Source organism: Meles meles, chromosome 3, assembly GCF_922984935.1.
Source record: "Meles meles chromosome 3, mMelMel3.1 paternal haplotype, whole genome shotgun sequence".
NCBI lineage: Eukaryota > Metazoa > Chordata > Mammalia > Carnivora > Mustelidae > Meles > Meles meles.
Window position 1 is genome coordinate 19365365 of NC_060068.1, and position 72089 is coordinate 19437453.

The following is a 72089-nucleotide window of genomic DNA, read 5'->3' on the forward strand; positions in this document are numbered from 1 at the left end:
GTCATGATCCCAGGTTCCTTAGATCAAGCCCCGCATTGGGCTCTCTGCTCAGCAGGGAGCCTGCTTCCCTTCCTCTCTCTCTGCCTGCCTCTCTGCCTACTTGTGATCTCTGTCTATCAAATAAATAAAATAAAAAAATCTTTAAAAAATAGGTAAGGCCTGAAGTCTCTTTAAAAAAAAAAAGAACACTCATGAAAGAAAATGAAGACACAAAAAGATGGAAGACCATTCTATGCTCTTGGATCGGTAGAATAAACATTGTTAAAATGTCTATACTGCCTAGAGCAATCTATACTTTTAATGCCATTCTGATCAAAATTCCACGAGTATTTTTCAAAGAGCTGGGGCAAATAATCCTAAAATTTGTATGGAATCAGAAGAGACCCCGAATTGCTAAGGAAATGTTGAAAAACAAAAACAAAACTGGTGGCATCATGTTACCTGATTTCAAGTTTTACTACAAAGCTGTGATCACCAAGACAGTGTGGTACTGGCATAAAAACAGACACATAGACCAGTGTAACAGAGTAGAGAGCCCAGATATGGACCCTCAACTCTATGGTCAAATAATCTTCGACAAAACAGGAGAAAATATACAGTGGAAAAAAGACAGTCCTTTAATAAATGGTGCTGGGAAAACTGGACAGCTATAGGTAGAAGAATGAAACTCAACTATTCTCTTACACCGTACACAAAGATAAACTCGAAATGGATAAAAGACCTCAACGTGAGACAGGAATAGAGGAGAACATAGACAGTGACCTCTTCAATATCAGCCACAGCAACTTCTTTCAAGATATGTCTCCAAAGAGGGGGAGAGTCAAGATGGCGGAGAAGTAGCAGCCTGAGACTACATCAGGTAGCAGGAGATCAGCTCGATAGCTTATCTAAACATTGCAAACACCTACAAATCCAACAGGAGAGCAAAGAGAAGAAGAACAGCAACTCTAGAAACAGAAAATCAACCACTTTCTGAAAGGTAGGACTGGCGGAGAAGTGAATCTAAAACAACGGGAAGATAGACCGCGGGGGGAGGGGCCGGCTCCCGGCAAGCGGCGGAGCAATGGAACACAAAATCAGGACTTTTAAAAGTCTGTTCCACTGAGGGACATTGCTCCAGAGGCTAAACCAGGGTGAAGCCCACGCAGGGTCAGCGTGGCCCCAGGCCCCGCAGGGTCACAAAAGGATCGGGGGTGTCAGAGTGTCGGAGAGCTTGCAGGTATTAGAACGGAGAAGCCGGCTGCAGAGACAGAGCCGAGGACTGAACTCTCAGCTCGGGGTTACCTTGAACTGGTCGCGGGCTGGGTGAGCTCGGAGCGCGGCTAGAGGCTGGGGATACGGGAGTGATTGGGTGCTGTCCTCTGGGGGCGCACTGAGGAGTGGGGCCCCAGGCTCTCGGCTCCTCCGGGCCAGAGACTGGGAGGCCGCCATTTTCATTCCCGTCCTCCGGAACTCTATGGAAAGCGTTCAGAGAACAGAAGCTCCCAAAAGCGAACCCGAGCGGATTACTTAGTCCGGCCGCCGGTAAGGGCGGTGAAATCCCGCCTCGGGCAAAGACACTTGAGAGTCACTACAACAGGCCCCTTCCCCAGAAGATCAACAAAATATCCAGCCAGGACGAAGTTCATCTATCAAGGAGAAAGCAGGTTCAATTCCTAAGACAGCAGAGCAATTCCAGAGGAGGAGAAAGCAAAGCACGGAACTCATGGCTTTCTCCCCATGATTCTTTAGTCTTGCGGCTACTTCAATTTTTTTTTTCTTTTTTCAATTTTTTTTCCTTTTTTCTTTTTTCTTCTTCTGCTAAATTTTTTAAAACTTTTACCCTTTTCTTTTTTAACGTTTTTTGACTAGTTCCTCCAAATATATATATTTTTTCTTTCTTTTTTATATTTTTTTATTTGTTTTATTTTTTAAATTTTTTTCTTTTTTTTCTTTTTTTTTCAGAACCTGTTTTTATCCCCTTTCTCCCCCCCACAATTTCGGGTCTCTTCTCATTTGGTTACAGCGCATTTTTCTGGGGTCTTTGCCACCCTTTTAGTAGTTTATTTGCTCCTTCATATCCTCTTATCTGGACAAAATGACAAGGCGGAAAAATCACCACAAACAAAAGAACAAGAGACAATACCGAAGGCTAGGGACCTAATCAACACAGACATTGGTAATATGTCAGATCAAGAGTTCAGAATGACGATTCTGAACATTCTAGCTGGGCTCGAAAAAGGCATGGAAGATATTAGAGAAACCCTCTCTGGAGATATTAAAGCCCTTTCTGGAGAAATTAAAGAACTAAAATCTAACCAAGTTGAAATCAAAAAAGCTATTAATGAGGTGCAATCAAAAATGGAGGCTCTCACTGCTAGGATAAATGAGGCAGAAGAAAGAATTAGTGATATAGAAGACCAAATGACAGAGAATAAGGAAGCCAAGCAAAAGAGGGACAAACAGCTACTGGACCATGAGGGGAGAATTCGAGAGATAAGTGACACCATAAGATGAAACAACATTAGAATAATTGGGATTCCAGAAGAAGAAGAAACAGAGAGGGGAGCAGAAGGTCTATTGGAGAGAATCATTGGAGAGAATTTCCCTAATATGGCAAAGGGAACAAGCATTAAAATCCAGGAGATGCAGAGAACCCCCCTCAAAGTCAACAAGAATAGGTCCACACCCCATCACCTAATAGTAAAATTTACAAGTCTTAGTGACAAAGAGAAAATCCTGAAAGCAGCCCGAGAAAAAAAGTCTGTAACATACAATGGTAAAAATATTAGATTGGTGGCCGACTTATCCACAGAGACCTGGCAGGCCAGAAAGAGCTGGCATGATATATTCAGAGCACTCAACGAGAAAAACATGCAGCCAAGAATACTCTATCCAGCTAGACTATCATTGAAAATAGAAGGAGAGATAAAAAGCTTCCAGGACAAACAAAAACTGAAAGAATTTGCAAACACCAAACCAGCTCTACAGGAAATATTGAAAGGGGTGCTCTAAGCAAAGAGAGAGCCTAAAAGTAGTAGATCAGAAAGGTACAGAGACAATGTACAGTAACAGTCACCTTACAAGCTAATAATGGCACTAAATTCATATCTCTCAATAGTTACCCTGAATGTTAATGGGCTAAATGCCCCAATCAAAAGACACAGGGTATCAGAATGGATAAAAAAACAAAACCCATCAGTATGTTGCCTACAAGAAACTCATTTTAGACGCGAAGACACCTCCAGATTTAAAGTGAGGGGGGTGGAAAACAATTTACCATGCTAATGGGCATCAGAAGAAAGCTGGGGTGCCAATCTTTATATCAGATCAATTAGATTTTAAGCCAAAGACTATAATAAGAGATGAGGAAGGACACTATATCCTACTCAAAGGGTCTGTCCAACAAGAAGATCTAACAATTTTAAATATCTATGCCCCTAACGTGGGAGCAGCCAACTATTTCAACCAATTAATAACAAAATCAAAGAAACACATCAATAATAATACAATAATAGTAGGGGACTTTAACACTCCCCTCACTGAAATGGACAGATCATCCAAGCAAAAGATCAACAAGGAAATAAAGGCCTTAAATGACACACTGGACCAGATGGACATCACAGATATATTCAGAACATTTCATCCCAAAGCAACAGAATACACATTCTTCTCTAGTGCACATGGAACCTTCTCCAGAATAGATCACATCCTGGGTCACAAATCAAGTCTCAACTGGTATCAAAAGATTAGGATCCTTCCCTGCATATTTTCAGACCACAATGCTCTGAAGCTAGAACTCAATCACAAGAGGAAAGCTGGAAAGAACCCAAATACATGGAGACTAAACAGCATCCTTCTAAAGAATGAATGGGTTAACCAGGAAATTAAAGAAGAATTGAAAAAATTCATGGAAACAAATGATAATGAAAACACAACAGGTCAAAATCTGTGGGACACAGCAAAGGCAGTCCTGAGAGGAAAATATATAGTGGTACAAGCCTTTCTCAAGAAACAAGAAAGGTCTCAAGTACACAACCTAACCCTACACGTAAAGGATCTGGAGAAAGAACAAGAAAGAAACCCTAAACCCAGCAGGAGAAGAGAAATCATAAAGATCAGAGCAGAAATCAATGAAATAGAAACCAAAAAAAAAAAAAAAAAATAGAAAAAATCAATGAAACTAGGAGCTGGTTCATTGAAAGAATCAATAAGATTGATAAACCCCTGGCCAGACTCATCAAAAAGAAAAGAGAAAGGACCCAAATAAATAAAATCATGAATGAAAGAGGAGAGATCACAACTAACACCAAAGAAATACAGACAATTATAAGAACATACTATGAGCAACTCTACGCCAACAAATTGGACAATCTGGAAGAAATGGATGCATTCCTAGAGACATAGAAACTACCACAACTGAACCAGGAAGAAATAGAAAACCTGAACAGGCCCATAACCAGTAAGGAGATTGAAACAGTCATCAAAAATCTCCAAACAAACAAAAGCCCAGGGCCAGAAGGCTTCCCAGGGGAATTCTACCAAACATTTAAAGAAGAACTCATTCCTATTCTCCTGAAACTGTTCCAAAAAATAGAAATGGAAGGAAAACTTCCAAACTCATTTCATGAGGCCAGCATAACCTTGATCCCAAAACCAGACAAGGATCCCACCAAAAAAGAGAACTACAGACCAATATCCTTGATGAACACAGACGCAAAAATTCTCGCCAAAATACTAGCCACTAGGATTCAACAGTACATTAAAAGGATTATTCACCACGATCAAGTGGGATTTATTCCAGGGCTGCAGGGTTGGTTCAACATCCGCAAATCAATCAATGTGATAGAACACATTAATAAAAGAAAGAACAAGAACCATATGATACTCTCAATAGATGCTGAAAAAGCATTTGACAAAGTACAGCATCCCTTCCTGATCAAAACTCTTCAAAGTGTAGGGATAGAGGGCACATACCTCAATATTATCAAAGCCATCTATGAAAAACCCACCGCAAATATCATTCTCAATGGAGAAAAACTGAAAGCTTTTCCGTTAAGGTCAGGAACACGGCAGGGATGTCCATTATCACCACTGCTATTCAACATAGTACTAGAAGTCCTAGCCTCAGCAATCAGACAACAAAAAGAAATTAAAGGCATCCAAATTGGCAAAGAAGAAGTCAAACTATCACTCTTCGCAGATGATATGATACTATATGTGGAAAACCCAAAAGACTCCACTCCAAAACTGCTAGAACTTGTACAGGAATTCAGTAAAGTGTCAGGATATAAAATCAATGCACAGAAATCAGTTGCATTTCTGTACACCAACAACAAGACTGAAGAAAGAGAAATTAAGGAGTAAATCCCATTTACAATTGTACCCAAAACTATAAGATACCTAGGAATAAACCTAACCAAAGAGACTAAGAATCTATACACAGAAAATTATAAAGTACTCATGAAAGAAATTGAGGAAGACACAAAGAAATGGAAAAATGTTCCATGCTCCTGGATTGGAAGAATAAATATTGTGAAAATGTCTATGCTACCTAAAGCAATCTACACATTTAATGCAATCCCTATCAAAATACCATCCATTTTTTTCAAAGAAATGGAACAAATAATCCTAAAATTTATATGGAACCAGAAAAGACCTCGAATATCCAAAGGAATATTGAAAAACAAAGCCAAAGTGGGTGGCATCACAATTCCGGACTTCAAGCCCTATTACAAAGCTGTCATCATCAAGACAGCATGGTACTGGCACAAAAACAGACACATAGATCAGTGGAACAGAATAGAGAGCCCAGAAATCGACCCTCAACTCTATGGTCAACTAATCTTCGACAAAGCAGGAAAGAATGTTCAATGGAAAAAAGACAACCTCTTCAATAAATGGTGCTGGGAAAATTGGACAGCCACATGCAGAAAAATGAAATTGGACCACTTCCTTACACCACACACGAAAATAGACTCCAAATGGATGAAGGACCTCAATGTGAGAAAGGAATCCATCAAATCCTTGAGGAGAATGCAGGCAGCAACCTCTTCGACCTCAGCCGTAGCAACATCTTCCTAGGAACAACAGCAAATGCAAGGGAAGTGAGGGCAAAAATGAACTATTGGGATTTCATCAAGATCAAAAGCTTTTGCACAGCAAAGGAAACAGTTAACAAAACCAAAAGACAACTGACAGAATGGGAGAAGATATTTGCAAACGACATGTCAGATAAAGGGCTAGTATCCAAAATATATAAGGAACTTAGCAAACTCAACACCCAAAGAACAAACAATCCAATCAAGAAATGGGCAGAGGACATGAACAGACATTTCTGCAAAGAAGACATCCAGATGGCCAACAGACACATGAAAAAGTGCTCCACGTCACTCGGCATCAGGGAAATACAAATCAAAACCACAATGAGATATCACCTCACACCAGTCAGAATGGCTAAAATTAACAAGTCAGGAAATGACAGATGCTGGAGAGGATGTGGAGAAAGGGGAACCCTCCTCCACTGTTGGTGGGAATGCAAGCTGGTGCAACCACTCTGGAAAACAGCATGGAGGTTCCTCAAAATGTTGAAAATAGAACTACCCTATGACCCAGCAATTGCACTACTGGGTATTCACCCTAAAGATACAAACATAGTGATCCTAAGGGGCACGTGTACCCGAATGTTTATAGCAGCAATGTCTACAATAGCCAAACTATGGAAAGAACCTAGATGTCCATCAACAGATGAATGGATACAGAAGATGTGGTATATATACACAATGGAATACTATGCAGCCATCAAAAGAAATGAAATTTTGCCATTTGCGACGCCGTGGATGGAACTAGAGTGTATCATGCTTAGTGAAAGAAGTCAATCGGAGAAAGACAACTATCATATGATCTCCCTGATATGAGGACATGGAGAAGCAACATGGGGGGGGGGGGTAGGGGGATAGGAGAAGAATCAATGAAACAAGATGGGATTGGGAGGGAGACAAACCATAAATGACTCTTAATCTCACAAAACAAACTGGGGGTTGCTGGGGGGAGGTGGGATTGGGAGAGGGGGAGGGGGCTATGGATATTGGGGAGGGGAGGTGAACCATAAGAGACTATGGACTCTGAAAAACAACCTGAGGGTTTTGAAGGGTCAGGGGTGGGAGGTTGGGGCAACCTGAGGGTTTTGAAGGGTCAGGGGTGGGAGGTTGGGGGAACAGGTGGTGGGTAATGGGGAGGGCACGTTTTGCATGGAGCACTGGGTGTTGTGCAAAAAGAATGAATACTGTTACGCTGAAAAAATAAATAAAATGGAAAAAAAAAAAGATATGTCTCCAAAGACAAAGGAAACAAAAGCTAAAATGAACTTTTGTGACTTCATTAATATTTGTTTGTTTTAATATTTGATTATTTGTTTCTGTGTCATTTATTTCTGTTCAGATATTTATTATTTCCTTACTTCTGCTGGCTTTAGATTTTATTTGTTTGTCTTTTTCTTGCTTTTTAGATGTAAGGTTACATTGTTCATTTCAGATTTTTCTTGCTTTTTGCTGAGCCTGTATTTTTATATACTTATATCTTGGATTGCTTTGTTGCATCCCAAAGGTTTTGGACCGTTGCATATTTTCATTTTCATTTGTTTCTATGCATTTTTTAAATTTCCACTTTGATTTCTTATTTGAAACTTTCATTGTTTAGTAGCATGTTGTTCAACCTCCATATATTTGTAGTCTTTCCAATTTTTTTCTTATAGTTCACTTCAAGTCTAATAGCATTGTGGTCAGAGAAAACACATATTTTGACCTCAATCTTTGTGTATATTTTGAGACTGGATTTGTGACCTAGTATGTGAGATTTTCTGGAGAATGCCCCTTGTGAACTTGAAAAAGAATATCTATTCTGCTGCTTTGGGATAAATTTTCTGAATATATCTTTTATGTCCATCTGGTCCAATGTATCTTTCATTAATTCCTTGTTGATTTTCTGCTTAGATGATCTGTGCATTGATGTAATTGGAGTGTTATTGTCACCTATTGTTATTGTATTATCATTCATTAGTTTCTGTATGTTTATTATTAATTGTTTTATATATCTGGGTTATCCCATGTTGGTTGCAAATATTTACAGTTGTTACATCTTCTTGTTAGATAGTCCCCTTTATTATGACATAGTATCCTTCTACATTTCCTGTTACAGTCCTTGGTTTAAAATCTTTTTTGTCTATGTGTTGCTACTAGCTTTCATTTGATGGCCATTTGTATGACAAATGTCTCTCCATTTTACTTTCAATCTTCAGATGACTTTTGCTCTAAAATTAGTCTCTTGTAGATCACATTTAGATAGATCCCTCCCCTCTCTTTCTCAATATATCTATATGTTTGGATTGGAACGTTAATCCCATTTACAATCAGAGTAACTATTGAATTATAATTCAGTAATTAACTGAATTATACCCTTTTGGATAGATTATTCTAGTCTGCACAATATCGTCATTCAGCAGATTGATATATTATGCCACTCTCTTCTGGGCTGCCAAATTTATGTTAAGAAATATCCAACTAGTCTTATTGTAATGTATTTTCTTGTAAATTAAGGACTTCTTTTAAGACTTCTTTATTGGGATATTTTGCAAGTTTAATTACAATATATCTTGATGTCAGTTTGATTTTGTTGATTTTGATGTGAATTCTCTGTGCTTCCTGGATTTGGATGTCTGATTCCTTCTCTAGATTAGAGAATTTTTTGGCTATCATTTCCTCAAATAAATTTCCTACCCCCTGTTCTCTTTACTTCTTCCAGGACTCCTATGATATTAATGTTATTGTGTTTGATAGTCACTCTGTTCTCTAAGTCAATTCTCATGTTGAATTATTCTTCTTTCTCTGTTTTGTTCAGCTTAGTTATGTTACATTATTTTATCTTCGAAATCACTCACTTGTTCCTCTGCCTCTTCCATCCAAGTGAACCTTGTGTTCACTGCATCCTGTCAGTTTCAAATCTCAGTTATTAAATTTTTCTTTTTTGACTGATTTATTTATATATCTTTAAATTATGTTCAGTTACCCACCATATAGTACATCATTAGTTTTTGGTGTAGTGTTCACTGATACATTAGTTGCATATAACACCCAGTGCTCATCACAACATGTACACTCCTTAGCTCTTTAGCTCTACACTAAAGGTCTTCTTGATGTCTCCATTCTTTTCCCAAGTCAAATAGCATCTTTATGATTGTTGTTTTAAATTATCCATGAGGCATATTATGTATATCTTTCTTTAGATCCCTGGCTGTGACCATTTGTTTTTCTTTCTTTTAGGATGAAGTCCTCTGTCTTGGCATTTTGTTATGTCTCTGTCTTAGGAATGCCTGTTATGTTTCTTGCTCCTGAAAGTAATGGCTTTATGAAAAAGAAGCTATATAGTATCATGGGACTGGTGTCCTGGGAAGGGTCTCTGATATGTTCCAAGTACATTCTGCTGTGTTTTGACTGCTATTTCCTTCAGGGAAGTTTTCTATAGAAGTTCTCCTTGGCTGTAGTGGGCAGTGTCCCTTCCTTGAGTAGAGAGTTGTGAGTTTTAACAAGGTGCACTCTTGTTGGCTTGTGAAATGAGACCTGATGCTACTTCCACTAGATCTGATTACTTGAAAGACTCTATTTAAGAGACTAGGTGTGGGAGAGGTTTCTGCTGGTCTTCTGGGGAAGTGGTCTGCCTCCCTGGGACTGAGGCAAACTTCACTGCGAAGGGCAGTACTGGCAGAGTGCAAGGGTATGGGACCTGGTATAAGCACATTAGGCAGTCAGTGCTGACATTGTTGCACCAAGGTGGTTTTGCATTTATACTGTGGTACAGGGGAAGGAGTTATTCTCAGCTATATGTTTTTTTCCTAGAGCAGAGTCTCTGTACTTGCTGTTTTGAAGCAATGACCCCACATAGAGCAAACCATCCCCTCATGTATCTCAGGCAACTGCTCCAGATTATTACCGACACGATGTCTGCTTCTGGGGCTGGTTACCTGCCTCCTTTCCAGGAATAACACATAACTTTTCATGCTCTATCCCAGCCAAATGTACTGTCTTTCAAATCTCTAGGCACTAGGGATGTGTTGTGGGCAGGAGTCTGTGCAGATTCCTCGGGGAGGCTCTCATTGTGATGTGACTCAGGGAGGCTTGACCAGTAAGCATAGTATTGCCAGAGTGCAGAGGCATGGGTCTTCGAGTAAGTAGGCTATGCAGCCAATGTGAAGACCAAGTTGCACTTTGCCCTTTGTAGGTAGCTCTGCATTTATGTTGTGGGATGGGAGACAATGGCACCTGGTGTCTCCTTTGTCCCTTGAGAGGATTCCCCAGGAATGTTACTTCTCAGGGGTGTGCTCCAAGAAAAGTGAATAATCTCTCCACTGTGTGCCCTGGGTGTTCCTCAGATCATGAAACCTGTTCCTGGGTGGTTGCTTGTCTTCTCTTCATGGGTAGGACAGCACCCTCAGGGCTCCAATCCAGCCAAGTTTGCTGACACTTACAATTATAGAGTTCAAATACTGCTGGTTGTAAAAACATGAAAATCAGCTTCTCTCATTTTCCAGCCAATGACTTTGGGGGAACTCTTCGTCTTATGTATTTCCCTGTATGCTCCTCTCTCTCTTTCACCTTTCTCCATTAAAAGGGCTCCCTCTCTTCTGTAGTACCCATGATCCATTTCTCCCACAGACTTTTTCTCTGTATTTCCTACCTTCCTAAACGTGGCCTCTACTCTCCCTATAGTTGTGGACTTTATTCTATCAGTCCTCAGGTTTATTTCTTGGGTATCCTTAATTATTTGATAATTATCTAGTTGTGTGCAAAGGATGAGACAAACCTAGTGCCCTCCTACTGTACCACCATCTTTGCTTCCTTAAGCCCACTGATTTTTTGAACTCCTGGAGTCAGGACCCACTAAATTTTAAAGTTCCTGGGGTTAAGCCTTGTTGAGTTTTAAAACCAGAAATTGTGGGAAGTCATATTCTCTGCATAAGTCTCCATTCCCAGAGGTTTTTGGTGTAGGGTCTTATTCTCTCAATCTCTGTGCTTGTGATGTCTCTTCTGTCTGTGGTTAGTTGGGCTTGGGTTTAGTTCGCAACCATATCTCTTCCTCTTTTAATCTTTTATATCTGGACTTCCCTTTATGATTAACTTCAAATTATCTATTCTTCCAGTCTTTAGAGTGTATTCAGAATTAGTTGCATATGTTCACATGTTATCTCATTGTGCCCATGGGTACTCTGCTAATCTGTCATCTTCCACCCAAACTTTCTCTAGGAATTGTTAAACTTGAAATAGAAACAAGCTTAAAAACACACACACATTAATGTATGGAAGTGTTAGACCCATTCGTTAAGGTAAATCTGTAGAAAAATACATACTACTGCATTACTACAATGGTGGTGTGTAATTCATTTTTAAATTAATACAAAGTCAGTAACAAATGCGTTAACAACAACAACTAAATCTATGTTATTGGATACACAATAAAATATGTAATTGGTGATATCATTAACACAAATTGTGGAAGGGAGGATTGTAGAGTTTTTATTTGTAATTAAAGTAAATTGCTATTAACTTAAAACAGATTGTTACAACTGTTTGCAGTGGCACTTAATTTTCATTGTAACCATGAAGAAAATATCCTTAGAGAATACACAAAAGAATGAGAAAAAAATTTATCATTACACAAATCAAGAAGTAGGGTTTTTGAAAAAGAACCTGAGGGTTTTGAAGGGGAGAAGGGTGAGAGGTTGGGGGAACCAGGTGGTGGGTAATAGGGAGGGTACATATTGCATGGAGCACTGGGTGTTGTGCAAAAACAATAAATACTGTTATGCTGAAAAATAAATAAATAAAAATTAAAAAAAGAAGTAGGGTTTTTTTTATATTCTTTTTTTATTAATTATTTTTATTAACATATAATGTATTATTTTCCCCAGGGCTATGAGTTTTAAAAGAAGACAGTGAGAAAGGAAAAGAGAAACAATCTAAAAGACAGGTGGCTATCACTTAACAAAATAATAATAGCAATTTCACAATTATTAATAATTTTATTTAAATGATTTTCAAACAAATCGATTAAGCTCTCCAATTAAAATAATGGCTAAATGTATGAAAGGGAAAAAATGATACAACTTTATGCTATCTGCAAGGCACACATAGGCTGAAAATAAAGGGATGCCAAAAGATTTTTTTTTTTTGCAAATGATAACCAAATTAGACAAGGATATCTATACGTATTAGACAATAAGTATACTTATTAGACAAGATAGGCTTTTTGAAAAACTGACGCATGATATAAATAAGGTCATTATTTAATGATGATTATTTCATGAGGGCAGATATAAAATTATGAATATGTTTTCATTTAAAATAGGTGCATCTAATGGTATATAGTAAATATTGAAAGACATAATGGTAAAATAAATAACAAAACAAATAGTAGGAAAATTAAGTGTCTCATTTTTTAAAATTATTTTCATTAACATATAATGTATTATTTGCCCCATGAGTACAAGTCTGTGAACCATCAGGTTTGCACACTTACAGCACTCACCATATCACATACCCTCTCCACTCACCATATCACATACCTTCACCAATGTCCATAATCCAAGCACCCTCTCCATACCTCTCTCCCCCCAGCAACCCTCAGTTTATTTTGTGAGATTAAGAGTCTCTTATGGTTTGAATAACCAACAGAAAAATCAATGAGGAAACAGCAGATTTTAACACATTATAGAAAAAATAAACCTAACAGATATACACAAGGCATTCTCCCAACAGCAAAGGAATACATATTTTTTACAAGTGCTCTTGGGACATTTTCAAGCATAGAAAACACATTTTAAGGCAAAAAGCAGCTTTAAAAATATGAAAGGATTGAAATCTACTAAGTATATTTTCCAATCACATGTAATTGAACTAGATAGTAATAAACAAGAAAATGTAAGAATTAAATAACACATTTCTAAACAAGAACGAATCACAAAAGAAATCAAAATTGAAGTTAGTAAATATGTCACATGTAATGTAACTAGATATTAATGAACAAGAAAATGTAAGAATTAAATAACACATTTCTAAACAAGAATGAGTCAAAAAAATCAAAATTGATGTTAGTAAATATCTTGAGACAAAAAAAAAATTAAAACAACGTACCAAAGTTACATGATGCAACAATAGCAGTACAGAAATGGAGATTTACAAGTCAAGTATAAATCCTTACATTAAAAATATATTTAAATAACCTAACCTTATACCTCAGAGGTTTAGAAAAGTAAGACAAAATTAACTCCAAGGTTCTAGCAGCAAGGGAATAATAAAGATTAAAGCAGAAATGAACAAAAATGGAAATGGAAATACAATAGAAAAGATTAATGAAATTTTAAAGTTGGCTTCTTGAAAAGATAAACAAAATTCGTTAGCCCTTAGTCAAACTAGCTATAAAGATAAGACTCAAGTTATAAAAAGCAGAAGTAAAAGAGGAAAGACTACAATTGATACCACAGTGATACAAAGAACTTTAAGAGACTACCATGAACAATTTCATACCAAGCTATCAGATCATCTAAAATAAATGGATGAATTTTTGAAACAAGAGTGAATCATGAAGAAATGGAAAATCTGCACAGACCAAAAATGACTAAAAACATTGACTTGATACCTTAAAATCTCCAAATAAAATAAAGCACAGAACCAGATGGCTTCACTGGGCAATTTTACCAAATACTTAAAGCAGAATTAAGACCATTCCTTCTCAAACATTTTCAAGAAATTTTAAAACAAGGAGTACCGCAAATTTCATTAAAAGCCCAACATTACTCATGTAACATAACCAAATAAAGACACCACAACAAAAGAAAACTACAGACAAATATCCTTGATTAATATAGATACAAAAATCAAGGAGGTTGGCAAGATGGTGAAGTAGGAGACCCTATTTCAACAGGTCCCCTGAATGGAGCTAAATATCTACCAGTATACTCTGAACACCCATGAAATCAGCCTGAGATGTAAGATTATACACTTCTGGATCTCTACATGGGCAGGAGATCCTCAGTGGAAATTTACACTGGAGTGAGAGCACTTCGACTGATACTGGAGAGGATATCAGAAGGGGAAGGGAGGGGCACCTGGGTGGCTCAGTGGGTTAAAGCCTCGGCCTTTGGCTCAGGTCATGATCCCAGGGTCCTGGGATCAAGTTCCACATTGGGCTCTCTGCTCAGCGGGGAATCTGCTCCCCTCCCACCTACTTGTGATCTCTGTCAAATAGATAAACAAAATCTTAAAAAAAGGGGGCAAAGGGAGCCAACAAAAGTGACCCATTGGAAAGTAATACCCCAATACAAAAGTGTCCTGTGCTTGAGGACTAGCATTAACCTGGATTCTAGTTAACAGCACTCAAAAAGAAGATGGGTGTTAAGGGGCAGCTTGAGGAATCAGGCAACTGCAGACACGGATATAAGCCCACAATCCAGGGCAGTCACAGCTGGTGCCCACACATGTCTGAGAGAGCCTGACAGGGTCTCCGGTTGGTGGTCCCTGTACCCACGGCTTTCTGCTGCTTGTACCACCACTGAGACTGTGTGCACACCTGCCCCTGCCCAAGATAGCCTGGCTCAGACTCCTGCTGGAGGACCCTGGACCTGCAGCTTTCTCAGAACTCTACCGCTGCCAGGTCATGGTGTGGACCTCAGAGAACAGTCCCCACAAAAGCATCACCAGGATAGGGATCCCCTGGACCAGTATCACTTGCAGTTTAAAGGCAAGGGGGTGCAGTGACAATTGAGGACTCAGGCGACCACAGAGAGAGTGGCTGGGAGTGTACACCACCGGTGGGAGGCTGTAGTGTTCAGCAGATTTGGTGGCAGGGGGTGGTGCCTGTGTTCTGGACCATTCAGAAGGGAGCAGAGTGAGGCTTCTCTCTGAGGCTAACAACTGGGTGAGAACAATTTATAATGACACTCTGAAAAGCCACAAAAACAAACAAATAAACAAACAAACAAAACGCAAAGAACCAACAAAGAACAAAAACCTCCACAGAACAAAAGCCCAAAAAGCCAGTTTCCACAGAGCTCAGTCCCCTGATAGAGGGCAGGACAGCTCAGCCCAAGCAATATTGACTGAAAAACAATAGGGTAGGCCTGTTCCCCTGATGACAAGGCAAAAGAGTAAGAGGACAATAGCAGGGTCCCCATAAAACTCTAATACCCCATCATCAGGGAAAAACAATATGTTAAGCTCCCAGTATTGCCCCCAAAACTGTAGATTTCATAGATACAAATTTTGTTTAATTTGTTCTCACAATTGTTCTTTCATTTTTTAAAATTTTTTTCACTTTTTTAAAAATTTCTTTTAGCGTAACAGTATTAATTGTTTTTGTAACACACCCAGTACTCCATGCAATGCATGCCCTCCCAATTACCCACCACCTGATTCTCCAACTTCCCACCCCCCGCCCCTTCAAAATCGTCAGGTTGTTTTTCAGAGTCCATAGTCTCTCATGGTTCATCTCCCCTTCCAATTTCCCTCAACTCCTTTCTCCTCTCCATCTCCCCATGTCCTCCATGTTCTTTGTTATGCTCCACAAATAAGTGAAACCATATGAAACTTGACACTCTCTGCTTGACTTATTTTACTCAGCATAAACTTTTCCAGTCCCATCCATGTGTCTTTAGCTTCCAGGTGTTTGAGTTCCTTCTGAACTTTTCCTTGTGATTGAGCTCCAGGTTCAAAGCATTGACAATCCATCTATTACTGAGCGAGGTCTATTAAGATCTCCTACTATCAATGTATTCATATCAATATGACTCTTTATCTTGATTAATAGTTTTCTTATGTAATTGGGTGCTCCCATATTTGGGGCGTAGATAGTTAAAATTGTTAGATCATCTGGGTGGATAGTCCCTTTAAGAATGATGTAGTGTCCTTCTGTATCTCTGTCTACAGTCTTTAGATTAAAATATAATTTATCTGATATGAGAATCGTTACCCTGGCCTTCTTTTGAGGCCCATTGCCATGAAAGATGCTTCTCCATCCCTTCACTTTCAGTCTGTGTGTATCCTTAGGTTCAAAATGGGTCTCTTGTATACATCGTATGGATGGATCCTGTTGTTTCATCCAATCTCCAACTCTGTGTCATTTTATGGGGCATTTAGGCCATTCACATTGAGAGTGATTATTGATAGATACGTTTTGATTGACATCGTGTTACCTTTGAAGTCTTTCTGTTCATCAGTTGTCTCTATATTTCTGTTCAATGATATTCTTTGGATTTTTTCTCATTTATAGAACCCCCCTTAATATTTCCTGCAGTGTTGGCTTGGTGGTTGCATAGTCTTTTAAGCATTGCTGGTCTTGGAAACTCTTTATCTCTCCATCCATTTTGAATGTCAGTCTTGCTGGATAAAGTATTCTTGGCTGCATGTTCTTCTCATTTAGTACTCTGAATATATTTTGCCAGCCCTTCCTGGCTTGCCCAGTCTCTGTGGACAGGTCTGACTCTATTCTAATGGGCTTTCCTCTGTATGTAAGGAGCTTCTTTGTCCTACCTGCTTTTAAGAGGGTCTGTCTAGAAGCATAATTCTTCATTCTAACTCTCAGGTGTCTTGATGACTTTCGAGAATCTAAAATCTTGGGGGGAAACTACTCTGCCTCTAGTACATGAATGTTGTTTCCATTCCAATCTGTTACCTCTGGTGCCTTCCTCCCCCTTTTGTTTATCTTCCATTATCAGTCCGATGTTCCCACTCTGCTTTACCTGCCATTGGTGTCTTTTGCTCCTGTAGAGATCCAGATATATATATTTCTGATCTCCGGCTGATTTCATGGGTGATCAGAGTTCTTTGGTAGGTAATCAGCTCACATTAGGGTACAGGTTGAAAAGGCGCCTCCTCCTACTTCCCTGCCTTCTTGACTCCCCCTGTTCTTTCATTTTTTAACCTTCTTATCATTATAGCTAGATGTATGTTACAACATATTACATAATCACTTATTAACTTAATTTTTTTTCATACATATACCTGTTTCTTTTTCTTTTCCTTTCTTTTTTTTAATATACATATAGATATAAGCTTCAAGGTAATCCTTTCCCCTATTCAATACTACTGCTATATATAAACCAATTTTATTTTCCCTTTATCTCTAGAGATTTGATATCAAGTTACACCAAGGAGGAACTGAAATAACCTTCCTTGTCCACATCGAGGATATATAACCACCTTCCCATCTTATTTTGTGTCAGTGTTTCTATGTATTTGTTTCTGCTTTTGTACTATGTAAATCTTATTCTTGAAGTTCATCTTGGCTGGGTTTTTCTTTTTGACTTTTTTTCCCTTCTCTTTTAGTTTTTTTTTTAAGATTTTATTTATTTATCTGACACAGAGAGAGAGAGATCACAAGCAGGCAGAGAGGCAGGCAGAGAGAGAGGAGGAAGTAGGGTCTCTGCTAAGCAGAGAGCCCAATGCGGGGCTCGATCCCAGAACCCCGGGATCATGACCTGAGCCGAAGGCAGAGGCTTTAACCCACTGAGCCACCCAGGCGCCCCTCCCTTCTCTTTTAGTTTTGTCAGTCTTTTTGTTCATTTTTGTATATGTACTTTATACATCTTACTGTTTTTTTAAGCTTTTATTTATTTATTTTACAGGGATCTCAAGTTTGCAGAGAGACAGGCAGAGAGAGAGGAGGAAGCAAGATCCCTGCTGAGCAGAGAACATAATGTGTGGCTTTATCCCAGGACCCTGGGGTCATGATCTGAGCCGAAGGCAGAGGCTTTAACACACTGAGCGAGTCAGGTGCCCTATAAATCTTACTGTTGGGCTCATTTTGGCTGTTTTCTTCCCCCCCCCCTTTTCTCTCTCTCTTTCTCTCTCTTTTGGTGTTGGCTTCCAATTGCTCTGAAACTTTCCAGGGGGCACCTTGACTCTATCGTGCTTGGTATATGCAGATATACATCCCCTCAATAACCTCTCATCAAAATGACTAGGAGAAAGAACACCCAATGAGGAAAAATTCAGACTGTGTCCTCTCTCACAGAACTACTGGATATGGACATAAACAGTATGTCAGAGAGGGAATTCAGGGTAACAAATATCCAAGCAATGGCTAGGTTGGAGAAAACCATTAGTGACAACATAGAATCTTGAAAGGCAGAAGTGACAGCCAAACTGGTAGATGTTAAAAATGCTATCAATGAGATGAAATCTAATATAATTACTATAATAGCTAGGATAACAAAGGCAGAAGATATAATTAGTGATCTTGGGGACAAAATGATAGAAGAAAAGAATCAGGAGGAGGAATGGAACAAACAGTTTAGAAGCCATGAAAAGAGAATTAGGGAAATAGTTGTTGCCATGAAATATTCCAGTATCAAAATTACTGAGATCCCTAAGGGGATGGAGAAATAAAGAAGACTGGAAGATATAGTTGACCAAATACTGGATGGAAATTTCCTCAGTATGGAGAATGTAATAAGTATTCATGGCAGAGAGGACACCCCCCCCCCCCCAGATCAAGGAGTGTAGAAAGACATCCAGAAACTAGATTGTGAAATTCACAAATCATAATTTCTGGCAAGAGGTCTTTTTTTTTAAGATTTTATTTATTTATTTGACAGACAGAGGCCACAAGTAGGCAGAGAGCAGGTTGAGAGAGAGGAGGAAGCAGGCTCCCTGCTGAGCAGAGGCCTAATATGGGGCTCAATCCCAGGACCCTGAGATCATGACCTGAGCTGAAGGCAGAGGCTTTAACCCACTGAGCCACCCAGGCGCTCCGTCTGGCAAGAGGGCTTAAGGGCAGCCAAGGGGAAGATATTCCTTACTTACAGAGGAAGGACCATCAGAATAACATCAATTCTGTGTACAGAAACCTGCAAGACAGAAAGGGTTGGCAAGACATATTCAGGGCACTAAAAGAGAAGAACATTCATACAAGAATGCTTTATCCAGCAAGGCTGACATTCAAAATGGATCAAGAGATAAAGAGCTTATAAGATCAGCAAGGTTTAAAACAGTATGTGACCTCCAAGCTGGCACTATAAGAAATATTAAGGAGGATTATATAAAAGAAGAACCCAAGAGTGACATAGCAAAGAAATTTATAGAAACAGTCCCTAAAAACATGGACTTCACAGGCAACATGATGTCAATAAAAACTTCTCTTTCAATAATAACTCTCAATATGAATGGCCTAAATATTCCCATAAAACGGCACAGGGTTGCAGACTGGATAAAATGACAGCACCCATTCCAATGCTGTCTACAAAAGGTGCATTTGGAACCTAAAGATACATCCAGATGAAAGTTAAGGGATGGAGAAGCATCTTTCATGCCAATGGCCCTCAAAAGAAGGCTGAGATGGTGATTCTCATATCAGATAAATTAGATTTTTAAGCTAAAGGCTGAGATCAGAGACACATAATACTGCATCATTCTTAAATGGTCTATCCACCAAAAAGATCTAACAATTATAAATATTTATGCCTCTGATATGGGAGCAGCCAAATACATAAGCCAACTGTAAATCAAACTAAAGATTCATATCAATATGAATACATTGAGAGTAGGTGATCATAACATGACACTCTCATCAATAGAGAGATCATCCAAGCAGAAAATCAACAAAGAAACAATAGCTTTGAATGAAAAACTGGACTCAATGGACCTCACATATACAGAACATTCTACCCTAAAACAAGAGAATACTGATTCTTCTTGAGCACACAAGGAAATTTCTGCAGAATAGACCACATAGCAGGTCAAAAATCAGGGCTCAACTGACACCAATAGATTGAGATTATTTCCTGCATATTATCAGACCACAATAATTTTTTTTTAAATTTCTTTTCAGGGTAACAGTATTCATTGTTTTTGCACCACACCCAGTGCTCCACCCAGTCCCTAATGCCCACCACCTGGTTCCCCCAACCTCCCACCCTCCACCCCTTCAAAACCCTCAGGTTGCTTTTCAGAGTCCATAGTCTCCCATGGTTCACCTCCCTTTCCAATTTCCCTCCCTCCCTTCTCCTCTCCATCTCCACATGTCCTCCATGTTATTTGTTATGCTCCACAAATAAGTGAAACCATATGATAATTGACTTTCTCTCTGCTTGACTTGTTTTACTCAGCATAATCTCTTCCAGTCCCATCCATGTTGCTACAAAAGTTGGGTATTCATCCTAGACCACAATACTTTGAAATTGAAACTTAGTCACAACAAAAGAATATTTAGATAAACCAGGAAATCCAAGAAAAAATAAACTACTAAAAGGGTGGCAAAGACCCCGGAAAAATGCACTGCAACCAAATCAGAAGAGACCCCAAATTGTGGGGGGGAGAAAGGGGATAAAAACAGCTTCTGAAAAAAAAAGAAAAAAAAAAAAAGAAAAAAATTTAAAAAATAAAACAAATAAAAAATATAAAAAAGAAAGAAAAAAAATATATATTTAGATGAACTAGTCGAAAAATGTTAAAAAAGAAAATGGTAAAAGTTTAAAAAAAATTTAGCAGAAGAAGAAAAAAGAAAAAAGAAAAAAAAAATTGAAAAAAGAAAAAAAAATTGAAGTAGCCGCAAGACTAAAGAATCATGGGGAGAAAGCCATGAGTTCCGTGCTTTGCTTTCTCCTCCTCTGGAATTGCTCTGCTGTCTTAGGAATTGAATCTGCTTTCTCCTTGATAGATGAACTTCGTCCTGGCTGGATATTTTGTTGATCTTCTGGGGGAGAGGCCTGTTGTAGTGACTCTCAAGTGTCTTTGCCCGAGGCGGGATTTCACCGCCCTTACCGGCGGCCGGACTAAGTAATCGGCTCGGGTTCGCTTTTGGGAGCTTCTGTTCCCTGAACGCTTTCCATAGAGTTCAGGAGGACGGGAATGAAAATGACGGCCTCCCAGTCTCCGGCCCGGAGGAGCCGAGAGCCTGGGGCCCCACTCCTCAGTGCGCCCCCAGAGGACAGCACCCAATCACTCCCGTATCCCCAGCCTCTAGCCGCGCTCCGAGCTCACCCAGCCCGCGACCAGTTCAAGGTAACCCCGAGCTGAGAGTTTAGTCCTCGGCTCTGTCTCTCCAGCCGGCTTCTCCGTTCTAATACCTGCGAGCTCTCCGACACTCCGACACCCCCGATCCTTCTGTGACCCTGCGGGGCCTGGGGCCACGCTGGCCCCGCGTGGGCTTCTCCCCGGTTTAGCCCCTGGAGCAATGTCCCTCAGTGGAACAGACTTTTAAAAGTCCTGATTTTGTGCTCCGTTCCTCCGCCGCTTGCCGGGAGCCGGCCCCTCCCCCCGCGGTCTATCTTCCCGTCGTTTTAGATTCACTTCTCCGCCAGTCCTACCTTTCAGAAAGTGGTTGATTTTCTGTTTCTAGAGTTGCTGTTCTTCTTCTCTTCTCTCTCCCGTTGGATTTGTAGGTGTTTGCAATGTTTAGATAAGCTATCGAGCTGATCTCCTGCTACCTGATGTAGTCTCAGGCTGCTACTTCTCCGCCATCTTGACTCCTCCCCGAAAAAATAAACAACTAATGGAAACCAAAGAAAATGAAGACACATCATTCCAAAACCTATGGGATACGAGAAAGGCAGTCCTAAGGGGGAGATTCATAGTCATTCAGACCTCACTCAAAAATTTTAAAATATCCCAAATACATTGCCTCTCTAAATAACTTAAAGAACTGCAAAATCAAGAATAAATTAAGCCAACCCCGTGCACTAGAAGGGAAATAATTAAGATTAGAGCTGAGATCAAGGAGTTAGAAACTAGAGATAAAGTAGAATCTAGAGATACAGTAGAAAACTAGCAGATGGTTCCTTGAGAGACTTAATAAGATCAATAAACCACTGGCCAAACAAATCCAAAAGAAAAGAGAGAGGTCCCAAATAAAAAAAAAAAATCATGAATTAAATGAGAGAGATCATGACTAACACCAATGAAATACAAAGAATTTTCTGAAAGTATTGTCAACAGTTATATGCTAATAAGTTACGCAACCTAAAAGAAATAGATGCATTGCTGGAAACCTAGAAACTTCCAAGACTGAAACAGGAAGAAATTGACAATCTAAATAGACAAATGTCTAGTAACAAGACTGAAGCAGTGATCAAAAGCCTCCCAAAAAACAAGAGCCCACAACCTGACAGATTTCCTGGGGAATTCTACCAAAGATTCAAAGAAGAAATACTACCTATTCTTCTGAAGCTGTTTCAAAAAACAGAAACAGAAGAAAAACTTCCAGACACATTCTATTAAGCCGGCATTACCTTGATCCCCAAACCAGGAAAAGACCCCATCAGAAAGGAGAATTTCAGACCAATATCCCTGAGGAATATAGATGCCAAGAGTGTAAACAAAATTCTAGCAAATAGGATCCAACAGCACATTAAAAGGATTATCCACCATGACCAGGTAGGATTTATCCCTGGGATGGGATGGTTCAATATTTGGAAATCAATGAGATAAAACAAATCAAAAAGAGAAGAGAGAAGAACCACATGGCCCTCTCAGTTGATGAATAAAAATCTTTGGACAAAATACAGCATATGTTCTTGCTTAAAACTCTTCAAAGTATAGGGATAAAGGGAACATTCCTCAACTTAATAAAATCCATCTATGAAAAACCCAAAGTGAATATCCTCAGTGGGGAAAAGCTGACAGCCTTCCCTTTGAGATAAAGATCACAAGGATGCTCACTTTTGTCAATGTTGTTCAACATAGTACTAGAAGTCCTAGCAACAGCAATCAGACATCAAAAAGAAATAAAAATATTCAAATTGGCAAAGAAGGAGTCAAACTCTCTCTCGATGCTGATGACATGATATTTTATGTGGAAAACATAAAGTTTCCACCCCAAACTACTAGAACTCATACAGCAATTCAGTAATATGGCAGGATTGCATTATTATACACTAACAATGAAAATATAGAAAAGGAAATTACAGAATCAATTCCATTTACTATAGCAAGAAGAGCAATAAGATACCTTGGAATAAACCTAACCAAAGAGGCCAAAGATCTGTACTCAAGGGTCTACAGAATGCTCATGAAAAAAATTTGAAAAAAGCACAAAGAAGGAAGACCATTCCATGTTCATGGATTGGAAGAATAAACATGGTTAAAATGTCTAAGTTCCCAGAGAAATCTATACTTTCAATGCCATTCAGATCAAAATTACACCAGCATTTTTCAAAGAGGTGGAACAAACAATCCTAAATTTGTTTGTAATTAGAACAGACCCTGAATTGCTAAGGAAATGTTAAAAAATAAAAAATAAAAAACTGGGGCATAACTTTGCCTGATTTCAAGGTTTACTACAAGGCTGTGATCACCAAGACTGCATGGTACTGTCACAAAAATAGTCACATAGACCAGTGGAACTGAGTAGAAAGCCCAGATATGGACCCTCAACTCTATGGTCAAATAATATTTGAACAAGCAGGAAAAAATATACAGTGGAAAAAAGTCTCTTCAATAAATGGTGCTGGTAAAATTGGACAGATATTTATAGAAGAATGAAACTTGACAATTCTCTTACACAATATATAAAGATAAACTAGAAATTGATAAAAGACCATACATGAGACAGGAATCCATCAGAATCCTAGAGGAGAACATAGGCAGTAACCTCTTTGACATTGGCCTCAGCAACTTCTTTCAAAATATGTCTCCAAAGACAAAAGAAACAAAAGCAAGAATGATCTTTTGGGACTTCATCAAGATCAAAAGCTTCTGCACAGCAAAGGAAACAGTCAACAAAAAAAAAGAGGTAATTCAAGGAATGGGAGAAAATATTCACAAATGACAATACAGACAAAAGGCTGATGTCAAAGATCTATAAAGAACTCCTTAAACACAACACACAAAAAACCATAATCACTTCAAAAATGGGCAGAAGATATGAACAGACACTTCTCCAAAGGAGACACACAACTGGCTAACAGACACATGAAAAAATGTTCATCATCATTTGCCATCAGGGAGATTCAAATCAAAACCACGTTGAGATACTGCCTTACACTACTTAAAATGGCCAAAATTAACAAGACAAGAAATAACATGTGTTGGAAAGGATATGAAGAACAGGGAACGCTCTTACACTGTTGGTGGGAATGCAATTTGGTGCAACCATTTTGGAGAACAGTGTGGAGATTCCTTAAGAAATTAAAAATAGAGCTTCCCTAGGACCCTGCAATTGCACTACTGGGTATTTACCCCAAAGATACAGATGTAGTGAAAGAAAGGGCCATCTTTACCCCAACGTTCATTGCATCAATGGCCAGAGTTTTCAAACTGTGGAAAGAGCAAGGATTCCCTTCAATGGATGAACAGATAAAGACATTATGGTCCATAATACACTATGGAGTATTTTGCCTCCATCAGAAAGGATGAATACTCAACTTTTATATCAACTTGGGAAGTACTGGAAGAGTTTATGCTAAGTGAAATAAGTCAAGCAGAGAGAGTCAATTATCATATGTTTTTGCTTAGTTGTGGAGCATAAGGAATAACACAGAAGACCTTAGGAGAAGGAGAGAAGTGAGTTGGGAGAAATAGGAGGGGAAATCAAACCATTAGACACTGTGGATTCTGAAGGTTTTGGAGGGGAGGTGGTGGGAGGTTGGGTAAGCCTGGTGGTGGGTATTATGGAGGGCATGTATTGCATGGAGCACTAGGTGTGGTGCATAAACAATGAACTCTGGAACACTTAAAAGAAGAAAAATAGATGGAACTTAAAAAAAATCAAATATAAAATACAAATAGAAATAAGTGTAACCAAGGAGATGAAAATTATATATATATATATATATATATATATATATATATATATATATAAAAAACCAAGCACTGAAAACTATACATCAATGATAGAATTTAGGAGAAGAAACAAATAAATGAGAAATTGTTCATGTTTATGAATTTGAAGAATGATATTATAAAAATGTCCATATTACCCAAAGCAATACATATAGTGAATGTAATTTCTCTCAGAATCTTAATGAATTATTTTTTATGAAAGTAGAAAAAATGCTAAAATTTGTATGGAGTCACAAAAGACACTGAATAAACAAAGCAATCTTAAGAAGAAGAATAAAACTAAATTTATATTTTCTGATTTCACAATATATTACAAAACTAGAGTAAATTAAAATTACAGTATGGTGCTGGCAAAAACATAAATAAACAAAGCAACCCAAAATGAACAAACAATCAAGAAGAAAAACAGACATATAGATCAATGAAACAGAATATAGCTCTTAAATATACACAAACACATACAGTCATCTGATCTTTGACTAGAATGTCTACAGTACAAAATGTAGAAATAAAGTATTTTCAATAAATGATATTGAAAAACTAGGAAAGAGTGAAATTAGATCCTTATCTCACATCATCCACAAAAACCAACTCTAAATGTATTAAAATTTTTATTTTATGACCCAAATTTATGAACTCCCTAGAAGAAAACATAACGAAAATGTTCATAACACTTTTCTTGGAAATTATTTCTTGTGTATGACTAAGCAAAATACATACATAAATACAGAAATCAACATGTAAATAATTGCATAAATAATTACATAAATAATAATAGACAAGTAAGATCACTTCAAGTAATGGCTTCTGCACCAAAAAGAAAAAAAAAATCAACAGATTAAAGGGCAAGCTACAGACTGGGAGAAAATATGTTCAGATGATATATCTGATGAGACATTAGTATCCAAATATATAAAATGTTCTTACATTCCATATAAAATTCTCCACGAATAACCCAATTAAAAATAGCCATGGGATGGAATAAACATTTCTCCAAGAAGACATAGTATCAATTATATAAGAGATGCTCAACATCCCTAATCACCAGGGAAATGCAAATCAAACCCACAAGATATCACCTCATCCCCATTAAGGTGGCCAGTATCCAAAATAACAACAGAAAATAATATCTTGGTGAGGAACTGAATAAGTTGAAACCCTTGTACACTGTTAGTTAAGTGTAATGCAAAATGTTGTAGTTTTCACATAAAACATTATGGAAGTTCCTCAAAACAATTAAAAAAAAAAAGAACTCCCATATGATTACCCATCCCACTTCTGGGTATTTATCCAAAAAACTTGACAGAGAGTCTTGTAGAAAGATATGAACTCTCATAATCATGGGAAGTGGCATTATTCAAGGCAGCTAAGAAATGGAAAGAACCTAAATGTCCCTCAGTCAATGAACAGAAAAATAGAATATGGCATATAAATACATTAGAATTTACTCAGTTTTAAATACTCGGGAAATTCTTTGGTATGACAATGCACATGAAACTGGAGGACATACACTATGTGAAATAAGCCACTAACATAAGAACAAATACTTTTTAATTCCAATTATATTCAGTATCTAAAATTGTCAAACTCATGGAAACAAGTAGCAGAATTTTGGTTGTCAGTGGCTGACAACTATGGGGAAAACAGATGCTCTTCAATAGACACAAAGTTTCAGTTACATAAGGTGAATTAGGTATCTGTTATGCAACAGTGTGTCTAAAGTTCACAATACTGTATTTTGCAGTTAGAAATTTGTTGAGGATGCCTGGGTGGCTCAGTGGGTTAAAGCCTCTGCCTTTGGCTCGGGTCATGTTCTAAGGGTCCTGGGATCCAGCCAGCATCTACCTCTCTGCTCAGCGGGGAGCCTGCTTCCCTTCCTCTTTCTCTGCCTACTTGGTATCTTTGTCAGATAAATAAATAAAATCTTTAAAAAAAGAAATTTCTTGAAAGCATAGATCTTAGTTATATATTCTTACTATAATAAAAGAGACTTTCTTAAGAGGGTGAAAAGACAGTTACAGACTGGGAGACAATATGTGTAAACTACCTATCTGACCATGGACTATATGAAAGCATATAACAGACATTTAATTCAATAGTAATAATGTAATTAGAAAATAAACAAAAAACATAAGCAGGCATTTTAATGAAAAAGAACTCATTGCATGGAGCCCTGGGTGTTATGTATAAATCATGAATCTTGGAGCACTCCATCAAAAACTAATGATGGACTGTATGGTGACTAACAGAACAACAAAAACAACAAAATATACATATATGAAAAGCAAACACAGGAAAACATGTTTAACATCCTTAGCCAGTACAGAAATGCAAATTAAAATCACAAGGTATTGTGTACACTGTACACCTATCAGAAGGACTAATAGAAACAATAGTTACAACAAAAGCTGGAGAGGTTGCAGAGAATTCACGTATCTCATACATTGGTTTAGGGAATGTAAGATGATAACAGCCATTCTGGAAATATTCTCTCACAATTTCACTATTCTGGATATATCATTTCATAATTGCACTCCTGAGCACATATCCTAGAGAATAAGTACTTATGTACACACACACACTCACACACACACAAGAAAAACAAACAAACAATCAAAACCCAAAAAACAAAATCTATATATACTTACAGTGAATTTAGTCATAATGGCCAAAACTAGAGATAAACTAAGTATCCTTCAATAGTTGAATAGTTAAAAAAAAAAGTGTAATACAACCCCAGCATGAAATATTACTTAGCAATAAAAATAATGAGTGATATATTGCACAACTTTCATATATCTCATTTATGTTCAGAAATTATACTGAAAGAAGCAAGATAAATATCAAAGGGTCAACATAACGTATTAACCAAGGTATATAACATTATCAAAATAAAACTATAGAAATGGAGAGCACATTGGTGGGTCAGGGGATAAGAAAGAGTATAAGAAGTAAGATCATTGTTACTATAAATAAATAGTACAAGGGATCACTGTGATGGAATCATTCTGCATCTTGCCGGTTTTAGTGGTGACACAGATTCACACATGTGAGAAAATTGCATATTAAAAAATGGGTGAAATTTGAATAAGGTCAGCAGTTCACACCAATTCCTGACTGTAATTGGAAGAAATTGTGTAAAGCATAGAAGGGATCATTCTATGCTATTTCTCATAACTGCATGTAAATCTACATGTTAAAATTTAAAGTTAAAAAAGGTAATTGAGAGCTACATGTATTACTTGTGATGTTTTCAGGAGAGGGAGAGTCAAAATTTGATAGATTTTTTTCCAAAAAAAAAAAATGTGGCTGATATTGACATAAATTAATGAAAATATAAGAAGGAAAAAAGAAAAACAAAAAAAAAAAGGAGAAAGGGAGAGAGGGAGGAAGAGAAAACAAAACAAAACAAATTCCTGTTTAGGATAATTCCAAATAATTTATGTAGATACTCCACGCATCATGAAGGTTAAGATTAACCTTCCTCCTACCTTGAGTGTAAGCTGCACTCATTGTCTTGCTTCCAAAAAGCAGGGCATATAAAAAGGGAGGGGGGAATAACTTTACCCTAGAGAAATCTGGCAAACACTACCTCAGCCAAGTGGTCAGGATTAACATCATCAGAGATAAGTCATGTAGCTATTATGTACCTCTACAAGACTTGAAAATAAAGGCACTTCACCTCTGCAATCTTCTTCCCCCAAACCTATAACCTTAGTCTAATGAGGGGAAAAAAATCAGACAAAAACAGTTTGGGGGATATTCTACAATATACCTATTAGTGCTCCTCAAAATTGCCAAGGTCATTGAAAACAAAGCCTGAATGTCTTTCACAGCCCAGAAGGGTCTAAGGAGATGTGCCGGCCAATGTGATCTTTCAAAAAGCAGTCTGAAAGAAGAGAAGCACATTAGGCAAAATGAGTGAAATCTGAATAAAAGATAGAATTTAGTTAATGTACAGATATTGGTTTCTTAGTTTTATGAAAGAACCAATGTTCATTCCATAATAATGTATGATGTTAGCAATAGAGAAAAATGAATGAAGGATTTATGGAAATTTTGTAAATTTGTCAACTGCTCCATGAATCTGGAACTGTTCAAAAACTACATTTGTTTTAAAATATTACTAACATTTAAAAAAATATCTAGTCTGATGAACCAGTTTGTTATTCTTTTGAATTAGGTATCTATTTGGATGCACACATAAGGGGAAAACTTAATAAAATTGAGGCTTACAGGATCTGATGGCCAAAAGTACATGATTGTAGCTCAAATGTGACCATTATTAGCAACAGCAAAAGAGACTGTAGAGTGAAGAAAGAGAGAATGATGTTGTGAAATAGAAATAAATTATCTCCAAATGCAAAATATCTTCACTTTTCTTTTAATTCTTCAAGGCCCTTGCTGAGTCTGGGTTCAGTTATGTGGCCAGTTAAACTGGTATCTCATTCTAATACCAGTAGTTTGTTTCACACTGTCTGTGTTAATTTCAGCAGCCTCTTCCCTGGGAGTGCAGTGGTTTACTGCCTATATCATATTCCCTGCCCCTATACTTCTTGTACATCTAGACATTCCTCTAAGTTACAACACCATTTCCAGAACAAATACAGATGACTATTTTCCCCATAAAAGCCATGTCAGTCCATTTGCCTTGACATTATATACAGCTATTTATGCTACGATTTCCATCATTCCTTATTTTCATTTATTCCTACTTGTCTTTTAAGATCCAATTCAGATGTTACTAGTCCCATGTTACCATTTGGCCTCCCACCAATCTTTCATCTAGAAAAATGAATCCCTTTGTCTGTTAGTTACTGTAGTAATATCTACCTACTATTATCTCAGTACCTATCTTCCACACCATAATCTCTTTCTTCATAAATCAGTTCCCTTACTTTAAAAAGCTTCAGCGAATTTATTTTTTTTCCATTTTGAATTCCCAGCATATAATATAGTGTTTGTTGGTTTTAGTGAAATTTAATTTAATTGGTAGTGTTAAGTCAGTGCCTATGAAGAATAAGTTAATCTACCAGGAATAAGAAACAAAAGGAACACTATGGCAAAACCCCAGGAGTTAGAAAGTGTGAAAAAATCAGTAACAGGACGATGTAGATAATAAGCCAAAAGAGATATGTCAAAATTACCTAGGAAAAACATGTTGATATATACTGTAGACATAAAAGAGCATTTTATTGGGGAGATTAAACTTACATTTGTCCTTAAAGAAGAGGGAAAATTTAGCTAAAAAGATAAAGTAAAAGGGATAAGTGTGGACATGGGATATTGGCATAGAGTATGAATTCTGGGAATACAAAGGAAGGGCAAATAGAGACTTTAGAATAACTTGCTTAGTGATTCAATGAGGTTAATGACTGAAAGGCAAAGAAAATCTTAAATTCGACCTCTGGGAAAATGATAGTGGTGCTGACCAAAAAAAAAAAAAAAAAAAAAAATCAGAGCATGCACTAGTAGATAGTTTTGAAAAACCCTGATTATATTTGATGGGCCTCCAATGAAGCAATCTAGTCTGACCAGGCATTCCATACTAAACCCCATGACATTGGGGAATTAGGAAGATCTCAGCCCTGCTCACAACTGGACAGGCTGAGGAAAAACAGCCTATCAAGACCTACTCAGTCACCTGTTTTGGTTTTTTCTTACTGAAATTATTTATGTTTTCATTAACAGTATATTCAGCACTAATTGGCAGCAGTAATTTTGAGTATTTTATACTTTCTAAGAGATTTCATTGACAGAAAAGAAATTACAAATAAGCATCTTGGTAAAGGAAGTAACCCAGTTTTCCCAGATTGTGAAATTCTGTTTATGCTAACTATATAATTATTTTTCAATAGTACTTGTTATGTTCAATCTTGGTAAATATATAATTTACCCAGGAGTAGGACAGTGTTGTTTGACTGTGACCTAGTTCTTCCTGTATATCATTTATCAAGTAGACATAATTATGTTAAAACTCTTCTCTATATTCCAACAAAATCAAATGCTGGGAAATGCTTTGAAGCCCATAAGTGATCATAAGTCAAAATAAACATACCTTGATGAAGTCCCAAAAGTTCATTTTTGCTTTTGTTTCCTTGGCCTTTGGAGACTTATCTTGAAAGAAGTTGCTGTGGCTGATATCGAAGAGGTTACTGCCTATGTTCTCCTCTAGGATTCTGATAGATTCCTGTCTCACGTTGAGGTCTTTTATCCATTTTGAGTTTATCTTTGTGAACGGTGTAAGAGAATGGTCGAGTTTCATTCTTCTACATATTGCTGTCCAGTTTTCCCAGCACCATTTATTGAAGAGACTGTCTTTTTTCCATTGAATATTTTTTCCTGTTTTGTCGAAGATTATTTGACCATAGAGTTGAGGGTCCATATCTGGGCTCTCCACTCTGTTCCACTGGTCTATGTGTCTGTTTTTATGCCAGTACCACGCTGTCTTGGTGATCACAGCTTTGTAGTAAAGCTTGAAATCGGGTAATGTGATGCCGCCAGTTTTGTTTTTGTTTTTCAACATTTCCTTAGCAATTCGGGGTCTCTTCTGACTCCATACAAATTTTAGGATTATTTGCTCCAGCTCTTTGAAAAATATCGGTGGAATTTTGATCGGAATGGCATTAAAAGTATAGATTGCTCTAGGCAGTATAGACATTTTAACAATGTTTATTCTTCCAATCCAAGAGCATGGAACAGTCTTCCATCTTTTTGTGTCTTCTTCAATTTCTTTCATGAGTGTTCTGTAGTTCCTCGAGTACAGGTCCTTTACTTCTTTGGTTAGGTTTATGCCCAGGTATCTTATGGTTTTTGGTGCTATAGTAAATGGAATCGATTCTCTAATTTCCCTTTCTGTATTTTCATTGTTAGTGTATAAGAAAGCCACTGATTTCTGTACATTGACTTTGTATCCTGCCACGTTACTGAATTTCTGTATGAGTTCTAGTAGTTTGGGGGTGGAGTCTTTGGAGTTTTCCATATAAAGAATCATGTCATCTGCGAAGAGAGAGAGTTTGACTTCTTCCTTGACAATTTGGATACCTTTTATTTCTCTTTGTTGTCTGATTGCCGTTGCTAGAACTTCTAATACTATGTTGAACAAGAGTGGTGAGAGTGGGCATCCTTGTCGTGTTCCTGATCTCAACGGGAAGGCTGCAAGCTTTTTCCCATTGAGGATGATATTTGCTGTGGGTCTTTCATAGATAGATTTTATGAAGTTCAGGAATGTTCCCTCTATCCCTATACTTTGAAGCGTTTTCATCAGGAACGGATGCTGGATTTTGTCAAATGCTTTTTCTGCATCAATTGAGAGGACCATGTGGTTCTTCTCTCTTCTCTTATTGATCAAGATCAAAAGCTTCTGCACAGCAAAGGAAACAGTCAACAAAACAAAGAGGCAACCCACGGAATGGGAGAAGATATTTGTAAATGACAGTAAAGACAAAAGGTTGATATCCAGGATCTACAAAGAACTTCTCAAACTCAACACACACAAAACAGATAATCATATCAAAAAATGGGCAGAAGATATGAACAGACACTTCTCCAACGAAGACATACAAATGGCTATCAGACACATGAAAAAATGTTCATCATCACTAGCCATCAGGGAGATTCAAATTAAAACAACATTGAGATAGCACCTAACACCAGTTAGAATGGCCAAAATTGGCAAGACAGGAAACAACGTGTGCTGGAGAGGATGTGGAGAAAGGGGAACCCTCTTCCACTGTTGGTGGGAATGCAAGTTAGTGCAGCCACTTTGGAGAACAGTGTGGAGATTCCTCAAGAAATTAAAAATAGAGCTTCCCTATGACCCTGCAATTGCACTGCTGGGTATTTACCCCAAAGATACAGATGTAGTGAAAAGAAGGGCCATTTGTACCCCAATGTTTATTGCAGCAATGGCTACGGTCGCCAAACTGTGGAAAGAACCAAGATGCCCTTCAACGGATGAATGGATAAGGAAGATGTGGTCCATATACACAATGGAGTATTATGCCTCCATCAGAAAGGACGAATACCCAACTTTTGTAGCAACATGGACAGGACTGGAAGAAATTATGCTGAGCGAAATAAGTCAAGCAGAGAGAGTCAAGTATCATATGGTCTCACTTACTTGCGGAGCATAACAAATAACATGGAGGACATGGGGAGATGGAGAGGAGAGGGAGTTGAGGGAAACTGGAAGGGGAGATGAACCATGAGAGACTATGGACTCTGAAAAACAACCAGAGGGTTATGAAGGGGCGGCGGGAGGGGGTGGGGTGGGGTGGGAGGTTGAGGAACCAGGTGGTGGGTAATAGGGAGGGCACATACTGCATGGAGCACTGGGTGTGATGCCAAAACAATGAACACTGTTATGCTGTAAATAAGCAAATAAAAATAAATTAATTAATTAAAAAAAAAAAACAAACACACAAGCAAGCAAAAATACTATTTCTGGCATTTCTGGTGACTTAGTGGGTAAGGGTATAGCTTATACTTAATTCTTCAGATGAATAAAATTTTCCAAAAGTAAAAAAAATAATAAATAAATAAACATACCTTATGGTAGAAAAATGATTGTTAAAAGAATCTAGTTTGGTACAGGCACAATATCCAGTGTTCAAAGTCTGGATTCCAGCCCTAAGCTGATAATGCATTTTGCTCATATTTTCACTGAAAGCAACATGCTAGATCTTTTTTTTTTAATTGCAAAAAATATATTTTGGAAGAACTCACTACATAAGGTGACAGGATTCCAAAATCAAATTTCATGAAAATGTACATCACCATTTCTTTGTACAATAAGTGAGAAAAATCTGCAATATAGAAGAATAGAGGAAAAGAAATATGGAGGGCCATGGAGAAAGGGGTGGGGGGCCAACCACATCTGTAAGAGCAAACCTGGAAGTCAAGCAGATGCTAGATCTAAAGAGAAATTGTGGAGCTCAACAAAGACACTCCCTTCCATCATAAATCTTATGGTTTAAGGAGTGAGACATATGAAACCATATAGTCACACAAATGATGAAATCTAGGTTTCATTCCAGGCTGTGATGAATAGAATTTGGAAGAAAAGTTTATAATAGAACCTAGCCAGCCTAGGTATACCCCAAACCCTCAGAAAACTGCACTTGATCTGGAAAACGGACATCATGTAACATAGAACTTAAATAACAGGACCCTGCTTTGCTTTTATGGAAAGTTAGAAAATTTTCAAGGCTCTGGGCATTCTGAAATCTGTTTCTCAACTTCTTATGACTCTACTTCAGACATACACAACCCACTGACTACACCAAGACTCACATGAAGGCAGGAGAGAGTAAGATGCAATCTGGCTAATTTTGCCATTATTAATATTATCATTATTATTAATAATAATAATAATCTTAAACTACCTCCACACCTAAAAGAAGCCTAACTCATCAAGTCAATTAAACACGCAATGACAGAAGGTCCTTTACTCAAGCCTTTTGTCTCTGGACATTCTAGTATGTGATCACATTGGTATATGATCTCTTGGTTTGAAGATGATCCAGATAAAATGCTCTAATAAAGGATGGATATGTTAAGATAGATGGCTATCTATCTTTCTAAGCATTTCTAAGCATTTTATAACTATCAGAGTAGAAGATTAAATATAAATAGGATAGTCTAAAAAGGAAAAAAAAATACATAGTAAATTTGAGGGAAAGGAATCCTAAGGACTTTCCCTGTATCCATCAATGGCATAATAGCTGTAGCTAATAGTTAAGAATAGTAAGAACTCAAACAACAAGAACCCTACAAGATCACATAGAAAGGAAACTCACTCCTTCATTGATAATCTGAATTTACTATAGATCACGTAAATACACTAAGTGTTTTCCCTGGATAGAAAACAAGGTTAATTAGATTAAAAGCTGAAATGATCATAAATGTGTATAACAACAAATTACAGCCATAATAGTTAATTTTCCCCTTAAATTATAATGTTCAGAGCCAAAAGAATTAAGTAGAGTGTTTTGAAATTATAAAAATAAATTTTCTGTAAATTAAATTAGCATTTTTTCATAGCCAAATAAAGTCTCTAATATCTGACTTGGAAATAATTGTAATATTTATATTACTAATGAAATCACTAAAAGGATGAGAATGGAATAACATGATTTTTCAAAATAGTGAAAAAATTGGATAATGTGCAGTTTGAAATTGTGACTTATCAACTCTGTCATATTTTAAAATTGTAAAAAACAACAAAAACTACAACTGTCCAGTTTATTTTAACATATGAAAATACCTCTAGTACATGAAATTAATGATATTCATTTTAATATGTATACTCTCGGACACCTGGGTGGCTCAATGGGTTAAGCTTCTGCATTCGGCTCAAGGTCCTGGGATCGAGCCCCGCATCAGGCTCTCTGCTCAGCGGGGAGCCTGCTTCCCCCTCTGTCTCTGCCTGTCTCTCTGCCTACTTGTGATCTGTCTCTCTGTCAAATAAATAAAAAAAAATCTTGGGGAGGGGGGGAGCAAGATGGCGGGGAAGTAGGAGGAGGCACCATTTCAACCTGTACCCTAAAGTGAGCTGATTACCCACCAAAGAACTCCGACCACCCATGAAATCAGCCTGAGATCAGAATTATACACGTCTGGATCTCTACTGGAGCAGAAGACGCCAGTGGCAGGTAAAGCAGACTGGGAGCATCGGACTGATATTGGAAGATAAACAAAAGGGGGAGGGAGCCACCAGAGGTGACCGATTGGAAAGTAACACCCCAACACGAGAGTGCTCTGCGTCTGGGGACCAGCATTAACTTGGAGTCTGGTTGAAAGCACTCAAAAAACAAACAGCAAAGGATCGCGGTGGGGGGGGGGGTAATAGTGGGAACCTGGGCGGTTAGGGTCAGGGACCTAAGTCCCCGGACCCAGGACAGCCTCCCCTGGCGTGGAGCCAGAGAGAGTGCGGCGGAGAAATCAGGTCTCCGTCCCTGAGCCGCGAGTGCACCTGAATGCCAGCGCGCCTGAGAACGAGTGGGGTCTGTCTTCCGTGAGGGGCTGGGAGCCTGGCCTGACGGCAATCCTGAAACGCGCGGGTCCCACACCCTCCCTTGGGGTAAGTGCTCATAGGCGCTAGCCTGGAGCTCTGGCAGCAGGAAAAACCAGACATTCCCAGCCCGGGACAGCGGGAAAATTTCAGTGCGAGATCTCTGCTCGGAACCTCTCTGGCGGTCTGGAGCTGCCTAGACAGCCACAGCTGCCCTGGTTTTGGGCACAACGAGGAGCTCCTGCATCCCCAGGGACAGTGACCCAGAACCAACTCTGCCAGCAGCTTTTGCAAAACAGTCTGAGGCTTCTCTCTGAGAGGGAGGTTGGGGTGCTGTTTGCTCTCCTCTAAACCTCCAAAAACCATCAAAAGCTGTCAAGGCCAGAGAAAGCAGATGAAAGAACATAAAAACCCCCAGAGAACAAAAGGCTGAAAAAAAAAAAACAGTTTCCTGAAAAAAAAAGAGCTCACCCCCTTGAGGGGAGTGGGAGGACCTAACTCAGGGAACATCATTGTCTGAAAACCCACGTGGCAGGCCCCTCCCCCAGAAAACCAACCAGGAAGGAAGGAAAAAAAAAAAAAAAGACTACAAGAGAACAACCACCACTACTTCATAAATACAACTTTTATTTTTAACTCTTTACCAATATTCTGGTTCTTTTTTTTTATACATACAGATAATTTTTTAACCTATTTACCATCACACTGAGATGTCCAGTACATCAAATTTTTTAATAACCTTCTAACCTGAAATTTTTGATACATACACCCGTGTTTTTCTTTTGTTTTTCTATTTTTTTTTAATTTTAACTTAGTTTAGTCTAGTTTATTCTTTTTTTAATCTTTATTTTCTACTATACATATAGAGTTAAACTTCAAGGTAACCCCCTTTCCCCAATCAATGCTACCCCTATAGGCAAACCAGTTTCTAATCCCCCTGTAACTTAGGAAAGTTGAGTCCCTTAACAAAAACATCAAGATACCTTCAGGAAGAATCAAAATAACCTTCCTCACCCACACTGAGAATCTATAACCATTCTCCCAATTTTTCCTTCTGTCAGTGTTTCTGTGAATTTGTGTCTGTCCTGACAATATATAAATCTTATACTTGGGGTTCTTTCTGAGGAGGTTTTTCCCTTTTTTTTGCTTATATATACATATTTTTTTCTCTTGTCATATACGTTTATCACTCTTTGTCTGTCTGTTTTTGTTTGTATACGCCACAAATCTTACCTTGTGGCCCATTTGGGCTGAGCCTTCTCTTATATCTTCCCTTTTTTTCCTATCTCTCTCTCTCTCTCTTTTTTTTTCTTCCTTTTTTCTTTCCCCCTTTTTTTTTCTTTCTTCTTCTCTATTTCTTTTTCTTTTCTTTTTTCTCTCATTTGGGTGGGGAATCCTGATTGCACAGAAGCGTTCCAGGGTGCACATTGACTGCACCACAATTGATAAGTCCAGCTGCATCTGTTTAGTCATCTCTTACCAAAATGACTAGGAGGAGGAATACCCAACAGAAGAAAAATACAGAGGATGGGCCTTCTGCAACAGAACTAATGGCTATCAACATAGACAATATGTCAGAAAAGGAATTCAGACTAACAATTATCCAGGCAATAGCTAGGTTGGAGAAAGCCATGGATGACCAAACAGAATTGATTAGGGCAGAACTGAAAGCCACCAGGGATGATGTTCACAATGTTAGGGCAGAACTGAAAGCCACCAGGGATGATGTTCAAAATGCTCTCAATGAGTTCCAGTCCAATCTAAATTCTCTAAAAGCTAGGGTAACTGAGACAGAAGATAGAATTAGTGATCTGGAGGACAAACAGATAGAGAGAAAGGATCAGGAGGAAGCCTGGAACAAACAGCTCAGAAGCCACGAAAACAGAATCAGGGAAATAAACGATGCCATGAAACGTTCCAACGTCAGAATTATTGGAATCCCTGAAGGGGAAGAAAAAGAAAGAAGTCTAGAAGATATAGTGGAAGAAGTTGTCTATGAAAATTTTCCCAATCTCACGAATGGAAACAATGTTCATGTACTAGAGGCAGAAAGATCTCCTCCCAAGATTTTAGATTCTCGAAAGTCCTCACGGCACCTTATAGTTAAAATGGGGAATTATGTTTCAAGAGAGACCCTCTTAAAAGCAGCTAGGACAAAGAAGCTTCTTACATACAGAGGAAAGCCCATTAGAATAACGTCAGACCTTTCCACAGAGACCTGGAAAGCCAGGAAGGGCTGGCAAAATATATTCAGAGTACTAAATGAGAAGAACATGCAACCAAGAATACTCTATCCAGCAAGACTGACATTTAAAATGGATGGAGAGATAAAGAGTTTCCAAGACCGGCAAGGCTTAAAAGACTATGCAACCACCAAGCCGACACTGCAGGAAATATTAAGGGGGGTCCTATAAAAGAGAAAAAATCCTAAGAATATCATTGAACAGAAATATAGAAACAATCTATAGACAGAAAGACATCAAAGGCAACACGATGTCAATAAAAACCTATCTCTCAATAATCACTCTCAATGTGAATGGCCTAAATGCGCCCATAAAACGACACAGGGCTGCAGATTGTATAAAAAGACAGGAACCATCCATATGTTGTCTACAAGAGACCCATTTTGAACCTAAGGATACACCCAGGCTGAAAGTGAAGGGATGGAGAAGCATCTTTCATGCCAATGGGCCTCAAAAGAAGGCCGGAGTAGCAATTCTCACATCAGATAAATTAGATTTTAAACTAAAGACTGTAGTCAGAGATACAGAAGGACACTACATAATTCTTAAAGGGACTATCCGCCAAGACGATCTAACAATTGTGAATATCTATGCCCCCAATATGGGAGCACCCAATTACGTAAGAAAACTATTAATCAAGATAAAGGGCCATATTGATATGAATACAATAATAGTAGGAGATCTTAATACGCCTCTCTCAGAAATAGACAGATCATCGAAGCAGAAAATTAATAAAAAAATAAGAGCATTGAATGAAACATTGGACCAGATGGACCTCATAGACATATGCAGAACATTCCACCCTAAAACAACAGAATACTCATTCTTCTCAAGTGCACATGGAACCTTCTCCAGAATAGACCACATACTGGGTCACAAAGCAGGACTCAACCGATACCAAAAGACTGACATTATTCCCTGCATATTCTCCGATCACAATGCTTTGAAACTGGAGCTCAATCACAAGGAAAAGTTCAGAAGGAACTCAAACACCTGGAAGCTAAAGACCACCCTGCTTAAGAATGCTTGGATCAACCAGGAGATCAAAGATGAACTTAAACAATTCATGGAAACCAATGAGAATGAAGACACCTCGGTCCAAAACCTATGGGACACAGCAAAGGCGGTTCTAAGGGGGAAATACATAGCCATCCAATCCTCCCTCAAAAACATTGAAAAATCCAGAATACACCAGCTGTCTCTAGACCTTAAAGAACTGGAGAATCAACAACAAATCAAACCAACTCCACATGCAAGAAGGGAAATAATCAAGATTAGAGCAGAGATCAATGAGGTAGAAACGAGAGATACAGTAGAACGTATCAATGAAACTAGAAGCTGGTTTTTTGAAAGAATTAATAAGATCGATAAACCATTGGCCACACTAATCCAAAAGAAAAGAGAGAAAGCCCAAATTAATAAAATTATGAATGAAAAGGGAGAGATCACAACTAACACCAAGGAAATAGAAACAATCATCAGAAATTATTACCAACAGTTATATGCCAATAAGCTAAGCAACCTAGATGAAATGGATGCATTCCTTGAAAGCTACAAACTCCCAAAATTGAACCAGGAAGAAATTGACAACCTGAATAGACCGATATCTAGTAATGAGATTGAAGCAGTGATCAAAAACCTCCCAAAAAACAAGAGCCCAGGACCTGACGGATTCCCTGGGGAATTCTACCAAACTTTCAAAGAAGAAATAACACCAATTCTCCTGAAGCTGTTCCAAAAAATTGAAGCAGAAGGAAAACTTCCAGACTCTTTTTATGAAGCCAGCATTACCCTGATCCCCAAACCAGGCAAAGACCCTACCAAAAAGGAGAATTTCAGACCAATATCACTGATGAATATGGATGCAAAGATTCTCAACAAGATCCTAGCAAACAGGATCCAGCAGCACATTAAAAAGATTATCCACCATGACCAGGTGGGATTTATCCCTGGGTTGCAAGGTTGGTTCAACATTCGCAAATCAATCAGTGTGATAGAACACATCAATAAGAGAAGAGAGAAGAACCACATGGTCCTCTCAATTGATGCAGAAAAAGCATTTGACAAAATCCAGCATCCGTTCCTGATGAAAACGCTTCAAAGTATAGGGATAGAGGGAACATTCCTGAACTTCATAAAATCTATCTATGAAAGACCCACAGCAAATATCATCCTCAATGGGAAAAAGCTTGCAGCCTTCCCATTGAGATCAGGAACACGACAAGGATGCCCACTCTCACCACTCTTGTTCAACATAGTATTAGAAGTTCTAGCAACGGCAATCAGACAACAAAGAGAAATAAAAGGTATCCAAATTGGCAAGGAAGAAGTCAAACTCTCTCTCTTCGCAGATGACATGATTCTTTATATGGAAAACCCCAAAGACTCCACCCCCAAACTACTAGAACTCATACAGAAATTCAGTAACGTGGCAGGATACAAAGTCAATGTACAGAAATCAGTGGCTTTCTTATACACTAACAATGAAAATACAGAAAGGGAAATTAGAGAATCGATTCCATTTACTATAGCACCAAAAACCATAAGATACCTGGGCATAAACCTAACCAAAGAAGTAAAGGACCTGTACTCGAGGAACTACAGAACACTCATGAAAGAAATTGAAGAAGACACAAAAAGATGGAAGACTGTTCCATGCTCTTGGATTGGAAGAATAAACATTGTTAAAATGTCTATACTGCCTAGAGCAATCTATACTTTTAATGCCATTCCGATCAAAATTCCACCGATATTTTTCAAAGAGCTGGAGCAAATAATCCTAAAATTTGTATGGAGTCAGAAGAGACCCCGAATTGCTAAGGAAATGTTGAAAAACAAAAACAAAACTGGCGGCATCACGTTACCTGATTTCAAGCTTTACTACAAAGCCGTGATCACCAAGACAGCGTGGTACTGGCATAAAAACAGACACATAGACCAGTGGAACAGAGTGGAGAGCCCAGATATGGACCCTCAACTCTATGGTCAAATAATCTTCGACAAAACAGGAAAAAATATTCAATGGAAAAAAGACAGTCTCTTCAATAAATGGTGCTGGGAAAACTGGACAGCGATATGTAGAAGAATGAAACTCGACCATTCTCTTACACCGTTCACAAAGATAAACTCGAAATGGATAAAAGACCTCAACGTGAGACAGGAATCTATCAGAATCCTAGAGGAGAACATAGGCAGTAACCTCTTCGATATCAGCCACAGCAACTTCTTTCAAGATAAGTCTCCAAAGGCCAAGGAAACAAAAGCAAAAATGAACTTTTGGGACTTCATCAAGATCAAAAGCTTCTGCACAGCAAAGGAAACAGTCAACAAAACAAAGAGGCAACCCACGGAATGGGAGAAGATATTTGTAAATGACAGTACAGACAAAAGGTTGATATCCAGGATCTACAAAGAACTTCTCAAACTCAACACACACAAAACAGATAATCATATCAAAAAATGGGCAGAAGATATGAATAGACACTTCTCCAACGAAGACATACAAATGGCTATCAGACACATGAAAAAATGTTCATCATCACTAGCCATCAGGGAGATTCAAATTAAAACAACATTGAGATACCACCTAACACCAGTCAGAATGGCCAAAATTAGCAAGACAGGAAACAACGTGTGCTGGAGAGGATGTGGAGAAAGGGGAACCCTCTTCCACTGTTGGTGGGAATGCAAGTTAGTGCAGCCACTTTGGAGAACAGTGTGGAGATTCCTCAAGAAATTAAAAATAGAGCTTCCCTATGACCCTGCAATTGCACTGCTGGGTATTTACCCCAAAGATACAGATGTAGTGAAAAGAAGGGCCATTTGTACCCCAATGTTTATTGCAGCAATGGCTACGGTCGCCAAACTGTGGAAAGAACCAAGATGCCCTTCAACGGATGAATGGATAAGGAAGATGTGGTCCATATACACAATGGAGTATTATGCCTCCATCAGAAAGGACGAATACCCAACTTTTGTAGCAACATGGACAGGACTGGAAGAAATTATGCTGAGCGAAATAAGTCAAGCAGAGAGAGTCAAGTATCATATGGTCTCACTTATTTGTGGAGCATAACAAATAACATGGAGGACATGGGGAGATGGAGAGGAGAGGGAGTTGAGGGAAACTGGAAGGGGAGATGAACCATGAGAGACTATGGACTCTGAAAAACAACCAGAGGGTTATGAAGGGGCGGCGGGAGGGGGGTGGGGTGGGGTGGGAGGTTGAGGAACCAGGTGGTGGGTAATAGGGAGGGCACGTACTGCATGGAGCACTGGGTGTGATGCCAAAACAATGAACACTGTTATGCTGTAAATAAGCAAATAAAAATAAATTAATTAATTAAAAAAAAAATCTTAAAATACACACACACACACACACACACACACACACACACACAAACATGTTTCTAAAAGTACATTAAATCATGGATAAGAAATATAGAAAAAATAGTAAAAACTGATTCAAGTGACCATGGAGGAGTATTTTTGTATTTGCCATTGTTCTTAAACTTTAATAAGAAACTGCTTCATTTCTACGATTTTTTAATAAATCTCTTATATGTCTGTTATCATTACAGAGAGTCATGAAGAGTGGGAATGAGACAGAAACCACAGATTTCATTCTCCTGGGTTTCTTCCCTGAATTTAAATACATCACAGCTATGGTCTCCATCATTCTCCTGATATACACGGCTGCCTTCACTGGCAACACTCTTCTGATCCTCCTCTTTGGTTTATTTCCATCTCCACACCCCCATGTACTTCCTTCTCAGTCAGCTCTCCTTAATGGATTTGACTTTGACCTCTAGCATTGTCCCCAAAATGGCATTCAACTTCTTCTCTGGATGGCGGAGCATATCATTCCTGGCTTGTGGGACTCAAATATTCTTCTCCCTGATGGTGGCCATTGCAGAATGCATCCTTATAACTCTCATGTGCTTTTATCATTATGTGGCTATATGTGATCTTCTTGGATACCCAGTCATCATCAACCCTAAGGTTTGCTTGCAGATGATTGCCATGTCTTGGGCTGGAGGGGCACTTACTTCCCTGGGACACACTGCTTTTACCTTGCATTTTAACATCTGCAGCCCCAGAGAGATTCCCCACTTCTTCTGTGAATTCATGGCGGTGCTTAGGATCGTCCGTGAGGATATCTCAGCCTATGAAAAGGCAGTGGTGATAACAAGCATCCTTGTTCTGCTGCTGCCCTTGTCTCTCATCTTGTCTTCCTATGTTCTCATCTTCCTTGCAGTACTCCGAATGAACTCCCCAGAAGGCAGGAACAAAGCTCTGGCCACCTGCTCCTCTCATCTCTGTGTGGTGGGTCTCTATTTTGGCCCAGGCATGTGCATCTACATGAGACCCGGTTCTGCCAAGACTCCAAGGTTGAGTCAGGGTCTCTTTCTGTTTGGAACTGTCCTCACTCTACTCCTAAACTCACTTGCCTACAGTCTTAGGAACAAGGAAGTTCTAAGTGCTCTGAAAAAGTTACTAGGGAGGTGTCAGTCCTTCAGGTAAATGGCAGAAATCTCACTGTCACCCATAGGCAAAATAGAGATACACCAGCAAAGGGACATTTTGTCAGTTGATTCATCATCATCATCATCATTATCCCTTCAAGATCCTGAAAAATTCAACTCACTTTACTGAGTTTATCTGCAGGGGAAAAAAATGTTTATCCTTTCCTTTCTCCATCTTAAAATTTCTTTCTGATTGTCCTACATTATGTGTTGATGCAGGACAAGGAACTGTGTACATCAATTCTCTTTATGATTCATGCTTGATGGTAATGTACACTTTAGTATTTCCAAGTTTCATGTTGATACCATAAAAAAAGATCAGTGTCTGTATCCCTAAAATGAAAAATAAAAAAATTGACAAGCACATAGATACCTCAGAATAATTCCCTGATAAAATTAATTAATGGGCATGATGATAAATCATCAGGAATCAGATAAATTTACAGTATTGCTTTGCTCCATATATCTAACAGGACTATTAATTCCTCTTACTCTTGTAAAAATAGTCTTCACTCTATGTCAGTGCTTCCAAAGAGTGGATTTCTGATCACTGGTGTTAAAATAATTTGCTGACTTCACAAAATATAGCACTTTTGTTCTCATCTCAGATTAGCAGAATTAGAATCTGTTAAATTGGGCTCAGGGATCCGACCAGGAGACTGATTAGTGATTGTCATGCTTACCAAGGGTTGTAAGTCACGGAAGTAATTACTGACCTAATTTTCTAGACATGCTTGCTAGATAATTTCCCAGTCTTAAAGTTTCCAGATCTCTTTATAATGTATATAATATAATGGGTTAAGGTGGCTAGGAAAAACCAGTATTATTTTTAAGATAGGAAAAATAATAAACTTTATGTTTTGAATAATTCATAACTTAAACATTTTGAAGACACAGTAATGAGAAAGTAAAAATAAATTTAAAAAGACTCAGATTTGTGATATAAAACAATGAATAATTGAAAATATTTATAATGATAAAATTTAAAGCATGAGGCATTATAGATGTTTCCAAAATGTTGATATTCTTCAAAAAATTGAAAATACACTATATAATAGAGAGACTGTGAACTCTGAGAAACAAACTGAGAGTTTGGAAGAGAGGAGGTTGGGAGGTTGGGTGAGCCCTGTGCTGTGTATTTAGGAGGGCACGTATTGCATGGAGCACTGGGTGTGGTGCATAAACAATGAATCTTGGAAAACTGAAAAGATAAAAGAAAAAAAAATGAACATTAGGAACTTATTACACATGTTTCTTTTTTTTCTAAAAATGACTGAAATAGGGGTGCCTGGGTGGCTCAGGTGGATAAGTGTCTACCATTGGCTCAGGTCATGATTCCAGTGTCCTGGGAGCCTGCTAATCCTGCTGCTTGCTCTCTCTCTCTCTCTCTCTCTCTCTGTATATATATATATATATATATATATATATATATATCTCTGTTAAATAAATAAATAAATAAAATCATTTAAAATGACTGAAATAACATAAAACCAGTTTTCTAGTGAATAGAAACATTCAGAAGGAGCACTAACAATCTAACAACTTCTCCTTTAAGTTCTGGAAAACTTAAAATCTTTATGTCAAATTCCAACTGTTTCAATAATATTAAACATGGCACCTTCAGAATTCCTAGAGGAATGGCTGACGGAATCCTTGAAACTGAGTCAAAATGTCACTTCACTGAAGAATAAAAATTATCTCTAAGCTATCTGAAATAAGAGCAGTGTGTCATTTAATGCATACTATCATGCAATGTTACCACTCAGTTGGTGGTGTCATAACACTATGGTACTCCAAAAGGAATCCACAGATAAGACTGTGTTTAGAAGATCACACTAGGAAAGAAAGGAGAAATACTCAGTGAGGGAAGATAGTCTGACTTGAAGAGTTTCTGTTGAACAATATGTGTTCATAAAGCATGTTATTTATGTTTGACTGTTTTAACTCCATATGTATGTGTTAAGGGTATGTTATGTATGTTACATGTGTGTTTTAGCTTCATATGTATTAACTTCATATATAACTCATGGAAGTGAACATTTTAACCCTGTGAAATTCATGGTGAATAGATTTCCAGATGGACTGGGAAGGCACTCACCTTGGAATTTACACTGTGTGTTTGTGACCCACTATTATTAGAGGGGCACCATTAAATACTGACTTAATCTTTTTTTATATATATATATTTCCTTTCAGCATAACAGTATTCTTTGTTTTTGCAACACACCCAGTGCTCCATGCAATACATGCCCTCCCTAATACCCATCACTTTGTTCCCCCAACCTCCCACCCCCAACCCCTTCAAGACCCTCAGGTTGTTTTTCAGAGTCCATAGTCTCTCATGGTTCACCTCCCCTTCCAATTTCCCTCAACTCCCTTCTCCTCTCCATCTCCCCATGTCCTCCATGTTATTTGTTATGCTCCACAAATAAGTGAAACCATATGATAATTGACTCTCTCTGCTTGACTTATTTCACTCAGCATAATCTCTTCCAGTTATATTTTAAAGGAAATAATTAAGTACATGATCATTCAGAAGAACAATGATCAATCCTAATTAAACCATGATTCTTTCATTTATTTCCATTTTCATAGTCATGATTTTAAATTGCGTTCTTCTAGTTTAACAGCTCTCCAGCATGCATATATTTTGTTGTAGAATGACCAAAAATGTCTTCTATATATAAATAAAATATGTATTTATTTATTTAAATTCAAATAGCTAAGTAATAGTAGGTACATCATTAGTATTTTTTTAATTTTTATTTATTTTTAAATTTATTTTTATTGTTCCAGAATTCATTGTTTATGTACCACACCCAGTGCTCCATGCAATACATGCCCTCCATAATACCCACAACCAGGCTTACCCAACCTACAAACCCCCAACCCTCCAAAACCCTCAAATTGTTTTTCAGAGTCCACAATCTCTCATGGTTTTCCTTCCCCTCCAATTTCCCAAAACTCCTTTCTACTCTCCATCTCCCCATTTCCTCCATGTTATTTCTTATGCTCCACAAATAAGTGAAACCCAATGATAATTGACTCTCTCTGCTTGACTTATTTCACTCAGCATAATCTCTTCCAGTCCCATCCATGCTGATACAAAAGCTGGGTATTCATCCTTTCTGATGTAGTCATAATACTCCATAGTATATATCAACCAAATCTTCCTTATCCATTCATCTGTTGAAGGGCATCTTTGCTCTTTCCATAGTTTGGCAACTGTGGATATTGCTGCTATGAACATAGGAGAACAGATGACCCTTCTTTTCATTACATCAGTATTTTGGGGGGTAAATACCCAGTGGTGCAATTGCAGGCTCATAGAGAAACTCTACTTTTAATTTAAGAAATCTCTACACTGTGTTCCAAAGTGGCTGCACCAACTTGCATTCCCACCAACAGTGTAAGAGGGTTCTTCTTTCTCCACATCCTCTCCAATACATGTAGTATACTGTCTTGTTAATTTTAGCCATCCTAACTTGTATAAGGTGGTATCTCATTGTGGTTTTGATTTGAAACTCCCTGATGGCTAGTGATGATGAACGTTTTTTCACGTGTCTATTAGCCACTTGTATATCTCGTTTGGAGAAGTGTCTGTTCATGTGTACTGTCCATTTATTGACATAATTATCTGTTTTGTGTGTGTTGAGTTTGAGAAGTTCTTTGTAGATCCTGGGTATCAGCACTTTGTCTGTATTGTCATTTGTAAATATCTTCTCCCATTTTGTGAGTTGCCTGTTTGTTTGGTTGACTGTTTACTTTGCTGTGCAGAAGATTCTGATCTTGATTAAGTAAAAAAATTCATTTTCACTTTTGTTTCCTTTTGCCTTTGGAGACATATCTTGAAAGAAGTTGCTGTGGCCAGTGTCAAAGAGGTTACTGCTTATGTTCTCCTCTAGGATTCTGATGGATTCCTGCTTCACGTTGCTGATAATAATTTCTGATGAGTGTTTCTATTTCCTTGGTGTTAGTTGTGATCTCTCCCTTTTCATTCATAATTTTATTAATTCGAGCCTTCTCTCTTTTCTTTTGGATTAGTTTGGCCAATGGCTTATCACTCTTATCGATACTCTCAAAAAAGGAGCTTCTAATTTCATTGAGGCTTTCTAGTGTATCTCTAGTTTCTATCTCATTGATCTCTGCTCTAATCTTGATTATTTCCCTTTTTGTGTGTGGAGTTGGCTTAATTTGTTATTGATTCTCCAGTTCATTAAGGTGTAAATACAGCTGTTGTATTCTGGATTTTTCAATTTTTTTTTTTTTTTTGAGGGAGGCTTGAAGGCTATATATTTCCCCCTTAGGACCAAATTATTGTATCCCATAGGTTCTGGACCAAAGGCTCCTAATTCTCATTGGTTTCCATGAATTGTGTAAGTTCTTCAATTGATCCAAGCATTCTTAATCAAGGTGGTTTTTAGCTTCAGGTGTTTGAATTCGTTCCAAACTTTTTCTTGTGGTTGAGCTCCTGTTTCAAAGCATTGTGATCTGAAAATATGCAGGGAATATTTTCAATCTTTTGGTATCTTGAGCCCTGATTTGTGACCCAATATGTGGTCTATTCTGGATAAGGTTCCATGTGCATTCAAAAAGAATGAGTATTCTGTTGTTTTAGGTAGAATGTTCTGTATATATTTATGAGGTCCATCTGGTGCAATGTGTCATTCAATGCTCTTGTTTCTTTTTTGATTTTCTGCTTGGATGATCTGTCTATTACTGAGAGAGGTGTGTTAAGATCCCCTACTATTAATGTATTCATATCAAAATGACTTTTTATCTTGATTAACAGTTGTCTTATGAAGCTGGCTGCTCCCATAGTGTGGCATAAATATTTACAACTGTTAGATATTTTTGGTGGATAAACCCTTTAAGAATGATGCAGTGTTCTTCTGTGTCTCTGACTATGGTCTTTAGTTTAAAGTCTAATTTATCCAATATTAGAATTGTTACCCCAGCCTTCTGTTGAGGCCCAATGGCATGAAAGATGCTTCTTCATCCCTTCACTTTCAGTCTGGATATATCCTTAGGATGTACCCTTATGAATGTGTCCTGTCATTTTATCCGATCTGCAACCCTGTGTCATTTTATGGGTGTACTTAGACCATTTACATTGAGTGTGATTATTGAGAGATACATTTTTATTGACATCGTGTTACCTTTGAAGTCTTTTTTTCTATAGATTGTCTCCATATATTACTTTTCAGTGATATTCTTGTGTTTTTTCCTCTTTTATAGAACCCTCATTAATATTTCCTGCAGTGTCAGCTTGGTGGTCACATACTCTTTTAAACCTTACTGGTCTTGGAGGCCCTTTATCTCTCTATCCATTTTGAATGTCATATTGCTGGATAAGGTATTATTGGCTGCATTTTCTTCACATTTAGTGCCCTGAATATGTCTTGCTTGCCCTTTCTGGTTTGCCAGCTTTGTGTGCACAGGTCTGACTTTATTCTTATGGGCCTTTCTCTGTATGTAAGGAATTTCTTCTCCCTAGTCACTTTCAAGAGCTCCTCTCCAAATTTATGATTCATCATTTTCACAATCAGTAGTCTCAAGGTCTTTCTAGATTATCTGATCTTGGGGGTAGACCTTTCAGTCTTTAAGACATGAATGCTGGTTCCATTCTACAGATTGTGAAATTTTCATGGAGAATTTTTTCAAATATATCCTGTAGTTTCCTTTTTTCTCCGCCCCCCCCCAAGGGATTCCAATAATTCTGACATTAGAATATTTGAACAGGGAGGCACTTGTCAAGAAAATAAACCACAGGAGTAATTTGGGCTCTTTTTATCCAGTAACACTGTCTGTGGGAGGGAGAGTGCAGCAACTCTCTGTTGTGACTTCAAAATAATTTGTTGTTTTCGAGATCCTTAATCTGTCCTTTGTCAGTTTCTAACAAGGATTTGACAGCACAAGTTCTCCGTTTAATCCAGCATCTCATTATTTAATCTATTTTGTCAGTTCATTTTTTTAATTTATTTTCAGCATAACAGTGTTCATTGTTTTTGTACCACACCCAGTTCTCCATGCAGTACGTGCCCTCCCTATTACCTAACACCTGGTTACTCAACCCCACACCCCCACACCCCTTCAAAACCCTCTGGTAGCTTTTCAAAGTCCATAGTCTCTCATGGTTCATCTCCTCTTCCAGTTTCCCTCAACTCACGCTCCTCTACATCTCCCCATGTCCTCCGTGTTCTTTGTTATGCTCCACAAATCAGTGAGACCACATGATACTTGACTCTCTCTGCTTGACTTATTTCGCTCAGCATAATCTCTTCCAGTCCCGTCCATGAGGCTACAAAAGTTGGGTATTCATCCTTTCTGATGGAGGCATAATACTCCATAGTGTAAATGTACCACACCGTGGCCATTGCTGCAATAAACATTGGGGTACAGATGGCTCTTCTTTTCACTACATCTGTATCTTTGGGGTAAAAACCCAGCAGTGCAATTGCAGGGTCATAGGGAAGCTCTATTTTTAATTTCTTCAGGAATCTCCACATTGTTTTCCAGAGTGGCTACACCAACTTGCATTCCCTCTAACAGTGTAAGAGGGTTCCCCTTTCTCCACAACCTCTCCAACACACGTTGTTTCCTGTCTTGCTAATTTTGGCCATTTTAACTGGTGTAAGGAGATATATCAATGAGGTTTTAATTAGAATCTCCCTGATGGCTAGTGATGATGAATATTTTTTCATGTGTCTGATAGCCATTTGTATGTCTTCATTGGAGAAGTGTCTGTTCATATCTTCTGCCCATTTTTTGATATGATTATCTGTTTTGTGTGTGTTGAGTTTGAGAAGTTCTTTATAGATCCTGGATATCAACCTTTGTCTGTACTGTCATTTGCAAATACCTTCTCCCATTCCGTGGGTTGCCTTTTTGTTTTGTTGACTGTTTCTCTTGCTATGCAGAAGCTTTTGATCTTGATGAAATCCCAAAAGTTCATTTTCGCTTTTGTTTCCTTTGTCTTTGGAGACATATCTTGAGAGAAGTTGCTGTGGCTGATATCGAAGAGGTTACTGCCTATGTTCTGCTCTAGTATTCTGATGGATTCCTGCCTCACATTGATGTCTTTTATCCATTTTGAGTTTATCTTTGTGTACGGTGTAAGAGAATGTTCGAGTTTCATTCTTCTACATATCGCTGTCCAGTTTTCCCAGAACCATTTATTGAAGAGACTGTCTTTTTTCCACTGTATATTTTTTCCTGTTTTGTCGAAGATTATTTCACCATAGAGCTGAGGGTCCATATCTGGGCTCTCCACTCTGTTCCACTGGTCAATGTGTCTGTTTTTATGCCAGTACCACGCTGTCTTGGTGATCACAGCTTTGTAGTAAAGCTTGAAATTGGGTAACATGATGCTGCCAGTTTTGTTTTTGTTTTTCAACATTTCCTTAGCAATTTGGGGTCTCTTCTGATTCCATACAAATTTTAAGATTATTTGCTCCAGCTCTTTGAAAAATACCGGTGGAATTTTGATCGAAATGGCATTAAAAGTATAGATTTCTCTAGGCAGTACAGACATTTTAACAATCTTTAATTTTCCAATCCAAGAGCATGGAATGGTCTTCCATCTTTTTGTGTCTTCTTCAATTTCTTTCATGAGTGTTCTGTAGTTCCACACGTACGGGTCCTTTACCTCTTTGGTTAGGTTTATTCCCAGGTATCTTATGTTTCTTGGTGCTATAGTAAACGGAATCGATTCTCTAATTTAACTTTCTGTATTTTCATTGTTCGTGTATAAGAAAGCCACTGATTTCTGTATATTGACTTTGTATCCTGCCACATTACTGAATTGCTGTATGACTTCTAAAAATTTGGGGGTGGAGTCTTTGGGCTTTTCCAGATAAAGAATTATGTCATGTGCAAAGAGAGAGAGTTTGACTTCCTCCTTGCCAATTTAGAAACCCTTTATTTCTCTTTGTTGTCTGATAGTCGTTGCTAGGACTTCTAATACTAAGTTGAACAGGAGTGGTGAGAGTGGGCATTCTTGTCGTGTTCCTGATCTCAACGAGAAGGCTGAAAGCTTTTTCCCATTGAGGATGATATTTGCTGTGGGTCTTTCATACATAGATTTTATGAAGTTCAGGAATGTTCCCTCTATCCCTATACTTTGAAGCATTTTAAACAGGAACGGATGCTGGATTTTGTCAAATGCTTTTTCTGCATGAATTGAGAGGACCATGTGGTTCTTCTCTCTTCTCTTATTGATTTGTTCTATCACATTGATTGATTTGCAAATGTTGAACCAACCTTGCAACCCAGGGATGAATCCCACCTAGTCATGGTGGATAATCTTTTTAATGTGCTGCTGGATCCTGTTTGCTAGGATCTTGTTGAGAATCTTAACATCTATATTCAACAGTGATATTGGTATGAAATACTTCTTTTTGGTAAGGTCTTTGCCTGGTTTGGGGATCAGGGTAATGCTGGCTTCCTAAAAAGAATCTGGAAGTTTTCCTTCTGCTTCAATTTTTTGGAACAGCTTCAGGATAATTGGTGTTATTTATTTTTGAAAGTTTGGTAGAATTCCCCAGGGAATCCATCAGGTCCTGGGCTCTTGTTTTTGGGGAGGATTTTGATCACTGCTTCAATCTCGTTACTAGATATCGGTCTATTCAGGTTGTCAATTTCTTCCTGGTTCAATTTTGGGAGTTTGCAGTTTTCCAGGAATGCATCCATTTCATCTAGGTTGCTTAGCTTATTAGCATATAACTGTTGGTAATAATTTCTGATGATTGTTTCTATTTCCTTGGTGTTCGTTGTGATCTCTCCCTTTTCATCCATCATTTTATTAATTTGGGCTTTCTCTCTTTTCTTTTGGATTAGTGTGGCCAATGGTTTATCAATCTTATTGATTCTTTCAAGAAACGAGCTTCTAGTTTCATTGATACATTCTACTGTATCTCTGATTTCTACCTCATTGATCTCTGCTCTAATCTTGATTATTTCCCTTCTTGTGTGTGGAGTTGTTTTGATTTGTTGTTGATTCTCCAGTTCTTGAAGGTGTAGAGACAGCTGGTGTATTCTGGATTTTTCAATGTTTTTGAGGGAGGCTTGGATGGCTATGTATTCCCCCCTCAGAACCGCCTTTGCTGTATCCCACTTGTTTTGGACCGAAGTGTCTTCATTCTTATTGTTTTCCATGAGTTATTTAAGTTCTGCTTTGATCTCCTGGTTAATCCAAGCATTCTTCAGCAAGGTGGTCTTTAGCTTCCAGGTGTTTGAGTTCCTTCTGAACTTTTCCTTGTGATTGAGTTCCAGTTTCAAAGCATTGTGATCTGAGAATATGCAGGGAATAATGTCAGTCTTTGGTATTGGTTGAGTCCTGCTTTTTTACCCAGTATGTGGTCTATTCTGGAGAAGGTTCCATGTGCACTTGAGAAGAATGAGTATTCTGTTGCTTTAGAGTGGAATGTTCTGTATATGTCTATGAGGTCCATCTGGTCCAATATTTCATTCAATGCTCTTATTTCTTTATTAATTTTCTGCTACGATGATCTGTCTATTTCTGAGAGAGGCGTATTAAGATCTCCTCCTATTATTGTATTCTTATCAATATGACTCTTTATCTTGATTAATAGTTTTCTTATGTAATTGGCTGCTCCCATATGTGGGGCATAGATAGTTACAATTGTTAGATCATCTTGGTGGACAGTCCCTTTAAGAATGATGTAGCGTCCTTCTGTATCTCTGACTACAGTCTTTAGTTTAAAATCTAATTTATCTGATATGAGAATTGCTACCCCGGCCTTCTTTTGAGGCCATTGGCATGAAAAATGCTTCTCCATCCCTTCACTTTCAGTCTGGGTGTATCCTTAGGTTCAAAATGGGTCTCTTGTAGACAACATATGGATGGTTCCTGTCTTTTTATACAATCTGCAACCCTGTGTCATTTTATGGGTGCATTTAGGCCCTTCACATTGAGAGTGATTATTGAGAGATACGTTTTGATTGACATCATGTTACCTTTGAAGTCTTTCTGTCTGTAGATTGTTTCTATATTTCTATTCAATGATATTCTTATTTTTTTCTCTTTTATAGGACCCCCCCTTAATATGTCCTGCAGTGTCAGCTTGGTGGTTGTATAGTCTTTTAAGCCTTGCCGGTCTTGGAAACTCTTTATCTCTCCATCTATTTTGAATGTCAGTCTTGCTGGATAAAGTATTCTTGGCTACATGTTCTTCTCATTTAGCACTCTGAATATATTTTTCCAGCCCTTCCTGGCTTGCCAGGTGTCTGTGGAGAGGTCTGACTCTATTCTAATGGGCTTTCCTCTGTATGTAAGGAGCTTCTTTGTCCTAGCTGCTTTTAAGAGGGTCTGTCTTGAAACATAATTCCCCGTTTTAACTATGAGGTGTCGCAAGGACTTTTGAGAATCTAAAATCTTGGGGGGAAATCTCTCTGCCTCTAATACACGAATGTTGTTTCCATTTGTGAGTTTGGGAAAATTTTCATAGACAACTTGTTCCACTATATCTTCTAGACTTCTTTCTTTTTCCTCCCCTTTGGGGATTCTAATAATTCTGACATTGGAACGTTTCATGGCATCATTTATTTCCCTGATTCTGTGTTTGTGGCTTCTGAGCTGTTTGTTCCAGACTTCCTCCTGATCCTTTCTCTCTATCTGTTAGTCCTCCAGATCACTAATTCTATCTTCTGTCTAAGTTACCCTAGCTTTTAGAGAATTTAGATGAGATTGGAACTCATTGAGAGCATTTTGAATATCATCCCTGGTGGCTTTCATTTCTGCCCTAACATTGTGTACATCATCCCTGGTGGCTTTCAGTTCTGCCCTAATCAATTCCATTTGGTCATCCATGGCTTGCTCCAACTCAGCTATTGCCTGGATAATTAATAGCCTGAATTCATTTTCTGACATATTGTCTATTTCGATAGCCATTATCTCTGTTGCAGAAGGTCCATCCTCTGTATTTTTCTTCTGTTGGGTATTCCTCCTCCTAGTCATTTTGGAAAGAGATGACTGAACAGATGCAGCTGGATTTATCGATTGTGGTGCAGTCAAGGTGTACCCTGGAATGATTTGGTGCAATCAGGTTTCCCCACCCAAATGAGAGAAAAAAGAAAAGAAAAAGAAATAGAGAAGAAGAAAGAAAAAAAAAAGGAAAAGAATAAAGAAAAAAAAAAGAGAGAGAGAGGGAGATAGGAAAAAAAAAAGGAAGATAAAAGAGAAGGCTCAGCCCAAATGGGCCACAAGGTAAGATTTATGAAGTATACAAACAAAAACAGACAAACAAAAAGACTGATAAAAGTATATGACAAGAGATAAAAATGTGTGTGTATATATATATATATATATATATATATATATATATATATGTAATATATATGCAAAAAAAGGGAAGAACCTCATCAGAAAGAACCCCAAGTGTAAGATTTATATACTATCAGGACAAACACAAATTCACAGAAACACTGGTGGAAGGAAAAATTGGGAGAGCGGTTATAAATTCTCAGTGTGGGTGAGGAAGTTTATTTTGATTTTTCCTGTATGTATCTTGATGTTTTTGTTAAGGGACTCAACTTTCCTTAGTTACAGGGGGATTAGAATCTGGTTTGTCTATAAGGGTAGCATTGTTTGGGGAAAGGGGATTACCTTGAAGTTTAACTCTGTATGTATATTTGAAAATACAATTTAAAAAAGAATAAACTAGACTAAACTAAGTTAAAATTTAAAAAAATTAAAAAAATAGAAAAGAAAAAGAAAAACACGGGTGTATGTATCAGAAAGTTCAGGTTAGAAGGTTATTAAGGAATTTGATGTACTGGACATCTCAGTGTGATGGTAAATATGTTTAAAAATTATCTGTATGTATTAAAAAAAAAAGAACCAGAATATTGGTAAAGAGTTAAAAATAAAAGTTGTACTTATGAAGTAGTAGTGGTTATTCACTTGTAGTCTTCTTTTTTTTTAATTTTTTCTTCTCTCCTGGTTGGTTTTCTGGGGGAGGGGTCTTCCACGTGGGTTTTCAGACAATGATGTTCCCTGAGTTAGGTCCTCAGGCTCCCCTCAAGAGGGTGGGCTCTGAGGAAACTGTTTTTTTCTGGCTTTTGTTCTCTGGGGTTTTTATGTTCTTTCATCTGCTTTTTTTCTTGCCTTGACAGCTTTTGATGGTTTGGGTGGTTTAGAGGAGAACAAACTGCACCCCGACCTCCCTCTCAGAGAGAAGCCTCAGAATGCTCTGCAGAGCTGTGGCAGAGTTGGTTCTGAGTCACGGTCCCTGGGGATGCAGGAGCTCCTCGTTGTACCCAATACCAGGGCAGCGGTGGCTCTCTGGGCAGCTCCAGACCTCCAGAGAGGTTCCAAGCAGAGATCGCACACTGAGATTTTCCCGCTGTCCCAGACTGGGAATGTCTGGTTTTTCCAGATGCCAGAGCTCCAAGCTAGCACCTATGATCACCTCTCCCAGGGGAGGGTGTGGGACATGTGTGTTTCAGGATTGCTGTCTGGCCAGGCTCCCAGCCCATCACGGGAGCCTGACCCCACTCATTCTTGGGCGCCCTGGTGGCTCCGGCGCGCTGGCGGCTCAGGCACCTAGACCTGATTTCTCTGCACCACTCTCTCTGGCTCAGCGCCAGGTAACGCTGTCCTGGGTCCGGGGACTTAGGTCCCTGTCCCTAACCTCCCCAACTCCCACTATTTCCCCCCAAGATCCTTTGCTCTTTTTTTTTTTTTTTTGAGTGTTTTCAACCAGACTCCAAGTTACTGCTGGTCCCCAGACGCAGGGTATACTCTAGTATTGTGGTATTACTTTCCAATCGGTCACCTCTGGTGCCTCCCTCCCCTTTTTGTTTATCTTCTGTTATCAGTCCAATGTTCCCACTCTGCTTTACCTGCCACTGGCGTCTTCTGCTCCTGTAGAGATCCAGACATGTGTAATTCTGATCTCAGGCTGATTTCATGGGTGATCGGAGTTCTTTGGTAGGTAATCAGCTCACTTTAGGGTACAGGTTGAAATGGCACCTCCTCCTACTTCTCTACCATCTTGACTCCCTTCTCATTATTTAATCTTGGTGGGTAACAATGCAAAGATTAGCCTCAATGAGAAGTCAAACTTGTGATTTTCACAGCGGCCAAGCCAGGCATCCAAATTCTACCAAGGTTAGAGCTGCAATGAACACCACAAAAGAACCCTAAGTATTTCAGGCAGACTGAGCACAAATTACAGTGTTGGTAGTGATACTCATTGAAAATTAATACTAATGTGAGAACTTTTTGATTTTCTATTTTGATCTCATTGAGTCTGATACTACATTTATAATCCATGGAGAACAGAAATTGTCTCCCCCTATACTTTTTCCCTGTATATATTTTCCATAAAGAATTTTTACATTCTAATATAATTCTCCACTGCCCTTACAATAGTTATTCCTTTGATCTGACTTTCATAGAATTAGAATGCTCCCATTTCTTTGCAGAGAGTAAAAATTCCTGAAATGCAAGAAATAGAAAACTCTCTGTCTAGTGGGAATCAAAACTGTGCTTCCCCAGGTTTAAAAACATTTAAAGGAATCAGTATACTTTTGTAAAGACAGAATCCCATACATGTAAATGTTAGGCATAAAAGTGTTTTTATTTTTTATTTATTTTTAACGTCTTAATTTAATTTTTTTTCAGTGTTCCAAGATTCGTTGTTTGTGCACCACAGCCATTGCTCCATGCAATAAATGCCTTCCTTAATACCCACCACCAGGTTAACACATCCCCACACACCTCCCCCTGCAAAATCTTCAGTTTGTTTCTCAGAGTCCAACATCTTATTAAAAAGAAAAACTGTTTATTGTTTTACAATAATAAATGAAAACTTTTAAGCTTCTCCAGTCAAACATGGTAAACAAATTTTTGTTGATCTTTTTTTGTTAGACAGTGAGTGCAAAACAACCTACGTGAGTATAAAATCTTGGAAGACCATCTAAATAATGTACAAGTAAATAAATTAATCTCACATATAAGTATCTTTTTACACACACACACACATACACACACACACACACACAGAGTTCCATACACGGATTCCAAATAATTTCAATTAAAAAACCAATGCCTTTGGGATCCTGGGTGGCTCAGTGGGTTAAAGCCTCTGCCTTCGGGTCAGGTCATGATGCCAGGGTCCTGGGATCGATCATTGGCCTCTGCGCCCTGGGGAGCCTGGGCTCTCCGCATTGGTCTCTCTGCTCTGCAGGCAGCCTGCTTCCTCTCTCTTTCTGCCTGCCTCTCTGCCTAGTTGTGATTTCTCTCTGTCAAATAAATAAAATATAAAATAAATATATAATTATATAATATTATATCAGATAATATATAAAAAATATAAAATGTAAAAAATTATTTTAAAATGCCTTAAACACATTTATACATACCTTTCTGTCCTCTAAAGAAAATAATCCATTCACTTATATGAAACATTCCCACAAACCAAACACATTCAATGAGATTGATCCTGATTTCTTCTGATTTCTGTCATTCTATCCCATATCCTTCTTTGCTCTCCTTAGTAATTGCTTTCCAGCATATCTTCTCCATTTCTTTCATCAACATTTCCATTGCTCTGGAAGAGTTTTTGATTCTTATTTTTTTAATATTTTATTTAATTGACAGAGAGATCACAAGAAGGCAGAGAGGTGGGCAGAGAGAGAGGAAGGAAAGCAGGCTCCCTGCTGAGCAGAGAGCCCGATGTGGGACTCGATCCCAGGACCCTGGGATCATGACCTGAGCTGAAGGCACAGGCTTTAATCCACTGAGCCACCGAGGTGCCCGATCTTATTTTTTTAAATGAGAATATGATCTATAGTTACTGTCTTTGTGAGATGAAGGATGACCATACCTTCTGTTCTCTAGATTTAGTTAATTACTCACAGATATATTCTGCTGTGATACCTTTGGACAAGAGCCATCCTTGCCTCCTTTTCACACAGTACCCTTGACCTGGAATTTCACTTACATTCACCAACATTCTACACAAATGATTATTTAATGCCAAACCCATGTTTAGAAATTTTATTCCCAATTCTCAATAAGGTTTTCTTCTTGGTATTCTCTTTATTTGCCTAAATAAGCAAAGATCTTTAATCTCTTTTTGTGGATTGGAAGTTATTTTTGGTATTAATTATACAGGTATTTAATTTCAGCAAAAGGTAAAAATAACTAGTTACATCATCTTGCCTGTGCAAGAGATTGTAGTTTGAGAGTAAGATACACTTGACCAATATTCAATAGGTTCCAACTATCTGTTTTTGACCCTAAGCTCACTTAATTTCTTGAATATACACTTCTGCATCTATAGTGTAAAGCAAAAACTATCTGTTACTTCTATTTTAGGAGTTGTCATTGATGCTCCAACTAGATAATGTTTGTAAACTGTCAGGTTATATATACTTTTAAATACACACACACACACACACACACACACAAATTCAAATATATATATATACACACACATATATAATATTATACTATATATATTATATGTATTATATAAATACTATACATAGAGAGATATATCTCTATCTATCATCTATCTATATATATCTATATCGACTAAACCTCATTGGATAATTGCTTATTTCTCCCAAGTACATCTCTATCAATCACTCCTTGAACTATGCATGTCCTTCTTGTCATGCCAACTATACTGTACAATTAAAATGAGTGTTTACACTATCACTCAGTGAGTGAGTTTGACTATACTTTAATAGACCAACAAAATAAATCACAAACAAAAAACTTTACCTGGGCACATATCTGAATCCATACTACTTTACTGCCTCTTGGAGGAGAGTCATGATACAATATGTCTTTGCTTGTTCCTGGAAGTATCATATCTGATCTAGCAATCCAGAATTCCAATGATATTCATGTCCCATCCATGTGGCTCACTGAGCAATAACATTGGAATTTTTGTTCTTCATCTGGTCACTCCATCCAGTTTGGAATCTAAAAAAGAAGAGAGAGTTTCTGCCAAAAAATCTGCACTTCAAGGATCAGAATTAAGGTACAGCATGTTAGATTTCATTTACAATATCAACCAACTCATATGACAGTTAAAAAACACAACATTGACATGTGATGTCAGAATAGTGTAAGACGGTATCTCATACACCTGTCTGACATCACATTTCAATTATTATTATTATTATTATATGGTTTCATATGTGGAATATAAAAACACTGGATAGGATCATAGGGTAAGGCAGAGAAAATTAAATAAGAAGTCATCAAAGAGGGAGAAAAACCGTGAGAGACCCTTAACTATAGTCAACAAACTGAGGGTTGCTAGAGGGGATGATGATGGGGGATGGACATTAAGGAGGGTGCATGATGTGATCATCCTTAGTTGTTAAATACAACTGCTAAATTATTGAACACTACATCTGAAACTAAGGATGCACTATATGTTGACTATTTGAATTTAAGTTAAAATATTGTTTTTAATGTTGCTTATTCTTTTTTTTAATATTTTATTTACTTGACAGAGAGAAATCACAACTAGGCAGAGAGGCAGGCAGAGAGAGAGGAGGAAGCAGGATCCCTGCAGAGCACAGAGCCCGATGCAGGGCTCAATCCCAGGACCCTGGGATCATGACCTGAGATGAAGGCAGAGGCTTTAACCCACTGAGCCACCCAGGCGCCCAAGTTAAAATATTCTTTAAAAAGAAATGTGGTATCAGAATACCAAAATAGTGGTAAACTTAGAACAAAATTGAAAAAAAAAAAAAACAAGGTTACCAGCTGAAATGTGAAAGTATTTAATTAATTAGGTTTGGCACTGAATTATTTTAATATTGTAGAATATTTCACAAGAGGAGATCTTAGGTTCTAGACCAGTTGTTCTTAAATGTTTTAGCTAAGGAACAATGGATAGTCACTATTTAAAGAATGACAAAATAACAAAATCAGATTTTATTTTATTGGTGAAAATGTTGTCTTGTCGTTTAATATGGTGAATAGTAGAAATTGAATCCTACAAGTAAATTTCAGTATAATCAAAATACATGTATTAGCTTAAAAATAATTTGAAGTTTGCATTCTCCACTCAGTCAGGAGGCAGGATGGTATGCATCCTTTGCCTTTAGATATGAAATTCTAAACAAAACTGCCCAGCCAGGCCATATACAGCCTTAAGCTTTGGATTCTGTTTGCCCAATGCTGGCTTTCTGGATGACAGAGCATGCCTCTCATGTCTGATTTTTTTTTTCCCTAAAGTAAGTCTTTTGTTTAAGATGTAGTGAGAGCTTCTAGGAGGACAATGACTTAATTGAGCTCAAGATCAGGTTCCATAAAATTTTTTGTGAGCCTGTCTGTTCATACATATTTGGTTAATGAATGTTGATATGATTGGCAGATTTATTCCTAAACTTGCTAACTTGTTTCTTTTAATTGTTTTCAATTGGTATGGGGAAAAGGGCTAACAATTTCTCTCCTCAATACATCATTGGCTACTTCTGTGGTCTTCAAGTCACACACACATACACACACACCGTGGTAGATTTATAAGGAGTAGTAAAATTCATAGCATGAGCCAGTGTTGCTACTGATTGGAAAGTTTGCAATTGTGAAAAAAAAAAAACTAATGGATTATATAAAGTAACTGGTATGACTTAGTGTACTAAGATGGCTCCCTGAAGAAATAAATTGTTTTGGAGTTGATCATTTCTTAAGTTTTCATGCAAAGGAATCAAACTGGTATTCATTTTGATGGCTAAATTTAACTCTGAGAATCAAACACTATCAAAAATAATAAATGTTTAATTTTAAAAAGAAAATGCGAGCATTTTAATCACCTGACATCTATTAAAGTGTCTACATCAGGGTGTATAAAGTATTTTATCAGATTTATAGACTCAGTTAATCAATTTGACATGACACAAAATGATGGCAATCATTCCACTACTGTCTGGGGTCACATGTTGAAAGCTTTATGGTTATCCAAAGTTATCCAAAGGTGTCAGTAAGTTTGGTTAGTTATGACTAAGACAGGTATGGAAGACAATGCATGTCTCTGTGTTGCTAAGAAAAGAATGTAACATAGTGTCCATATGTTTTCCTGACTAAGCGCCCCATAACTTGGCCAGGACTAGCCTTCTCATAGTGTGGTCCATTTCACCAACATCAGAATAATTTGTGCTCATCTTGGAAATGCAGATTTCAGTAACTCACCCTAAGACTAACCATTGAATTTTCTGGGTATAGGGTCTGGAATCTGTATTTTAGCAAGCAACCCAAGTGGTTCTACTGAACAGTAATAACCGAGAGTCATGAATTAATGCTTAAGGTGGTTCAAAGATCCAAGTACAAAGAGTAGAGAAATGAAGTAGAAAGCCCCCTACTGGCTGAGGGACTCTTCCAACTACAGGACAAAAGTCATTGATTTTCACCAGAGCTTGTTAAAATTTTTGTCTGCATAAAATACTCCAAAAACTGATGGAAGATACTTCTTTCAGATTCCCATATCCCTTTTTCTGGAGGATCAAGCTGGCATAGATGCAAAGGTTAATTGGGTAGAAGCCATAAAATCCTTGAGGCAATTTCTTTATATTTCTCTCTATGTAAGTGAAATAAAATTTAATCTAACCTTACTTTAAAATACAGTAAGGATGTAAATCAAATTTTCAAGGTGTTCTTTTGATGGCTGAGTAACCAAATCTTTATCCTTGTATCTACTGATGGACACTTAGATTGCTTCCATATCTCGGTTATTTTAAGTAAATATACTGCAATAAAAATAAGGGTGCACACATATTTTCAATTCAGTGTTTTCATTTTCTGGTAATGTTCCATAGTGAGACTAGTGGGTTGTATGGTATTTCTAATTTCACTTTTTGAGGTACCTTTATATTGTCTTCCACAGTGGGTGCACCAACAAGTTACATGCTTGTCAAAACTGTGTGAGGATTTCTTTTCATTCACAACCTTGCCCACAAGTTGTTATTGCTTGACTTTTTTATGCTAGACATTCTGAAGGTGTAAGATGATAAGTCACTTTGGTTTTGATTTACCTTTCCCTGATGATACGGGATGATAAACATCTTTTCATATATCTGTTGGCCATATGTATATTTTCTTTGGAAAATATCTATTCAAGTTTTCTACCCAGGCAAATTCTACCAAACATTTGTTTGTTTTTATTTAAATTTAATTAATTTCAATTAAATTCAATTTTAATTAAATCCAATTAAATTCAATTTATAGTAAATTCAAATTCAATTAAAATTTTAATTAAATTCAATTAAATTTAAATTCAATTCAATTTTATTTAAATTCAATTCAAAATTTAAATTCAAATTTAAATTCAATTATTTAAATTCAATTAAATTCAATTTTATTTAAATTAAATTTGATTTATTTAAATTTAATTAAATTCAATTGATTCAAAAAATCAAAAATTAAATTCAACTATTTAAATTCAATTAACATAAAATGTGTAATTAGTTTCTGAGGTAGATTCAGTGATTCATCAGTCTTACATAATGCCCAATGTCACTATATCTCATGCCCTCCTTAATGTCCATCATCCAGTTACCCCACCACCAACTGTTCCCCTCCATCAACCCTCAGTTTTTTTTCCTGTGATTAGGAGTCTCTTATGGTTTATCTCCCTCTCTGATTTCATTTTGTTTTATTTTTCCCTCCCTTCCCATATGATCCTTCATTTTGCTTCTTAAATTCCACATATGAGTGAGATCATATAATGATTACTTTTCTCTGACTGGCTTATTTTGCTTAGAATAATATCCTCTAGTTTCATCCATGTTGTTCTAAATGGCAAGATTTCATTTTTTTATGGCTGAGTAGTATTCCATTATATATATCCCATTCCGTCATATATACACCACATCTTCTTTATCCATTCATCTGTTGATGGGCATCTGGTCTCTTTCCATAGTTGGCTGTTGTATATATTGTTGCTATAAACATTGGGGTGCAGGTGCCCCTTCAGTTCACTGCATTTGTATCTTTGGGGTAAATAGTAGTGAAATTGCTAGGTCATAGTGTAGTTCTATTTTCAACCTTTTGAGGGACCTCCATACTATTTTCCGGAGTGGCCAAACCAATTTGCATTCACACCAGCAGTGTAAGAGGGTTCCCCCTTCTCCACATACTCTCCAATATCTGTTGTTTCCTGAACTGGTTATTATTTTCCTATTATGACCTGTGTGAGGTGGTATCTCATTGTGGTTTTGATTTGTATTTATCTGATGCACAGTGATTTTGAGCATTTTTTCATGTGCCTGTTATTTCTATGTTATTTGTAGAAATGTCTGTTTGTGTCTTCTGCCCATTCCTTAATTGGATTATTTGTTCTTTGAGTGTGGAGTTTGATAAGGCCCCTGTAGATTTTGGATCCTAGCCCTTTATCTGATGAGATATTTGCATATATCTTCAGTCATTCCTTTAGTTGTCTTTGGTTTCTTTTGCTGTGCAAAAGGTTTTCATCTTGATGAAGTCCCAATAGTTCATTTTTGCCTTTGTTTCCTTGCCTTTGGATAGGTATTTAGCAAGAAATTACACAGCCAAGGTCACAGAGGTTGTTGCCTGTGTTCTCCTTTAGGATTTTGATGGATTACTGTCTCACACTGAGGTCTTTCACCCATTTTGAGTTTATTTTTGTGTGTGGTGTAAGAAAATTTCCCAGTTTCATTTTTCTGCATGTGGCTGTCCAATTCTTCCACCAACATTTCTTGAAGATATTTTCTTTTTTCAATTGGATATTCCTTACTGATTTCTCAAACATTAGTTGACCATAGAGTTGAGGGTCCATTTCTGGGGACTCTATTTTGTTCCATTGATCTATATGTCTGTTTTTGTGCCAGTACCATGCTGTCTTGATGATCACAGCTTTGTAGTAAAGTTTGAAGTCAGACATTGTGATACCCCAAGGTTTGGTTTTCTTTTTCACCATTTGTCTGGAGATTCAGGGTCTTTTATGGTTCCATAGAAATTTTAGATTATTTATTTCAGCTCTGTGAATAAAGTTGATGATATTTTGATAGGGATTCTATTGAATATTTCGATTCCTAAAGGTAGCAGAGACATTTCAACAATGTTTGTTCTTGTAATCCATGAATGAGGAACTCCCCTCCCCATTTCTTTGTGTCTGCCTCAGTTTACTTCAGGAGTGTTCTATAGTTTTCTGAGTACAGATCCTTTACCTCTTTGGTTAGGTGTATTCCTAGGTATCTTATGGATTTTTGAGCAATTGAAAATGGGATCAACTCCTGAATTTCTCATCTGTATCATTGTGAGTGTATAGAAATGCAACTGATTTCTGTGCATTGATTTTATGTCCTGTCACGTTGCTGAATTCCTGTAGCGTTCTAGCAATATTGGGGTGAAGTCTTTGGGGTTTTCCACAAAGAGTATCAGGACTTCTGCAAAGAGAGAGAATTTTACATTTATTTATTTATTTTTTTTAAATTTGTTTATTTACAGCATAACAGTGTTCATTGTTTTGGCATCACACTCAGTGCTCCATGCAGTACGTGCCCTCCCCATTACCCACCACCTGGCTCCTCAACCTGCCACCCCCCCCGCCCCTTCAAAACCCTCTCGTTGTTTTTCAGAGTCCATAGTCTCTCATGGTTCATCTCCCCTTCCAGGTTCCCTCAACTCCCTCTCCTCTCCATCTCCCCATGTCCTCCATGTTATTTGTTATGCTCCACAAATAAGTGAGACCATATGATCCTTGACTCTCTCTGCTTGACTTATTTCACTCAGCATAATCTCTTCCAGTCCCATCCATGTTGCTACAAAAGTTAAGTATTCATCCTTTCTGATGGAGGCATAATACTCCATTGTGTATATGTACCACATCTTCCTTATCCATTCATCGGTTGAAGGGCATCTTGGTTCTTTCCACAGTTTGGTGACCGTAGCCATTGCTGCAATAAACATTGGGGTACAGATGGTCTGAAATTCTCCTTTTTGGTAGGGTCTTTGCCTGGTTTGGGGATCAGGGTAATGCTGGCTTCCTAAAAAGAGTCTGGAAGTTTTCCTTCTGCATCAATTTTTTGGAACAGCTTCAGGATAATTGGTGTTATTTCTTCTTTGAAAGTTTGGTAGAATTCCCCAGGAAATCCATCAGGTCCTGGGCTCTTGTTTTTTGGGAGATTTTTGATCACTGCTTCAATCTCGTTACTAGATATCGGTCAATTCAGGTTGTCCATTTCTTCCTGGTTCAATTTTGGGAGTTTGTAGTTTTCCAGGAACGCATCCATTTCATCTAGGTTGCTTAGCTTATTGGCATATAACTGTTGGTAATAATTTCTGATGATTGTTTCTATTTCCTTGATGTTAGTTGTGATCTCTCCCTTTTCATTCATAATTTTATTAATTTGGGCTTTCTCTTTTTTCATTTGGATTAGTGTGGGAAATGGTTTATTGATCTTATTGATTCTTTCAAAAAACCAGCTTTTAGTTTCATTGATACATTCTACTGTATCTCTGGTTTCTACCTCATTGATCTCTGCTCTAATCTTGATTATTTCCCTTCTTGCATGTGGAGTTTGTTTGATTTGTTGTTGATTCTCCAGTTCTTCAAGGTGTAGAGACAGCTGGTGTATTCTGGATTTTTCAATGTTTTTGAGTAGGCTTGGATGGCTATGTATTTCCCCCTTAGAATTGCTTTTGCTGTATCCCACTTGTTTTGGACCGAAGTGTCTTCATTCTCATTGGTTTCCATGAATTGTTTAAGTTCATCTTTGATCTTTGATCTTTGATAGAGTATTCTTGGCTGCATGTTCTTCTCATTTAGTACTCAGAATATATTTTGCCAGCCCTTTCTGGCTTGCCAGTTCTCTGTGGAAAGGTCTGACGTTATTCTAATGGGCTTTCCTCTGTACATAAGGAGCTTTTTTGTCCTAGCTGCTTTTAAGAGGGTCTCTCTTGAAACATAATTCCTCATTCTAACTATAAGGTGTCGTGAGGACTTTTGAGAATTTAAAATCTTGGGAGGAAATCTCTCTGCCTCTAGTACATGAATATTGTTTCCATTCGTGAGATTGGGAAAATTTTCATAGACAACTTCTTCCACTATATCTTCTAGACTTCTTTCTTTTTCCTCCCCTTCAGGGATTCCAATAATTCTGACGTTGGAACGTTTCATGGCATTGTTTATTTCCCTGATTCTGTTTTCGTGGCTTCTGAGCTGTTTGTTCCAGACTTCCTCCTGATCCTTTCTCTCTATCTGTTTGTCCTCCAGATCACTAATTCTATCTTCTGTCTCAGTTACCCTAGCTTTTAGAGAATTTAGATTAGATTGGAACTCATTGAGAGCATTTTGAACATCATCCCTGGTGGCTTTCAGTTCTGCCCTAACATTATGAACATCATCCCTGGTGGCTTTCAGTTCTGCCCTAATCAAGTCTGTTTGGTCATCCATAGCTTTCTCCAACCTAGCTATTGCCTGGATAATTGTTAGTCTGAATTCCTTTTCTGACATATTGTCTATGTCAATAGCCATTAGCTCTGTTGCAGAAGGCCCATCCTCTGTATTTTTCTTCTGTTGGGTATTCCTCCTCCTAGTCATTTTGGAAAGAGATGACTGAACAGATGCAGCTGGACTTATCGATTGTGGTGCAGTCAATGTGCACCCTGGAATGCTTCTGTGCAATCAGGATTCCCCACCCAAATGAGAGTAAAAAGAAAAGAAAAAGAAATAAAGAAGAAGAAAGAAAAAAAAAGGGAAAGAAAAAAAGGAAAAAAGAGAAAGAGAGAGAGAGATAGGAAAAAAAGGAAGATAAAAGAGAAGGCTCAGCCCAAATGGGCCATAAGGTAAGATTTATGAAGTATACAGACAAACAAAAAGAATGATAAAAGAACATGACAAGAGAAATATATATATATATGCAAAAAAAAGGGAAGAACCTCATCAGAAAGAACCCCAAGTATAAGATTTATATATTATCAGGACAAACACAAATTCACAGAAACACTGGAGGAAGGAAAAATTGGGAGAGTGGTTATAAATTCTCAGTGTGGGTGAGGAAGTTTATTTTGATTCTTCCTGAAGGTATCTTGATGTTTTTGTTAAGGGACTCAACTTTCCTAAGTTACAGGGGGATTAGAAACTGGTTTTCCTATAGGGGTAGCATTGATTGGGAAAAGGGGATTACCTTGAAGTTTAACTCTATATGAATAGTAGAAAATAAAAATTAAAAAAGAATAAACTGGACTAAACTAAGTTAAAATTAAAAAAGAATTAAACAAATAGAAAAGCAAAAGTAAAACACGGGTGTATGTATCAAAAAGTTCAGGTTAGAAGGTTATTAAATAATTTGATGTACTGGTCATCTCAGTGTGGTGGTAAATAGGTTAAAAAATTATCTGTATGTATAAAAAAAAAGAACCAGAATATTGGTAAAGAGTTAAAAATAAAAGTTGTATTTATGAAGTAGTGGTGGTTGTTCTCTTGTAGTCTTTTTTTTTTTTTCTTCCTTCCTGATTGGTTTTCTGGGGGAGGGGCCTGCCACGTGGGTTTTCAGACAGTGATGTTCCCTGAGTTATGTCCTCCCGCTCCCCTCAAGGGGGTGAGCTCTGAGGAAACTGTTTTTTTTCAGGCTTTTGTTCTCTGGGGGTTTTTATGTTCTTTCATCTGCTTTCTCTTGCCTTGACAGCTTTTGATGGTTTTTGGAGGTTTAGAGGAGAGCAAACTGCACCCCGACCTCCCTCTCAGAGAGAAGCCCCAGAATGTTTTGGAAAAGCTGCTGGCTGAGTCGGTTATGAGTCACTGTCCCTGGGGATGCAGGAGCTCCTCGTTGTACCCAAAACCAGGGCAGCGGTGGCTGTCTAGGCAGCTCCAGACCACCAGAGAGGTTCCAAGCAGAGATCGCACACTGAGATTTTCCCGCTGTCCCGGGCTGGGAATGTCTGGTTTTTCCGGATGCAAGAGCTCCAGGCTAGTGCCTATGAGCATGTATCCCAAGGGAGGGTGTGGGACACGAGCGTTTCAGGATTGCCGTCTGGCCAGGCTCCCAGCCCCTCACGGGAGCCAGACCGCACTCGTTCTCGGGCGTGCTGGCATTCAGGCGCACTGGCGCCTCAGGGACGGAGACCTGATTTCTCCGCTGCACTTTCTCTGGCTCAGCACCAGGGGAGGCTGTCCTAGGTCGGGGGGACTTAGGTCCCTGACCCTAACCGCCCAGGTTCCCACTATTACCCCCCCGGGATCCTTTGCTCTTTGTTTTTTGAGTGCTTTCAACCAGACTCCAAGTTAATGCTGGTTCCCAGACGCAGAGCACTCTCGTGTTGGGGTATTACTTTCCAATCGGTGACCTCTGGTGGCTCCCTCCCCCTTTTGTTTATCTTCCCATATCAGTCCGATGCTCCCAGTCTGCTTTACCTGCCACTGGCGTCTTCTGCTCCTGTAGAGATCCAGACGTGTATAATTCTGATCTCAGGCTGATTTCATGGGTGGTCGGAGTTCTTTGGTAGGTAATCAGCTCACTTTAGGGTACAGGTTGAAATGGTGCCTCCTCCTACTTCCCCGCCATCTTGACCGCCCCCCTTGCCTTTGCAATTTGATCAAAGATCAGTTTTCTGTATTCATGAGGGTCTTTTTCTGGGATCTGTATTCTGTTCCATCAATCTATTTTTTATTTATCAATATTACCCTCTCTTGATTACTGAATCTTTACAGTAAGTCTTGAAATCAGGTAACATCAGTCCTCCAAATTTATTCTTCACCTTCGGTATTGTGTTGGGTCTTCTGGCTCTTTTGCCTCTCTGTGCAACTTTAGAATAAGTTTATCAATATTCATAAAATAACTTGCTGGGATTTTGATTGGGATTGTACTGAATCCATAGATCAATTTGGGGATAATTGACACCTTGACAATATTAAGTCTTCCTATAAACTAATAAGGAATATCACTTCATTTGGTTAGCTCCACTTTAATATCACTTATCAAAATTTTACAGTTTTCCTCATATGGATCTTGTATATATTTTGATATACCTAAGTATTTCATTTTTCTTTGGATGGTAATGGAAATGTTACTGTGTTTCTAGTTTCAAATTTCACATGTTCATTGTTGGGACATAAGAAATCAATTGACTTTTGTATATTAACTGTGTATTTTACACCCTTGCTTTAATAACTTACTGGGTCCAGGAGTTAGCTGACTGATTTTTTTCCAATGTTCTGCATAGACGATTGTGCCACTTGAAAAGAAAGAGAGAGAGAAAGAAAGAAAAATTATGTCTTCCTTCCAATTTGTAGACCTTTTTTCTTTTCTGCCTGAACGCATTAGCAAAACTTCCAGTATAATGTTGAAAACATGTGGTGAGATGGAACATCCTGTTATCCTTGTCTTTTACGTGATCTTCATGGGAGGATTTAGTTTCTCACCATTAAGTATGATGTTAACTGTGTATGTGTGTGGGTATGCACATATGTGTGTGTGTGTGTGTGTAGCATATGCATAAGCATATATAGCTGAATACATCACTACTATTATTTTTTTTAACAAACCGTTATGTCAGATTAGTTAAAAATAAGTAAAAACGTTTTATTTTATCTTCACTTCTGTTTGATTTTTTTCCTTTCTCTATGTAGCTCTGATTTTCTTATCTGCATTATATTTCTTCTGTCTAAAGAATTTCTTTTAACATTTCTTGTAAGGCAAGTCTTCTGGCAAGAAATTTCCTTGGTTTTTGTTTGTCTAAGTTTTTATTTCTCCTTCACTTTTTTTTTCCAAATTTATTCATGTGACAGACAGAGATCACAAGCAGGCAGAGAAGTAGGCAGAGAGAGAGTGAGAGGGGGAAGCAGGATCCCCACTGAGCAGAGAGCCTGATGTGGGCTCGATCCCAGGAACATGGGATCATGACCTGAGCCGAAGGCAGAGGCTTTAACACACTGAGCCACTCAGGTGCCCCTCTCCTTCACTTTTTAATAAAATATTTGCAGGGTGCAGGATTCTAAGATGGCATTTTTTTCCCTCTCAGTACCTTAAATATTTCACTCCACTATCTTCTTGGTTTCTAAGAAGTCACATGTAATTATCTTGGCTTCTCTTTAGGTAAGGTGTCTTTTTCCTCTGGCTTCATTTTCTTTCTTTCTTTCTTTCTTTTTTTCTCCTTTTATTTTCTGTGATTTGAGAAGGATACACGTAGGTGTAGTCTGTTGGTATTTATCTTCCTTGGTGTTGTTAGGCTTCTTGGATCTGTGGTTTCGTGTATGACATTATTTGGGGGCAAATCTCAGTCATTGTTTCAAACATTTCTTCTCTTCCTTTCTCTTTTTGTTCTCCCTCCCACTGGGTATTCCAATGGGTATCCTCATTTTGCATATGTTACACATTTTATTCTTTTTTTAAAGATTTTATTCATTTATTTGACACAGAGCAAGGGATCACAAGTAAGCAGAGCAGCAGGCAGTGTGAGAGGGGGAAGCAGGTTCTCCACTGAGCAGAGAGCCCGATGCAGGGCTCGATCCCAGGACCCTGAGATCATGATCTGAGCTGAAGGCAGAGGCTTACCCCACTGAGCAACACAGGCACCTCCTCCCCCCTTTTTAAAAGATTTTATTTCTTTATTTGACAGAGAGAGAGAGATCACAAGTAGGCAAAGCAGCAGGGAGAGTGAGAGGGGGATATGTATGTAATACTTTTAAAATTCCCCATAGTCCTTAAAACTACATTCTGTTTCAGCCTCTGTTCTCTTTCCTTTTTGGTTTTCAGGTATTCAGTTAATATATCCTCTAGCTCAGAGAGTTTTTCTTCAGCCATATCTAATCTACTAATGAGCCCATCAAAACATTCTTTCTGTGTGTGTGAGTGTGTGTGTGTGTGTGTGTATGTGTGTGTGTGTGTCTGTTTTACCTCTAACATTTCTTTTTGTTCTTTCTTAGGATTTCCATCTTTCCACTTACATTGTCCATTTACTCTTGCATTGTCTACTTTATCCTATAGAGCCCTTCCTATATAACTCAAAGCTGTTTTAAATTCCCAGTCTGATAATGTAATGTCCCTGCCATGTCTGGAAGTGATGCATATGCTTTCTCTTCAAATTGTGTGTGTGTGTGAGGGGGGTTGTTTTGTTTCCTTTTTGTAATGCCTTATAACTCCATCTTGATACCTAGACATGCCATACTGGGTAAAAGGAACTGCAGTAAATAGGCCTTTAATAATGTGCTGGTGAGGTGTTGGAGAGGGAAAATATTCTATAGTGCTACTATGAGGTCTGTGTTTTAGTGTGCCTATGCTTCTGGACTTTGAACTTCACAAGGGTTTCATGGGGATTTTCTCCTCCCCCCTTAGCTGTGCTCCTGGGGGCTGGGTCTGCCTGCTCAGAGTCATACGCTGGCATGGTCAGTGGGTTGCCTGTCCCCTAGCAGATCTCTGCAAGCAGAGAAAGACACCTTCCCCACCTTGACACAGTCCAAGGATGCTCCTCTGAGCGCCTCCGCCCAAGGAGGGCCGCTGGGGGTTGGTCCGGTCATAGAGTGCCCTGTTTGGAGGGGGCAGGTCCAAGGCTGGGCAG

General features: G+C 38.1%; 1 pseudogene; it reads left to right on the forward strand.

Annotated features, from left to right (window-relative positions):
- Window positions 1–34233: 34233 nt before the first annotated feature.
- LOC123939151 lies at window positions 34234–43580 on the forward strand (annotated as a pseudogene).
- Window positions 43581–72089: the final 28509 nt, after the last annotated feature.